Source organism: Nycticebus coucang, chromosome 6 (genome assembly GCF_027406575.1).
Source record: "Nycticebus coucang isolate mNycCou1 chromosome 6, mNycCou1.pri, whole genome shotgun sequence".
Lineage (NCBI taxonomy): Eukaryota > Metazoa > Chordata > Mammalia > Primates > Lorisidae > Nycticebus > Nycticebus coucang.
This window is the reverse complement of record NC_069785.1, coordinates 15,547,504-15,619,592: the sequence shown is the minus strand read 5'-3', so window position 1 is coordinate 15,619,592 and position 72,089 is coordinate 15,547,504. Positions and strand designations below refer to the sequence as shown.

The following is a 72,089-nucleotide window of genomic DNA, read 5'->3' as shown; positions in this document are numbered from 1 at the left end:
GTGTGTTGCTGAGTTGTGAATAATGAAGATGGGGAGAATAGCATCGCACAAAGAGGAAACAAATGCAAACACAGCTCTGTGCAGAAAGAAATGAGCTTTTATTTTGAGGAAAAGCAAGTCAGCCAGTGTGGTTGATGGAGTGAGCACAGGAGAGTGGTGTAAGGTCACATCAGCAAGTGGTGGGCCAGATCCTGTCAGCCCAAGGGGGTCAGGATTTCATTCTAAGAACAAGAGGCTAGGGAAAATTTGTATATGACCTGACTTTATATAAAATGAAAACCACTTTCATATGTGTGTGGAGAATGGACCGAAGGTGAGAGCAAGTGGAAACAAAGAAACTGAGAGACTATTGAAATAGTACAGCTGAGAACGAATGGTGGCCAGAGGAGATCTTGGAGAAGGGAGAGAAGGGGACGGTTCTGGGATGTATTTTAGACCCAGACTTACTGATAGATTTGACATGGAGGGTGAGAGAAAGAGGCATCAAGAGTGACTCTTGGGGCTTGGTGCCTGTAGCACAGTGGTTACAGCGCCAGCCACATACACCAAGGATGGAGGGTTTGAATCTGGCCCGGGCCAGCTAAACAACAATGACAAATGCAACAACAACAACAAAATAGCTGGGCATTGTGTTGGGCGCCTGTAGTCCTAGCTACATGGCAGGCTGAGGCAAGAGAATCACTTAAGCCCAAGAGTTTGAGGTCGCTGTGAGCTGTGATGCCACGGTACTCTACTGAGGGTGACATAGCGAGACTCTGTCTCAAAAAAAACCAAAACAAAACAGAGTGACTCTTGGTTTTTGATTTGAGCAATTGGGTGAATGATGTCACTTACGAAAATGTGAGAAACTAGGGAGGAAATAAGTTTTGGAGCGGGTGAAAATCAAGAAGTCTGTCCTGCCATGTGTTGGAGATGCAACCCCAAGAAGGAAGTACTCTCTGGCGAAGGAGGCTCTTTAGGGCTAAGGAGACAAATTTGGTATCAACATGAAGGTAACCACGGGAATGGATGAGATTTCCCAGGGTAGTGAACGTAAATTGACAAATTATAAAATCTTCACAGTTTATATCAAGTATGTATGGAAATTGTTTACAGTATTCCATTTAGAAACCTTTGTGATACATCAGGGTGGGCAAAAAAGTGTATCCATGAAGTGACTGAAACCCACACCATTCCTTTCTGATACATTTAAGCCTTTGATCCCTCTTCCACGCCAAACATCCTTCGGCATGGTTTTTCCTCCATGAATCAAAACGTTTTGTGCCAAAATAAAGAAATGCATTTTAATTAAGGGGATTAACTTCAGAGTGAGAACCTTCCTGCTTAGATTTTATTAATCTTTCTGGCATTGTTGCAGTAAAGAATTTTATCCAAGGGAATGAGCATCTGTCTCAGACCACGTTTTAACTTCCTGCCGTCTTCTCGTCAGTTTTCTTGACTGACTTGCTGCCGCCTAGTTTTAGGAGACCTTTGTGTTCATCTGCTTCTTAGCAGGTTATGTATCAGAAATGAATTACAAAGAGCCAGCATAACTGGGCTACATGCAAGATAATCCCTCTCAGCTTCCTTTGAAGGAGTGTGAGTTAGGAAAGCTTACATGGAATGGCATTTGTCATCTCTCAAAAGTGAGGATTTGCTGGGAAGGAGATTTTTCTTGCGCTTAGGAGGCTCATCCCAGATAATGTTCAGCTGGTGTGAACCACTTAAAATAGCATTTGAGGGCAGCGGCTGTGGCTCAGTGAGTAGGGCACCGGCCCCATATACTGAGGGTGGCGGGTTCGAACCTGGCCCTGGCCAAACTGCAACAAAAAATAGCCCAGCATGGTGGCGGGCACCTGTGGTCCCAGCTGCTTATATTGCCTAAGCCCAGGAGTTGGAGGTTGCTGTGAGCTGTGTGACGTCATGGCACTCTACCCAGGGCGATAAAGTGAGACTCTGTCTCTACAAAAAAAAAAAAAAAAAACAAACAGCATTTGAGGAGATTTGAAAATTTTTAGTATTTAAAAATAAATTTGAAAGTGTTTAAAAATTCTGTCTGGAATGCTCTAGTAAGCCAGAACAATTCTAGTGGCAATGTTAGTATTTCTCCTATGATGCTATATTCCAAATATCCCAGTGCAGCAGAGCTTGGAAATAAGAAACTTAAGAGGATACTTTACTATATGTTTCAACTCCAAAACTAGTTTTGACACTTTAATTTCATGTCTGTTCTAATAGATAACATGACATTTGATAGTCACAGGTTGAATTTGTATGAATGCATGAGTTCTTTTTAGAAGATAAAAATACAGTAATTTTTTTTTTTAGATTTATTTATTTTATTTTATTTTATTTATTTTTTTTTTTGTGGTTTTTGGCTGGGGCTGGTTTTGAACCCGCCACCTACAGCATATGGGACTGGCACCCTACTCCTTGAGCCACAGGTGCCACCCAAGATTTATTTATTTTTTTATTGTTGGGGATTCGTTGAGGGTACAGTAAACCAGGTTACACTGATTGCATTTGTTAGGTAAAGTCCCTCTTGGAATCATGTCTTGCCCCCCAAAAGTGTGGCACACACCAAGGCCCCACACCCCTCCCTCCTTCCCTCCCTCTGTAAAATACAGTAATTTTACAATTCATTTAATGACAACTTTGAATCCCCAAATTTCCCTACTTTGGTTATGCCTTTAGACAAAAGTCTGAAAATTAGAGCTGATTATTTGCAAAAGTTATTACATTAGCTGTGCTATCATTTTTCTTAAGGTCAACCAAAGATAACCCAGAACATAGCCATTATACACTCACAGAAAATGATCGTGTGATAAGTTAGACCTACTTTTTTTATCACCAGCATTTGTAAAATCAAACCTAGGGAGAGAACCTGGTCTGGGGACACATGCATGGTTTCTATATAGTATTCACTATATAGAATACTATACTATACTGTTACCTGTCGGAACAGTGAGAATATTTTCAGTATGTATTTTTTAAAATTGTTAAATCATAGCCGTGTACATTAGTGCAATCAAGGGGTACAATGTGCTGGTTTCATATACAATCTGAAATATTCTCATCAAACTGTTCAACGTAGCCTTCATGGCATTTTCTTAGTTACTGTATGTAGACATTTGTATTCTGCCTTTAGTAAGTTTCGTCTATACCCATTCTAAGATGCACCGTAGGTGTGGCCCCATCCTTTACCCTCCCTCCACTTTAACCTCCCCCCTCCCTTCCCCTTCCTTGGCCCTTTCCTTATAGTCTTGTGCTATAGTTGGGTTATAGCCTTCATGTGGAAGCTATAAATTCGCTTCATAGTAGGGCTGAGTACATTGGATACTTTTTCTTCCATTCCTGAGATACTTTGCTAAGAAGAATATGTTCCAGCTCCATCCATGTAAACATGAAAGAGGTAAAGTCTCCATCTTTCTTTAAGGCTACATAATATTCCATGGTATACATGTACCACAATTTGCTAGTCCATTCATGGGTCGATGGGCACTTGGGCTTCTTCCATGACTTAGCAATTATGAATTGGGCTGCAATAAACATTCTGGTACAAATGTCTTTGTTATATTGTGATTTTTGGCCTTCTGGGTATTAACCTAGTAAAGGAATTATAGGATCGAATGGCAGGTCTATTTTTAGGTCTCTAAGTATTGTCCAAACATCCTTCCAGAAGGAATGTATTAGTGTGCATTCCCACCAGCAGTGTAGAAGTGTGCCCTTTTCTCCATATCCATGCCAACATCTCTGGTTTGGGGATTTTGTTATGTAGCCTACTCTTACTGGGATTAGGTGATATCTCAAAGTAGTTTTGATTTGCATTTCTCTGATGATTAAGGATGATGAGCTTTTTTCATGTGTTTGTAGATCGTGCGTCTGTCTTCTTTAGAGAAGTTTCTCTTCAAGTCCCTTGCCCACCCTGAGATGGGATCACTTGTTCTTTTCTTGCTAATACGTTTGAGTTCTCTGTGGATTCTGGTTATTAGACCTTTTTTGGAGGTATAACCTGCAAAAATTTTCTCCCATTCTGAGGGCTGTCTGCTTGCTTGACTTACTATGTTCTTGGCTGTACAGAAGCTTTTTAGTTTGATCAGGTCCCAGTAGTGTATTTTTGATACTGCTTCAGTTGGCTGGGGAGTCCTCCTCATAAAATATTCACCCAGGCCGATTCCTTCAAGAGTTTTCCCTGCACTTTCTTCAAATATTTTTATAGTTTCATGTCTTAAGTTTAAATCTTTTATCCAGTCACAGTCTATCTTAGTTAATGGTGAAAGGTGTGGGTCCAGTTTCAGTCTTCTACAGGTTGCCAGCCAGTTTACCCAGCACCATTTGTTAAATAGGGAATCTTTTCCCCACTGAATGTTTTTAATTGGCTTGTCAAAGATCAAATAATGGTAAGTAGCTGGATTCATCTCTTGATTCTCTATTCTGTTCCAGACATCTACTTCTCTGTTTTTGTGCCAGTACCATGCTGTTTTGATCACTATGGATTTATAGTACAGTCTCAGGTCTGGTAGTGTGATTCCTCCTGCTGTGTTTTTATTGCTGAGTAATGTTTTGGCTATTTGAGGTTTTTTCTGATTCCATATAAAACGAAGTATTATTTTTTCAAGATCTTTAAAATATGGCAATGAAGCTTTAATAGGAAATTTAATTGCATTAAAATTATATATTGCTTTGGGTAGTATAGACATTTTCACAATGTTGATTCTTCCCAGCCATGAGCATGGTATGTTTTTCCATTTGTTAACATCTTCAGCTATTTCTTTTCTTAAAGTTTCATATTTCTCTTTGTAGAGATCTTTCATGTCCTTTGTTAGGTATACTCTCAAATATTTCATCTTCTTTGGCACTACTGTGAAAGGAATAGAGTCCTTCACTGTTTGTTCGGCTTGGTTATTGTTGGTATATATAAAGGCTACAGATTAATGGGTGTTGATTTTGTAGCCTGAGACATTGCTATATATTCCTTTATCACTTCTAAAAGTTTTGTTGTAGAATCCCTAGTGTTTTCCAGATATACGATCATATCATCTGTGAAGAGTGAAAGTTTGATCTCTTCTGACCCTATGTGGATACCCTTGATCGCCTTTTCTTCCCTAATTGCAATGGCTAAAACTTCCATTACAATGTTAAAGAGCAATGGAGACAATGGGCTGCATTGCCTGGTTCCTGATCTAAGTTGAAATGATTTCAATTTAACTCCATTCCATACGATATTGGCTGTAGGTTTGCTGTAGATGGCCTCTATTAGTTTAAGAAATGTCCCTTCTATACCAATTTTCTCAAGTGTTTTGGTCACGAAGGGATGCTGGATATTATTATTATTATTTTTTTTTATTTTTATTTTTTGGCCAGGGCTGGGTTTGAACCCGCCACCTCCAGCTTATGGGACCGGCGCCCTACTCCTTGAGCCACAGGCGCCACCCAAGGGATGCTGTATATTATCAAAAGCTTTTTCTGCATCAATTGAAAGAAGCATATGGTCTTATTTTTTAGTTTGGTTATTGGCTGAATTACATTTATAGATTTATGTATATTGAACCAGCCTTGAGACCCTGGGATAAATCCCACTTGGTCATGGTGTATAATTTTTTTGATGTGTTGTTGGATTCTGTTTGTTAGGATCTTATTGAGTATTTTAGCATCAATATTCATTAGTGATATTGGTCTATAATTTTCTTTTCTTGTTGGGTCTTTCCCTGGTTTGGGGATCAAGGTGATGTTTGCTTCGTAGAATGTGTTGGGTAATATTCCTTCTTTTTCTATATTTTGGAAGAGGTTTAGTAATATAGGTAATAGTTCTTCTTTAAAGGTTTGGTAGAATTCTGACTTAAAGCCATCTGGTCCTGGGCTTTTCTTTTTAGGGAGATTTTGTATAGTTGACGCTATTTCAAAGCTTGATATAGGCCTGTTCAACATTTCCACTTCCTTCTGGCTAAGTCTTGGTAGGTGGCGTACTTCCAGGTTTTGGTTGATTTCTTTCAGATTTTCATATTTCTGAGAGTAGAGTTTCTTGTGTTATTCGTTAAGGATTTTTTTGAATTTCTGAGGGGTCTGTTGTTATTTCATTGTTATCATTTCTGATTGCTGAAATTAGAGATTTTACTCTTTTTTTCTGGTTAGGTTGGCCAAAGGTTTATCTATTTTATTGATCTTTTCAAAAAACCAACTTTTGGATTTATTGAGCTGTTGTATAATTCTTTTGTTTTCAATTTCATTTACTTCTGCTCTGATTTTGGTTATTTATTTACTTCTGCTGGGTTTGGAGTTGGAGTGTCCTTCCTTCTCCAGTTGCTTGAGATTTCCCATTAAGTTATTAACTTCCTCTCTTTCTGTTTTCTTGAGGAAGGCTTGCAGTACTATAAATTTCCCTCTTAAGACTGCCTTTGCAGTATCCCAGAGGTTCTACTAATTCATGTCTTGATTGTTATTTTGTTCCAAAAATTTGGTGTTGTCTTTCTTAATCTCATCTATAACCCATCTATCCTTTAGCATAAGTTTGTTTAGCTTCCATGTTCTTGTATGGGTATGCAGGTTTCTGTTGTTATTCCATGATGGTCTGAGAAGATGCAAGGAATAATTTCTATTTTTTTAAATTTGCTGAGGTTAGATTTGTGACCTAGGATGTGGTCGATTTTGGAGTATGTTCCGTGGGCTGATGAGAAGAATGTGTATTCAGTTTTGTTGGGATGAAATGTTCTGTAGATGTCTGTTAAGTCCAGATGTTGAATGGTTGAGTTTAAATCTAAAATTTCTTTGCTTAGCTTCTTTTTGGAGGATCTGTCCAGCTCTGCTAAAAGGGGTGTTAAAATCTCCAACTACCATGGAACTGGAGGAAATCAAGTTGCTCATGTCTGTTAGAGTTTCTCTTATAAATTGAGGTGCGTTCTGGTTGGGTGCATAAATATTAATAATTGAAATCTCATCATATTGAGTATTACCTTTAACAAATATGAAGTGTCCATTCTTATCCTTCCTTATTTTGGTTGGTTTAAAGCCTATTGCATCTGCGAATAGGATTGCAACACCTGCTTTCTTTCTGCTTTCCATTTGCTGGAGTATAGATGACCATCCCTTCACCTTGAATCTATATTTGTCTTTTAATGTAAGATGCGATACTTGTATGCAGCAGATATCGGGCTTGAGTTTTTGTATCCAGTCAGCCAACTTGTGCCTCTTTACAGGACAATTTAAACCATTCATATTAATTGAGAATATTGATAAGCCTTTCAAGAGTCCTGTGGACATTTTTCATCCTTTTGTGACTGTGCAAGTTGGAATTTGATCAAAATTTTCTGGGTGGGTTTACTTTTGTGGTGGAGGATTACGCTGGTCTTTATGGAGGATAGGTCTGAGAATATCCTGGAGAGCTGGTTTAGTTATGGCAAATTTTTTCAACATGTGAATGTCATTGAAGTATTTCATTTCTCCGTCATAAATGAAACTCAGTTTACCTGGGTACAGGATCCTGGGTTGAAAGTTATTTTGTTTTAGGAGATTAAAAGTTGATGACCATCCTCTTCTAGCTTGAAAGGTTTCAGCAGAGAGATCTGCAGTTATTCTGATATTCTTCCCCTTGTAGGTGATGGTTTTCTTTTGTCTGGCTGCTTTCAGAATTTTCTCCTTCATATTAACTTTAGTGAAATTATGATGTGTCTGGAGGATGTCTTATTTGGGTTGAGTCACGCTGGAGTTCTGAAACTGTCTGCTATCTGAATTTCAGAATCTCTTGGCATGTCTGGAAAGTCCTCATTCATAATCTCATGGAGAAGAGACACTGTGCCTTGTGAAGCCACTTCATTGCTTTTGGGGATCCCTATAAGATGAATATTAGTTTTCTTTGAATTATCCCAGAGCTCTCCATTTCTCTTCCTCTTTTTGAGTATGGGAGCGTTTGAAAGCTTTGTCTTCAATGTCAGAAATCCTTTCTTCTGCTTGGTCCATTCTGTTACTGAGGGATTCTACTGTGTTTCTCAGATCTTTGAGTGCTACAGCTTCTTGTCTCAATGTGCCAAAATCTTTGGTCAGTTGGTCTTTATATTCATTGAATTCTTGAGATATGTTTTGGGTTACTGCTTGGAATTCTAATTCGATCTTATTTACTATCCAGATTCTGAATTCGATTTCTAACATCTGTGCTGTGTCTGCCCCATTGATCCTTGGGGGAGTTGATGTACTCTGATTATTCATATTGCTAGAGTTTTTCTGTTAATTTTGCCTCATGATTGTTTTTCACCATTGCCTCTGGCCGTCCTCAGAGTTGGGGAGGTGTCTCTCCAAGATTAGGCCCCAGTGGGATCACTCTATTGTTGCTGGATCTTTGTAGGGAGTGACCCTGTGTATGTCCTCTGGGGCTACCCCTTGCCAGGGAGTTCTGGTTGTGGAAGCAGCTCTGGAGTGTGACACACCCGGATCCAGCAACAGGGTGGGAGGTGGTGCACATGGTTCTCGGATTGCCTGGCACCCAGTGACTTTGGCACAGACAACCCAAGTCTCCAGCAGTCTCTGGCCAGGAAAAGGGCTCTGCGCAGAGGTAAGGAGGGCTCCAAAGAGCACATGGCTACCAGAGTCCCTGGCCAGACACGCGGGCCAGTGTGGAGGCAGGGAGGGTACAGGAGGGAGGACGCAGGTTTGCGTGGCTCCCGCAGTTCCTGGTCAGGGAATGTGGAGGCCCGGCAGGTACAGGTTGCGGGTCGAGGGTTGCGGCACAGCTCTCATGGAGGTCCGGGTGGCACCAAGCCCAGGAGTTTGAGGTTGCTATGAGCTGTGACACCACGGCACTCTACCTAGGGCAACAGCCCGAGGCTGCAGTGTGCCAAAACCTGTCTCACTCTGCCCCTGAGGGTTAAGGCTGTAAGGCAGCTCAGTCCCCGCCTTTAGACTGCTCAGTCACTAGGTTACTAGGTCCCACCTGATCCTTGCTCTGCAACCTTGAGGGTGGAGCTTGCCGGGGCAGTTCTCTCACAATAGCTCCCTGTGGCCCACAGCCGAACACTATTAGCTCTGTCCGGCTCAGCGGCTCAGTCTGGGGCCCTAGACAATGCCCAAAGTTCTCTGCACTCCTGCTCAAACTCTCCCCAAGGCAGTTTAACTGAGTGCCAAGTCCAAAAACACCGAAACAGTTCACAGGTAAGGCCTTTCTGGTTTGTAGTCTCAGTGGTGCTTGTACTACGGCTGCCGGAAGGATTAGGTTGATTGAACACACGCAACTACTTGCCAGTTTTCCACTGTTTTTGTCCTCCTCTTGGGGTCCAGAAATCCCTTGCTGACTCCCTGTATCCTCAAAGGGATGATTATAGGCAGATCCCACCAGTCAGAGATGCCTGGAGTCTTATCTCCCTAGACTCACCGCGCCCAGTTGCAGGGAAGCTGTTACTCAGCTGCCATCTTGCTCCACCTCCTGCATTTTTTTTTTTTTTTTTTGAGACAAAGTCTTTACTATGTTGCCCTTGGTAGAGTGCAGTGGTATCACAGTTCACAGCAACTTCAAACTCTGGGGCTTAAGTGATTCTCTTGCCTCAGCCTGCCAAGTAGCTGGGACTATAGGTGCCCGCCACAAAGCCTCACTGATTTTTGTTGTAGTTGTCATTGTTGTTTGCAGGCCTGGGCTGGGTATATGTGGCTGGTGTCCTAACCACTGAGCCACAGGCGCCACCCATATGCATTAGTTCTATTTTTTTTTGAGACAGAGCCTCAAGCTGTCGCCCTGGGTAGAGTGCTGTGTCATCACAGCTCACAGCAACCTCCAATTCCTGGGCTCAAGATATTCTCCTGCCTCTGCCTTCCAAGTAGCTGGGACCACAGGAGCCCGCCACAATGTTCGGCTATTTTTTTCATTGCAGCTGTCATTGTTGTTTGGCGGGCCTGGGCTGGATTTGAACTTGCCAGCTCAGGTGTATGTGGCTGGTGCCTTAGCCGCTTGAGCCACAGGCACCAAGCCTATGCATTAGTTCTTAAAAGACTTTTAAATTTTGTAGTGGCTTTACATCAACCAGTGATTAAGTAGGACAAATAGTAATTTTCCTCTGCTACGGGCAGAACTGGTAATCTACCTGGGCTGGAATCCAGATTGTATTTCTAAGAAGACAAGGCCCCTCATGCAAACAAGAAACCTAAACTACGAGTATCCACATTTTAAAATCCCAGTAACTTCTTATCATCATCAGACATCATCTAATAGCCAGATATTTAATATCACCAAGTATCCATTCAATTTTCCCAGTTCCTTAAAATGTTTTTGTTGGAATTAGTGTCTAAATAAAGTCCAAATATTGTGTTTGATTGATAGGCCTCCTTATCTCTTTATCCTCCATTTCTTCTGCCCTTCACTGACTTTAAAATAAAACCAGGTTATTTTTCCTGTAGTTTCTCGGCCATTTGATGATTACATCTCCATGTCATCATTTAACATTTCCTCTGCCTCTTCTTGTATTGTTGTAAATTGCTAATTAGATCTAGAGACCCTATTTGCATTTTGCTTAAATCTTGGGTTATTGATTTCAAATGTTTTGTTCATTGTTATTTTATTTTAGGAAAAGTTTCCCTTTAAGAGCCAATTTATTACACTGTTTGAATCTTTAGTAATTCTTCACAGGCCTTAACAGTCTGGACTATGGAAAAATGTAAGAACCTGGTATTTAAGAGAAAGAAGGGCAAATTAAGTCAACTGAAGTTGAACTTGTGTTTATTATTGATTGTTTTTAAAATCACTAAATATTTGCAATAATTTTACATTTTGAAATAGTTTGCCCTCAGAGTCTTTAGTTTTTAAGTCTGTGCAAAGAAACCTTAAAGTCTCATTTATCTAGTTGGTATTTGAATACCTTTGTAGTATACTTGTTAGTGTATTATCAAATAATCCACTATGTCAAGAGAGAATTTAGTTTCCTTACTGTGGAGAAAGGAGCCAAGTAACTTATCTAGACTATCAGAGAGATTTTGATCTGTTAATCTGAATGACCCCTTGGATTACAAGATACCAAGGGTATTGGTTTATTAATTTTAATGGAAAACACAATCAAGTCAGTCCCCTAATGTGTTAACAAAACTGTAAGTTGATCAATGAACATTTAAAAATGCCCTCCATTTGTTGGGTCCACAAATACAGAGAAGATAATATTTATAAAGGACCAAAATGACTTATATTTTTCAAAATCTTTAACAATGTATCTCCTTAGGAGAGTAGCATTCTTAACTTCCAGAAAAAATTACAAGGTAGTACCTATTCTAATTTTATAGTTATCTTACCTATCAGTAGGTAGGCTAACTACAAGCCAACTATGTAATATTTATTAAAAATTAAAACTGTAGGCCGGGCCTGGTGCCTCATGCCTGTAATCTTAGCACTCTAGGAGGCTGAGGCGAGTGGATTGCCTGAGCTCAAGATTTGGAGACCAGCCTGAGCAAGAGGGAATCTCAGTTTCTAAAAAATATCCGGGCGTTGTCATGGGCACCTATAGTCTCAGCTACTTGATAGGCTGAGGCAAGATAATGGCTTGATCCCAGGAGTTTGAGGTTGTTGTGAGCTGTGACACCATAGCACTCTACTGAGGGTAACAAAGTGAGACTCTGTCTCAAAAAAAAATTAAAATTATACATATCCAGATTATTATATTAGACATAAATTCATATACCTGCATGATTTGTTGCTTTGTGATTTGGTGAAATTGGTGAGATAGCCAGATACACCAAGAGCAGTCAGTGCACTTCAAGAAATACAGCAAGAGAAGGTAGCCAGCTTCTCTTGTTCTGATTCCATTGCCCAGTAAACCACTGAGGATGGTGTGTCTGTGAAGTGAGATGGCCTTCATCAGGTGGAAGAATGACTGGTCTCCTTGACAGCTATAAGCAGGGGTCCTCAAACTGCGGCCCATGGGCCACATGAGGCGGTGTGATTGTATTTGTTCCCGTTTTGGTTTTTTACTTCAAAATAAGATATGTGCAGTGTGCATAGGAATTTGTTCATAGTTGTTTTTTTTAAACTGTAGTCCGGCCTCCAACGGTCTGAGGGACAGTGAATTGGCCCCCTTTTTAAAAAGTTTGAGGACGCCTTGTTATAAGTAACAAATTGACTTTCTGCATTTGTTCAAATTGCTTAAACTCACAGTGCTTTTCTGCTTCCTCATCTATAAACTGGAAATAATAAAAGCACTTATCATGAGGATTATGAGACATTGTATGGAAAGTGCTTAGAACAGTGGCTGGCCCAGAGCAAGTGCTAGACATTTGCTGTTAGTATTGTACATCAGGCTCTGTGAGCTTGGTTAATGTGACTCTCCGTTTGAGAACTGATGCCTTGTCACTTGCCCCTAAAACAACTTAAGAATAAGACCTTGAAGAGTGACCAATTTACCAAGCTGTACATTACTTTGCTGGGACCTCACTGGACAGCCAGAGTCCTTAGGTGGTAGCATGGACATCTCATGTTGCCATAGGCCTTAATATTTGAAATTGCAAGCAAAGATTATACAAAAATCTATCACAAGTGCCTAATAAGTGACTAGTACACAGTCGTCCCTGAATCAATGGTAGCCTTTGAACTGCCGATTGGAAACCACAAATTGGGAAGGGATGCCTAGCAGCCCAAGAAGACAGTATTCCTGGGCTAACTTTGCCATGTAAGAACCTGCAGTCACCTGGTTTCCACTGCGTTTGCAGACTCAAAGAAGTTCAGCAGGAAACTATAGTCTTACTAACCGATATTGTGACTTGACACCCAAGTTATAGAGACCTGCATTGGAGGACAGCACTAGCCCTTTCCCACTTGTATAGATCCTTGTTTTTCTTCAAGATGCAGCGTAAATGTCACCTCTTCTCTGGAGCTTCCCCAGACTTCCCCAGGTTGAGTTACTCAGATTCTCTGCTGCACTCCTGTAGAACTTTCCCTCTCTCACGCAATTATGTTCCTATGTCTGTCACCTTCTACTGACTAATAGCATCTCAGTGACCTTTTTTGCATCCTACAAGTAGCACAGTGCTTGGCACATAGTAGGTACTCATAAAATATTTGTTGTTGAATTAAAAAAAAAAAAAGAAATACAGCAAGAATACTGGAGAATATGTATGGAACTTTATTATCTATATAACACACTATTTATAACAGTATTATCTGCCCCAAAGCAGTGTAGTTGTAATGTTTAGGAATGGAAGCATAGAGGATGTATAATGTAGGGGTCCTGTCTTCGGGGTTCAAAATCCTAAAACACTATTTTTATGACCTAGGACAAGATTCGTAACTTTTCTATGCCTTTTTCCTTATATATTTAATGGAATGATATTTACTCCAGGATTGCTGTGAGAATTAAACGAGAAAATACTCGCTTGTAAAGTACTTAATATAGTGTTTGGCACACAGTAAATATTTAATATCAGTTATGATATTTCTTAGCTAATTCATCCATTGTTTTCTTAGAGAATTTACCTTTTGATTAATTAAAGCCTATTCTTTTTAAACACAAACTTTTATTTCTTAGCTATCTTGGATAGAAAAATGTGTTTAATGTCCCACTAACTCAGGGTCATTACAAATATTTCTCATTGTTAAAAGTCTGTTTCAAACTGCTCCACACATAGCCTACGACTGGTTATGTTCTCCCTTTCAGGTGTGTAAGTTTCCATGCCTTTCAAAGCCACCCTGCCCCTCCCTTCTCACCTACTGTAGACTGAGAAGCCAGATGGATAGGCTGGTTAAAATCATGGTGATAAGAAGACAAAGTGAGCTAAAAAAAGGAAGTGGAAAGGCTCTTCTGAATGGGACACCTTTAAGTATGAGTCAGGGACTAATCCAGCTCTACATCTTTGATACTTATTTCTGGATCCTTAGATACACTTCCAAAAGCTGAAGTTGTTTTACGTAATATCCACAAAATTTAAGTATTTAATGACAATAGTGCTTTAAATTAGGATAGAACCAAAGTCAGCTAAAGTGACATTTTTGCAGCTTTACTGAGGTGCAGTTGACAAAAACTGTATATATTTAAGATGTGCAACGAATTTCGATCTACCCATTCATTGTGAAATGATTAAAAAGGTCCCTCATGGGTGGCGCCCGTCGCTCAGTGGGTAGGGCGCCGGTCACATACACCAAGGCAGGCAGTTTTGAACCCGGCACGGTCTGGACCTGCTAAACAACAACGGCAACAACTAAAAAACAAAGCCAGGTGTTGTGGCAGGCACCTGTAGTCCCAGCTATTCAGGAGGCTGAGGCAAGAGAATCTCAAAAGCCCAAGAGTGACTGGCTGTGACTACCGAAGGCAACATAGTGAGACTGTCTCAAAAAGAAAATGTCCCTCACCTCACATAATTCCCATTTTTGTGGTGTGATGAGAACACTTGAGATCTCTTTTAGCCAATTTCAAGTGTACATTATAACTACAGTCACCATGCTGTACGTTAGAGCTCCAGAATTCACTCCTAACTGTTTATACCTTTGACCAGTATTTCCTCTTCCCTCCCCACAGGTATGTTTGCATAATCTAAGAACTGCCCTACGAACAGCCAGACTGGTCTTTAAACTCTCACTAGATCTTTGAGTCCCTTTCAGGTTACTGTGATGCTCTCTTCCATGAGTGGTAATAAGGCACTTTCTCTCTTCCTGCCTTGGTCACATTTTAAATTTAGCCAAGATTCAATATTCTATCTTCCTGCCTTGGTCACTGCTATGATTTGTGTCCCCTCCAGGTTCAGAGGTTAAAATTTAATCCCCAATCAACAGTGTTGGGAGGTGGAGCCCAAAGGGAGGTATTGAGGTCATGAAGGCTCTGTCCTCATGAAGGAACAAATGCCCGTTAAGAAGGGTTTAGTGGGACTAGGTCAGTGCTCTCTCTGCTGTGTGAGGCAGCAGTGTTCCTTTGGATCCAGGATGCAGTGTTCAAGGTGCCATCTTGGAGGTAGAGACTGGGCCCTCACCAGATACCTGGTCTGTGGGTGTCTTGATATTACAGCCTCAAAAACAGTGCGAAAACAATTTTGTTCTCATAAATTACCCAGTCTTAGATGTTGTGATAACAGCGTAAAATGGACTAAGATAGTCAGTTTTTGACTCAGCCAGGATTATGAACCGTCAGTCCAGAAAGATGCATTTATTTGTAACTTGGAACATACTGACATTTAAAAATACAAAATTTTAAAAAGGAAACAAAATAATGAATACCCTTTTACCTAGATAGAACAAAGTTTAACATTTTTGCATATTTTTGTTCAAGAAAAAAAGCTGCAATTACCTTCCTGTCCATCCATCATGATCCTTGCCCTCAAACCCGTAAGCTCTCTTGTGAAGAGGGCGTGAATTTTTTTCCCATTCTCATAGAGCATACATTGAAGAATGCATTCAGAGATAAGAGGGACTAAATGGATGACTGAAACAACATGAGTTTAAGGAGAATGATGTAAAATTTCCAAAAGATCAAGAGCTAATTGTGTTTTTCAAATGGATGGATGATACTACCAAGTTACAATAGCATTTAGATTCCATTACGTACATTTTAAAAAGTGATGTACACAGAGTTTATCTTAAACTGTTAATATCTGCTTAGATTATGACCAATTTTGCATGTTTGACTTCAAAACATGCGAAGGGGCACATGGGTTTTCAAATTTCTTTACGATTTGTAGGGGTTATGAAAACAAATTAGAAGACATGGTATTAGCTAATATATCTAGAAGTGATAATGTTGGGTCACAGGGCACAGCCAACTTGGACAAGATACTACAGATTTGCTCTTCAAAATGGGCATACCAATTCAAGTTTTAATCACCTACTGATTTAATCACCTTCTTCCTTGCCCACACATGGTGTGTCTTACCTTCATTATTTTCTTTTAAGAAAGAAGATTCTAGTGTCCTGAAAACTTTTTCATGATGCATTGTCCACCACCAGAAACCAAAATTAGTTAGTAGATTACATGAGACTGATGTCCCTAAAGGATACCAAGTGAACCCTGGGTTGGCTGCCTCTCAATGCTTTCAGTTACTTCTGAAAAGTGAGAGTAGAACTAGGTCTGACAGTGTGTTCTGGGCAGACAGAAAAGTTAGTTACTCACTATTCCCTGGCCAGACGAGATACTCCACTGTCCATCAAGAACAAGGGGTGTCTAAGCTGTAAAGAGCAGGAAGGAAGCCCAAGTTGATGTCCTGATGTCCCCAGGTGTAGCTGGTTGGATGTGAGGGCAGATCAGAGCATCATTATTTTGAAATAGTTGTAATGAAAAAATCCACTTGAATTTTAAATTAATTTGTGTCACAAGAAAATTGAACATTTGATTTCCCAAAGAGAAAAGAGCTGTTTCTAATTTCAACTGCATGAATTTTAAATGGTTACTAAATGCTTAAAATATCAGCTATATGTGAGGTACTTCTGATTGATCGCAGTATTAAAATTTTGAACAGGTTGTCAAGTAAAACATTTGACAAGATTTTATTTGAAAGTTCTGTACAGATGTAGATTTCTTCCTTAAATCCTCTGCATTTTATTTTTTCATCAATTGTATTAGAAAGGGTGTGTTTTTCCTTCCACTTCCTTCTAGTTTTTATCAGCATGCTGTACAATATTTTTTGTGTGCCAGGACATGAACAAGGTTGTTAAGCATCAATATAGCTTATGGTATGATCCCCGGGAATTGCTCACAAGTGCTTGTGTGTTAATCCACTAGTGCTATGTTATGTTGCTGGCTTGATAAAGATACAATCTGACCCCTGCTATGAGCCCCATGAAGCAAGTCAGTTCCTGCATCTTTGTGTTGAACTGTAAGCACACTGTCTCTCCCAGGCCGCACTCCACCATCTCCCCAACTTCTTCATTCCTAAGGTGGTGGGGGAAATGGGAAAGTAATTTTAGATATGTAAATTTCATGTAGTTTAGTAAGCTGTTTTAAAAACATTTAATGTCTTTGCTCAAAGATGATCTTGTATGTCTATGCGCTGATAAAGGTTAATTTCAGTGCAGAATCAGTTTCAGATAATCAAGTCTATACTTCATTTTACAAATGAGGAAACTGAAGCTCTAAGAGAAGCATTAGAGCCAGAGGTCAGATTAACAGAGGTCAAGATGCCCAGCTTATTGCTTTACTATACCAACCATCACTTACCTGCCATTTGTAGTTATTAATAAACTTTCCCTCTCAAATTTGGGTACATTTTAAATACATAAATGTATGGATTCATTCAAAGAAGCTGAAGGCATCCAAGAAATAAGGAAGTGGTAGGTATAAATACAATTCCAAGACGAGGCAGTGCCTGGGAGTCCTGTCCGGAATGATGAAGGAAGGGCAGATGGATGGAAGAAGGCACAGAAGCCGTCTCTTCTTATAATTGAGAACTGTTTGTCTCAATAACTAAGAATGGAGATTACAACACCAAACTAAAGCAATGTGGGGTTTATGAAGTATTTAATAGGGGCATATCTAAGTATTTTTGCATCTTACATAGAAATTTTTACAAAATAAGAAGCTCCTATAGTATATAAATTAAGTTTTGCTATATCAATAATGTATTCTAAGTACATGATATGCTGGGATTTTGTGCTAACAAGTCTAGTGTTTGCTTTAAAGTTTGTATTTTGCCGAAGAATTTTTTTTAAACCTTTCAAACTATTCAGCCCAAGACTTTTTATGATCTATTCCCCAATTTAATCTTTGCTGCCCCAGAATACAATAGGAGCTAACACGATTATACACAATATAAGGATTATTGCCGTTTATTTAACACTAAAAGTTGTCATGCTTCATATACAATAAAATATATTACAATGATCACTTTTTAATGCTTTATTCATTGATTAAAAGAATATACATTTAACATAAACCATACAACATCAGTCATCAGGTCAAACATTCAGCTGGTTTCCTTACAGTTTCTGTCAGGAGTTATTTTATCTGATCACATTTGTAAGATAAAATCTCACCACATCTGGCATTTACACACACTGTGCCAGTGGATTCACACTACTGATGTACATATAAAATTCACATGGTATGTGCTCACTGGGACAAAACAGTACACACCTGTCAAAAGTCATTTTAATATAAGATGGTAAAACCATTTGTAAAACACATATAAACTTTTTCCATAAATAGAATCATATCTGGACATCAGTTGCATAAATTGTGTTTCCAAAGCTTACAATAGAGCAGCCAGGTCTCAGCACTGCTGGGCACCCACGTTGGCTACTAACTTTATTATTGCAGACTGTCCTTTAACATTAAATGCACAACATTCGTACCACTTAAAACTGGGGTCAGGTGGAAGTCTCACAGAGACCACGTCTGTACCGCGGTTGCCCTGAAACAGTTAAATCGGCTTTTAAAGCCTCTCAAGATATAACAAGGTTTTAAAACATACTTCATGGAATGTTCTTCGTGTATCGTAGCAGCTCATACCTGTGATAGAACAAGCTTTCAGTTTTTCCTTTCCTTTACATTCACTATTCACAGTGAAACAGGTGCATATTTTTTTTCTTTTTTTTTTTTTGTTTTGTTTTTTCAGAGTTCTGAGGTTGCTGACTGAGCCACAGCACAGCTGTGTACCACAGGTCGAAATTCGACCTTAAATATTACAATCCAGCAGTATCTGGCTGGCCAGAATGGGCCGGCCCCTGCCAGCATGTGGGCACTTCTTCATTAAGTCTATTCTTTGGCAGCTGACACGCGTGCTGACAGAGAAAAATCCAGTGACTTGTTGCTAGGGATTTCACGACTAATGTTTGTTTTTCAAGCTTGTATGTTTACAATGTTGTATTTTGATTTTCTTTAGGAGGTTTTACCCTGAAATAGTTTCTTTCTTCCTCTACTATTTGAAATCTGGGCTAAAAAGCTAACTTCAATGCATAATGCAATTGATGAATTATGTCATATATAGTTAAAAAAAAATAACAGTTTGAGTATTCATGTTTATGTAAATGCATTTTTTTTTCAAAAAAGGATTAAGCAATGTTCTAACCTAGTACTGCACAAAAAATGTCAGAATGGTAATCGATGATATCAACTATTATGTAATGAAAGTTAAAGTCTTAGCTTTTCTGTTAAGAATAATTCATTTGGGATATTATTCTCTCTTCTGTTTCAAACCAAAATTAGTCAAAATGCATGGATGAAGTGCACTGCATACAAATCCACCAGGCTATGGATATATATCTACATATGTATAAAAATATTTTGGCTCCTGAGTTTGGAACTCTGACATACAAGGAATAAAAACATCAAAAAGGGAGAGTAACTCAGTGAAAAAGTTAGCCAGCAACCTCAGACGACCTTCGGTTGTGTATCTTTTAAGGTTTGGTAACAAGTCCATTAACCGTGAAAGCCCCACACATTGTCACTTTGAACTTCTAAACCAATACCTGACTACGTTCTTTGATCAAGAAGTAGAATATACATATATAATAATTCTATAAAGCTAATACTGATTAAACACAGCACAAAGGGATTAATTCACACTACTGAAAAAAAAAAACAACATAATAGGACCCTACTTGCATATGTAACCACAGGAATTGTACCTTTAAAAAAAGCTAAATGTCTTCACTGAAGCTTTGCATCTCCCTATAAAAATGACAATTTGGTTCAGTGAAGACACTGAGAGATTCGAAGTCCATGACTGCGTGCCAAGGTTGACCCAGGCCCAAGGATACCTGCTCAATTAGGTTATGCACTGGATCCACATTCTGGTCGGCCAGTTCACCTTGGTCAAAATCAATGCTTTCTTCAGTGACTTTCAGCTCTTTCAGATCAGAGCCACGAAGTCGAGCAATGGCAATAAGGTTGTGTGCCCACACCGTGTAACCTGGAAAGTAAGCACAGGACAGCGATGTCATTTCTTGCATGTTATTTTTGTCTCTTAAGTTAGTCTTTTCCTCCTTCAATACTTCTTGAGATGCTTCAAATTTGTATCTCACTTATCACTTTAGTTCTTTTCCTTTAAAAAGATAATGAAATTGGAAAAGGAATCATGATTGTTTAGCCTAGAAAAAAAACAAACAACTAGAAGTTTGATACTGGGGGTGGTGTGCTGGAAGGTGATGTAATCCTATTCTGATAGATTTCGTTTAGTGACAGAAAAGACATTTAAAGTATATATAAATAAATTTTACAGCTTTGGAGAGTGATGTATCATAAAGATCAAATTTTTACTTCATATATTATGCATCCATTAATAATACATAGTAAACTGGTATTTTTCTTTTTTTCTTTCTTTTTTTTTTTTTTTTTGAGACAGAGCCTCAAGCTGTCGCCCTGGGTAGAGTACCATGGCATCACAGCTCACAGCAACCTCCAACTCCTGGGCTCAAGCGAGTCTCCTGTCTCTGCCTGCCAAGTAGCTGGGACCACAAGCACCCGCCACAACGCCCGGCCATTTTTTGGTTACAGCCATCACTGTTGTTTGGCGGGCCTGGGTTGGATTTGAACCCGCCAGCTCAGGTGTATGTGGCTGGTGCCTTAGCCGCTTGAGCCACAGGCGCGGAGCCGTAAACTGGTATTTTTCATTTGTGAAAAATCATCTCCTATGATGCTTTGCAGTCTAGTTATGAAGTGACATTTTATAGATAAGTTATTGTCAAAGCAATACGTAAAATACAGAACAGTCATGGGAATGATATGTACCTACTTCAGAATAATGGTATCTCTGAGAAGAAATAAAGAGGGGTGGATTGGGAAGAAGCTTCAGCTTTAGGATAGAACATTTTATTTCTCAAAAGGAAAAGGCTTTAAAAAGACTAGCTTAAGTTAACTTTTAAGTAACCTGACATTACTTTATCCCCATTTTACTTCCCACTTTTGATATTTATCTAGTCTTTGCTACTACCTCTGATGACTAATTATAAAGCAAAACTTGAAAAGCAAAACATGTATTCCCACATGCAAATGCAGACTGAAATAAAAATTCAAAATTAATGAAACATAGCTAATAAAGAGAGCTGAAGACATATACTATTTTGTAACTATAATCAGAAAAGGAAGAAAATGTTCTCTTAACACATTGACGGCCATCCTGAGTAGTATTTAACTCATGCTAGTTTTGAGTCTGGGGCCAACTGAAGACGTGAAACCTCTGCCATTGTTTTCACTGTCCATCGGTATGTCTCCCTCACCTCCTGTTCTCTGCCTGAGCGTACTCATCTGCTGGACGGTGTTCTCCTTTACCTAACTTCTGTGGGCATCTCACCCTGAATGTTCGCCTGGTGGCTTTTTGAACAAAACTGATAGGACAGTATGTAGCGATGTGACATTACTGCACATACTTGGGGGTATGACGCAGAGGTCATCCAAGATCACCCATGGTTCATTCCAGACACAACTAAATACTTGGGGGCTGACAAAAGACTCCATTCTCAGAAACAAACCCAGTTAAATATGTTGTGAGTCACATACAACTCTCGTGGTGTGCAGTTTGAAAACTGCTTCTAGTGTTGCATGAGTGGCATGTAACTCACTGACAGAAAACAAAAAATCACAAATTTTTCATTAAATTAAAAGGGACTGTTTTATTTTGAAGTTCTATTTTCATAATATAATAATAACACAGTGGCATTAAGAAAAATACATTTTGTTTCCTACTGTGAAGTCAATGTGTTAACAATAGTTCACCATTAAGGTGGAAAGGGCCCAGTGAGAACTAAACATACACCTAATCAATGGAACCATGATTTAAAAAATACCATACATGGGCGGCGCCTGTGGCTCAGTCGGTAAGGCGCCGGCCCCATATACCGAGGGTGGCGGGTTCAAACCCGGCCCCGGCCAAACTGCAACCAAAAAATAGCCGGGCGTTGTGGCGGGCGCCTGTAGTCCCAGCTGCTCGGGAGGCTGAGGCAAGAGAATCGCTTAAGCCCAGGAGTTGGAGGTTGCTGTGAGCTGTGTGAGGCCACGGCACTCTACTGAGGGCCATAAAGTGAGACTCTGTCTCTACAAAAAAAAAAAAAATACCATACAAATAAATACTTCGACACCGACGATCTAAAAGATGAGGCAGTGAGTATGAAAGAAATCATTTTTCTCTTCTGTGCCCTATTTTTACAGGGTTTTGTAATTAGAGGAATTATATCTACTTGCAGGTAGATACGTATATTTTCTTATATATACATAACTTCAAATGCCATTTTTGTGTAATACAACAGGATGTCCCAAAAGTTGCCATACATAGGGAAAATAGGAAACTGCAGCTAAACAAACCTTTATTTACAAAATATTCACAGAATATTCTGTACGTGTTGGCCAACTCTTGGTAAATTCTGTGATGAACGTTTTGTAAATAAAGGTATATTTAGCCACAACTTGCCATTTTCCCTATGTGTGACGACTTCAGGGACACACTGTACTTTACCTCGCATAGTGGACAAAAAACTAACAGGGAAGCCGGAGCAGAACACTTCCCGTTAGGCATGACTTTCTGTTTGTAGGTGATACAACTTACAAACTTTACAAAGCGTAAGAATCTGCGTATCAGTTTGTTTCTACAGTATCAAGATTTCTTCACACTATAAAGGTCAATGCTATTTTTTATTGGCATAAAATGTTTTAAGTCTAATGCCAATAGCAAATTATAATGAAGAAAATCACCTACCATGAATTGCCAGAAGAGAGAGCTTTGTGCACCTCCATGCTAATAAAACCAACGGATCTTCACTTAGGTTGTCACTGAGATCTGGAAAACCAGACGGGTCGATCACATCATTCATTAATATAAAATGAGTGAGGAACTTGTCATACTGCCTGGATATAAGATCCACAATAGCCCCCGAAACACAAGTGATATAGCTGTCAAAATGAATTCTCTCTAGTGGTATACTGGGTTTCAGAATCTTTAACATATTTTCACTCTTGACATCAAAAGCCATCATATAGACCCGAAGGCTGGTGCTCTTTCGTGACAGGGCTTTCCAATGCTCATCATTTGGCATGTTGTCCAGAGACTTGTGCATCACGGAAACATTGTGGACCAGAAAAGACAGTCGCTGCAAAGGCACATGGTTGCTGTCGGTTAAGATTCTTGCCATCTCAGCTGTAAAGTCACAGAAATCCAAGGCAAGTGAGCGCAGATTCACAAATCTCTCTAGTTCAACTGCAGTAATGAGAGTGCTGCTACCAGGAATATTATTGTCCAGTAAACTCAGGTGCTCCATGGTGTTGGCAACAGCGTTAGAGAGAGATGACAGTGATGTTGGGGTTACTACTTCTAGCATAAACCCACAGGACAGCCATTTCAGTTGCCTACTATTACTCAGTATTTCTTCAAACATTTGCTGAATTCTACAAGGAAAACACATGTCACAATGAGCCCATGAATATTTAGCTGTAATTTTTTAACACTGACTTTTGAAAACAGGCAGTGAATGGCATGTAGTGTGGAGATCCATTTCCTCTCATTAATTTCTATTCAACCCAATATAAATACCATTAAAATATAATAAGGTATATTAAACATATAGATGTATTAAATATATAGAAATATGTTCCTCATCCAAGGAAAGCAAGACTGATAACATACAATTTATGTTATAACAAAGGCAAATAGAGAAGTTTTAAATAGCTAGGATCATTCACCAAGTCCTCTGATTTGTCTTAAGGATTTGATATGCAGTGGTGTAAGCTGATCACTGTATTTCATCATTAAGACATTTCTAGGACATAAAATCTTTCCTCTTCTGTTTGTGTCTTATAATTTCTCAGAAGCAAGTTATTATTAATATAAGCCCCTTTCTATTAACTATATAACTTACCGTTTAATTTTTTTGCCATCAGGGTCCACCTTGCTGAGGTATGTATTTGACAAACTTCCTTGCTGTTGTAGAACACTTATGTCTCCAAAAAGACTAAACTTCTGGAGATTTCTACAAGAAAAATGATTTTAAATGATTTTCTAAATAATACATAAAAATATAAATCTTAATAATATAAAACAGGGATATTCTAGCAAAGTTTCCACCTTATATAACTCACTTTGAATCCAATTAAGTACTTTCAGATTGCTTTATACATACAATACAAAGCAACATGATACAGGAAAAATAGCATAAGCTTTAAAGAATAAGGACTAGCGTATAAAGATTGATTCAAGAACTCAATATTTAATCATCAGGAAAAAGTCTCTTAATGGGCCTGAAACTAAATTCTCCATCAGTAATGACAACACAAACCTTACATGGTTTGGGGGTAACAAAATGACATATGAAGAACTATATAAGCTCTAAATTTTATATACATGTTAATTGTAATATAAAGATTTCTCAAACCAGTTAACTTAGTTAATATGTGGAGTGTTTAAGGGTGGAGTACCTCCTTGAAGGTATTTTCTCAGTAAGAAATATTCCTTGACAAAAATCTAAAGAGAACTTTCCCAGTTTTATGGTCAAACATATAGCTTAGGATTATGTAAAAAAAAAAAAAAAAATTCAGTTTTAGATAATTTCAGCTATGAAACTGTTCTTTTCTAATAAAATTCTAAATAAATTTAAGTAAATTTTTCTAAATACACAATATAAGTATTTTCTAGTAAAATTCTAAATAAAATAGGAGAAAGCTAATAAATCAATAAAGATCAAACTGCAAAATACTAATAATAACCAACCACAGATTCCCACGAAACTTAGGGATACTTTTAATAAAGACATGTTCCATTAAAAAAAATGAAACACAAGAGTGCTCACTTCGGCAGCACATATACTAAAATTAGAATGATACAGAGAAGATTAGCATGGGCCCTGCGCAGGGATGACATGCAAATTCATGAAGCGTTCCATATTTTTGAATTACTAAAAAAAAAAAAAATTGAAATGTATGATCCACCAAAATGATAGAAAATTTAAGTAAATGAAATAAATGAAAAATACCATTTGACAATTTCCCAAATTAATGACCTTAATGTCATGGAAAAGCTTAAATGATTCTAAAATTTAGCTTGAGGAATAATCATTAATTCATTTACTTCTTTAACCAAATATTCCCCAAGGGCCTAGTGTGTGCCAGGGACTATGTATTTAGAGTCACGATGGGGATGCGGTGCTGAGACGGGCGAGTCTAGGGTGCCACACATCATGGGGGTACTTGACACTGTAAGTCAGAGAGGGCTTCCCTAAATAAACTGATTAAAATGGTACTTATTCAAGCAGCAGACACACACAGAACATATTAAGTGGGAGTTAACCAGGAGAGAGAAGGTTGGGAGGGAATTTTTCGGGGGGAAAGGAGAAGCATCTGTACAGCTTGAAATGAGCCACAGTGTATAGCAAAGTGAGCCGGAAGGAAGCCAGAGCGACTGGGGTACTGAGCAAGTGAGGGAACATAATATGAAATGAGGTTGTACAGGTAGGTAGGGTTCTATGTCAAAGAAAAAACATAGTTTTTGGCTTTCAAAAAAAGTCCTTTTTAAAGACAGGGTCTTGCTCTGTTGCTTAGGCTGCAGTGCAGGGGCATCAAAGGCTCACTGCATTCCTGGGCTCAGGCGATCCTGAGACTGCCTGGGACTCCACGTTGTGCGTGCATGCCTGGCTAATTTTCCTATTTTTTCTTTTTGTAGAGATGAGGGAGGTTATGCTATGATGCTCAGGCTGCCTAAAAATGGTTTCAATAAGAGAATAACACAATCAAATTTGTGTCTGAAAAATATTATAGCATTAGCATAGCCTAGGAGGAGATTAAAGTGGGGAGATGAGTTAAAAGTATATTTTATTAGTAGTAACGAGATCAGAGATAATGGAAGCTTGAACTGGGTTTTTGTTGGCAGAAGTACAACAGCTTCAAGCTATATTTAAGAGGTAAAAAGGACAGGAGTGGGTGCTAGATTAGTTGTAGTCGGTAAGGGAGAGAGAGTAATCAAGAGTAACTTTTTTTTTTTGAGATACAGTCTCATTACATCGTCCTCGGTAGAGTGCTATGGCATCACAGCTCACAGCAACCTCCAACTCTTGGGGTTAAGCGATTCTCTTGCCTCAGTCTCCCAAGTAGCTGGGACTACAGGAGCCTGCCACAACATCTGGCTATATTTTTGTTGTTGTTGTCATTATTGTTTAGCAGGCCCAGGCTAGGTTCAAACTCACCATCCCCAGTGCATGTGGCTGGTGCCCTAACCACTGAGCTATGGGTGCCAGGCCAAGAATAACTTTTAAGTTTCTGGATCGTGGAACTGCCTAGATGGTAGAAGTTCTTATTAGGACAGGGATTACTAGAAGTGATTAAAAAGTTATTTAACAAGGGCATTTTTTTGAGGGGTTGAGGTGAGGTAGTTACACTCTGAGCACTATTTTGCACATGTTAGGATTGTGCTGCCTTTAAGACAGTCAGTACCTTCTAAGCTTAGAAATAACAATCAGAAGAGAAAATTTTTTTTCTTTTTTGTTTGCAGTTTTGGCTGGGGCGGGTTTGAACCCGCCACCTCCAGTATATGGGCCCGGCGCCCTACTCCTTTGAGCCACAGGCACTGCTCAATAGATAAATCTATAACTACACAAAAATAAAAAAACTTGATATCCAACAGTATACCTCACTAAAAATGGCAAGCCAACACAGTAAGAAAAATGTGTAAAAAAATCTACATTTGGGCGGTGCCTGTAGCTCAAGGAGTAGGGTGCCGGTCCCATATGCCGGAGGTGGCGGGTTCAAACCCAGCCCTGGCCAAAAACCACACACACACACACACACACACACACACACACACACACAAATCTACAGTTTATTTTCATATAGAAATGAACCTTACATAAATTAAGAAAAAGAAAATTAAGAATCCAAGTAGGTGGTAAAGGTTATAAACAGCCAATGTAGAACATGTCAAAGAAAACATAAGAGGGACTATAATGCAAATAATCAATTTTTTTCTTGACTTAAAACATTTTAAATTAGTCACCTTAGTAAATACAATCAACCTTCCATGCAATGCCCAGAAAAACTATTTGAAAAAAAAAATTCATAGACACCAAACTTTAAAGAAAACACCATTTTTTTTCTATTTAAAAAAGGATATGGGTGGTGCCTGTGACTCAAGGAGTAGGGTGCCGGCCCATATACAGGAGGTAGGGGGTTCAAACCTGGCCTGGGACCAAAACTACAAAAAAAAAAAAAAAAGACATGAAACTGTTTTTGAGAGAATGGCTACTATATCAGATTCCAAAGTCTACAATATATGTTTATTTACTTTTAAAGTATTGTTTCTTTTCTTTATTAAAAGTTGCTACCATATCCATGAATTATAAAAATGTTGATTTTTATAAATCAAGACACATGTGCACACAAATACACACATAACAATTTTCTTAAAAAGAAAAAATTAAAGACTTCCAAAAGAATGAATATATATATTTTTGAGAATATAAGTTTTTATATTAAGAAGATATCACATTTAATTTCTAATAATATTCAGTGTCAAATAATCTCAGCATTTTTCTCTCTTCCACCATCTTCCATTAATTACTTCTGTAATATCCTTAACATTGTTCTATGGTATTGAAACCCATGTCAGAGACTTCTACTTCCTCCAGAAAGGATTAAACAGCCATAAGAACTTCCTTCTCATGTAAACAACTAAAAACTTGGGTGAACCATATGAAACAACTGTCTTCAGGCATCGGACAATAAGCAATATGGGACTGTGATCCCTGAAGGATGGGGAAGTTTTTTTTGATCCCATAGGACAGAGTACCAGAGACAAAGAGACTGTACAGAGAGCCCTCCACAGATGGGCAAAGACTTGGTGTTATTCAGGTCTTTGGCTGAGCAGTAATCTGCACGTCTATGGAGTAAAACTCCACAAGGCTACAGAAAGTACCCCTGGGAAGCAGGAAAGCACACACCATGGTGAGAAGAGTTTATGTTAATACTAGCCAGAGTTAAGTAAACTTAGTAATATAGGGTCACTGGGTAGAGTTCTCAGAAGAGTCCTGCCTTACTAGTGGAAGTTAATGAACTCTGGGTGCTTAATTCATTAGCTAAAGGGTGCTCTGAATTTGTCCTAACACAGCATTTAAAGGCAAGGCTCAAAGGGTCACACTGATTTCGTGTAAGTTTACTATGTGCCAAAACAAAGTCCAACAGTCTTTAAAGGAATACTAAACACAGCGCGCACACACATACACACACAACTCGACAATGTAAAATTAGGCCAGGCGTGGTGGCATACACCTGTAATCCTAGCACCACTCTGGGAGGCCAAGGCTGGTAGACTCCCGGAGTTCGGAAGTTCGAGATCAGCCTCAGAAAGAATGAGACCCTGTCTCTACTAAAAATAGAAAAGCTAGCCCAGCATTGTGGCAGGCGCCTGTAGTCCCAAGCTACTCAGGAGGCTAAGGCAAGAGGGGTCACTTGAGCCCCAAGAGTTTCAGGTTGCTGTGAGCTATGATGCTATGGCACTTTACCCAGGGGGACAGAGTGAGACTCGTCTCAAAAAAACTCCCCCAAACCAACCAACCAACAACAAAACAATGTAAAAATAATGCCTGGCATACAATAAAAAATGACTAGATATGAAGAAAAAGGAAAAATTACTTACAACTAGGAGAAAAATATATCTATAGAAATGTACCTGAAAATGGCAGCTGGATTAGTAGATAAGAAATTTAAACCAGCTGTTAAAAATATACTCCATAAAACCATCAATAAACAGGCCAGGGGCGGTGGTTCACGCATGTAATCCTACCACTCTGGGAAGCCAAGGCAGGTAGACTGCTTGAGCTCACAGGTTCGAGACCAGCCTAAGCCAGAGAGAGACTTTATCTCTAAAAGTAGCCAGGCATTGTGGTGGGAACCTATAGTCCCAGCTACTCAGGAGGCTGAGGCAAGAGAATTGCTTGAGCCCAAGTGTTTGAGGTTGCTGTGATGCCATGGCACTCTTATCAAGGGTGACAGAGTTGAGACTCTGAGTCTCAAAAAACCAAAACAAACAAAAAAACCATCGATAAAAAGCATATGGTTTAGAACAGAAGAAGTAAAACTGCCTCATTTGCAAATTACATGGCTAATAGAACTAATAAGTGAGTTTAGTAAGTTAACAGGCTATAAGGACAATATATAAAAATCAATTGTACTTCCATACCCTAGCAATGAACATCTGGATATTGAAATTTTAAAAAGTACTATTTATAATAACAAAAAGAAACTCAAATTCTGTACTGCTTAGATTAAAAGTCCCTAAAGGGTTGTGCTATTGGCCATAAGAAAAAGTCCCAGCTGGCTGGCTTGATACAGCAAGATCTTTCAAAATTTGGTTCTAAAAAGCTATGTCAGGCTACTCATTACTCTTAGAATGGAATACAGGTTGCGTGTCACTTACCTGAAATATTTGGAACCAGAAGAGCTGTGAATTTCAGATTTTGGAGTATTTGTAGATGAGATCTGAATTCCTTTCCTGTGACGGCCACCAGACATGTGGCAATGTCTTACTGAGTGGTGATCACTACTGCTTTGTTTTTGTGTGCTGTATGACAGCCCCGATGGTCATTCCAGAAAGAGTTTCAAAACTGCTTTGAAAGGTGGACTAGGCACTGGTGTCAGTGTACAATTTCCCAAGGGGAGGACTTTGAAGGTGACCATAGTGATATGCAGCAATGAGGTTATGTAGGACTTTTTCTAGGACAAGTTCACAAACTTAATTGTCAGACCTTGTATTTATTTTTATTTTATCAGTTTATTATTTTTTTTGGAGACAGAGTCTCAGTCACCCTGGGGTTGAGTGCTATGGCATCTTACCTCCTAGCAACCTCCAACTCTTGGGCTCAAGCAATTCTCTTGCCTTATCCGGAGTAGTTGGGACTACAGGTGCCTGCCCACAATGCCCGGCTATTTTTTTTTTTTTTAAAGAGATGGGTTATGCTCTTGCTTAGGCTGGTCTTGAACTCCTGAGCTCAAGCAATCCACCCGTCTCAGCCTCCCAGAGTGCTAGGGTTACAGGTGTGAGCCACTGCATCCAGCCTAGGACCCAAGTTTAAACATGAAATTCATTTATGTTTCATATATACCTTCCATAAGTAGATTGAATATACTTTTATATAATATTTTAAATGATGTTATGCATGAAACAAAGTTTTGATTGAATTTTGAATGCCACCCCATCACATGAAGTTAGGTGTGGAATTTTCCATTGTGGCGTCACAGAGATGTTCAACAAGTTTCAGAGTTTGGAGCTCTCTGAATTTCAGGTTTCTGGATTAGGAATGTTCAACCTGTATTATTTCTTCTCCTGGTCTGCCTGGTAAACTTCTACTGATAATTAGTTTTCAAAACCTGAATGTCACCTCCTCTTTTAATAAAAGTTGAGAGGCTAGCATTAGTTATTCTATGGGACTTTGTGAAATGCCTTTATTAAGTCATTATGCTGTACTTGTGATTAACTGCCCAACTCTCCCATGAGAATAAACTCTTGTCTTTCATAGGTATGTAGCAATAATTTCAGGCACAAAATGAGGATTTGGTGAATATTTGATAAATAAATGAACACTTTGGAAAGGTGGTCCAAAAGTCATTTAAATAGAAACAGTAATCAAGATCATAATACAAATGAGAAGAATGGGACATAGATACATAAAGAGAGGTAGGCTTGAGACAGCCTTGGGAAGATGACCACATGTGAATGATTTAATATGGAGAATTATTTTGAGGGTAACGTTTTCAGTTTAAAAAATAAACTTTTTCTGTTAGAAAGACCTTCAGGCTGGGCGTGGTGGCTCATGCTTGTAATCCTAGCATTCTGGGAGGCCGAGGTGGGTGGATTGCATGAGCTCACAGGTTTGGGACCAGCCTGAGCCAGACTGAGATCTCGTCCCTAAAAGTAGCTGGGCATTGTGGCGGGCGCCTGTAGTCCCAGCTACTGAGGAGGCTGAGGCAAGAGAATCGCTTGAGCCCAAGAGTTGGAGGTTGCTGTGAGCTCAGATGCCATGGCACTGAACCCCAGGGTGACTGAGTGAGACTCTGTCTCCAAAGAAAAAAATAAAAATCCTACAACCCAAAACACATCTTAATTACCAAAATATGTTCAGATATTATAAAGTATATATAGAAAACATACCCCTTTCCCCCATCCCTCCCATTAACCCCAATACAACTCAAATCCAAGAACTTTAAACAAAAATGAAACTCAAGAAGGCAACCATCCTTCGTAAATGGTGCAAATGAGCTCTTCTTTCTTCACCTGTGATGTCATTTCTGACTTTCCATTGACTGTAACTCATTTATCTGGAATATATATTTAATTTCCACTGCTGTTTCTACTTAGATCTGAAAAAAATGCAGCCTGCCAGCTATGAGTGATTTAAAAGCAAGTCCTATCATAGGAGGTAGAAATCCTCATTTTTGCGGCGCCTGTGGCTCAGTCGGTAAGGCGCAGGCCCCATATAGTGAGGGTGGCGGGTTCAAACCCGGCCCCAGCCAAACTGCAACCAAAAAATAGCCAGGCGTTGTGGTGGGTGCCTGTAGTCCCAGCTGCTCAGGAGGCTGAGGCAGGAGAATCACCTTAAGCCCAGGAGTTGGAGGTTGCTGTGAGCTGTGGGAGGTCACGGCACTCTACCGAGGGCCATAAAGTGAGACTCTGTCTCAACAACAAAAAAAGAAATCCTCATTTTTCTCATTCTCTTCAGAGAAACCAGGAATGAAAAGACAGTAGACAAGGAAAAATGAAATTAGCCATGGATTATGGTATCTCCTCCAAACAGCAAGTCTTCTCCACTTATTTCCTGTTAACAGGCCTACAGAATTTAAGGTGACTATGCTGGTGTTTTATTCCATCCCTTCAGTTTCCCCAACAATTTCAATCTGTATCACGCCCACACAGTCTTGCTATTTCTCCTGTCTCCTCCTCTTTTGAGCTTGTCATCCTGCAACGTACAGGGGTTCTCCACACTTCTCAGGTTGTCTGTCCTCTCTCCTACCCTTCTGTCTTATGTCCCCTTTTTCTACTACTTCAAACTATTTGGTTCCCAAATTCCCTTAATTATAATATTGGAAATTCATACTCATTAAAGTCCCAGAAGTAGAGCCAGACATTCAATGAATGTACTTTGTTTTATTTATATATGAATATGTATTATTTTATGTGGTAAATAAAGGACACTTGTCTCTTAAATCATGGAATACAAAGACCTTATGATTAAACAACAAAAGTAGAAAAATAACCTTTCACTCCCATGGCTAATGATCACTTTTAACAAAAAGTTTGACACTTGGCAATTATTGGCTTAATGATGACTCTATCTCCATTATGGTTATCAGCAAAATTAAAAGTAGGTTTAATAAAACATTTCCCCTATTTATTTAACAGCTACTATCAGAACTTACTGAATTTAAAACAGAAAAGGTTTTTTTTTTTTAGAAAAGTTTTTTTATCTCTACTTCCTTTTTCAATTGTGACTAAAATCTCCTAATAATGTCATTGTTCCAGGCACTTAAATTTTACTCACGATCAACACTGAATTTCCTCAACTACTCAGCAACATGAAACTTATTATTCATTCAGACCACGCTTGGTGCTTCTGCCCAAGTAATCTAGGCAGTATTACCCAAAAGAACTTCACAATTCCTAGCATTACAAAATTGTATATGAAAAATTTTGTCCATTTTATTTCCTAAATCAACCTTATTTATATCCCTCCCCAATCCAAGAGCTTTTAACTAGCTTGGACTATATTCACTGAGTTATGCTCACCACTAAAGACAAAGTATAATAGGTTATTTTTTCTTGAGATAATAAGTTGAAAAATATTAAATATTACATCTATTTGGCATAAATCATTTAAGTATTTATAATTATTTTCTGTTTTGTAACTAACCACAATAGTCTCAATGAAACCCTTATCAACAGAAACAACTAACATAAACCACATTACAATCTACAAGAATATTATTCATACTTTTAAAAGTTACCCAGAAGAAATAAAAGTAGTGTTGAAAGACCATTAACTAGGAAATCAGTTTCCAAAATGTAGTAATTCTCTGAAATGCAGTTTTCTTATTTGTAAAATAAACAAATTCTAACTGCAAGTTATTTTAACAGGGAAAAAAACCTATCGCACAAGCAACATCTAATTTTTTTTATAGTCATCACAATCCTTAGTCATATTATTTGTAATCTGGCTCTAAGTTCTCATGTCACTAAACCTCTTTTTTAAGTTATCTTCAACTTACACGTTCTCTAATTCTATGAATTCATGCTCCTTGAATTTTGACCTAAAAACACTGAGTGAAAAAATGATCAGTTGTAAATAAAAACAGAAAGTAATATAAAAAGCCATAATTTTATACTACTGTGAAGTAACCATCTTTCCCATAAATTAAAAACAATTCTTTGTCATTTTGGCTCAAATTGTAATACCATCCATCTTTTGGGGGCTGGTCTTGATTCTTTCTTGTCACAATTCCCCACACTTAAAAAAAACTTTGAGATGCAGAAAATTGAACACATTGAACTCTAGTATCACCACAGACAAGATACTAAACATACCACTCACCTCCAAAAATTTCCCTGTGCTGTGTGTGTGTTAGTGGTAGGAACAATTCAATTAACATGAGATCTATAATCTTAACATATAGTACACCACAATACCATACTGTTAACCACAGGTACTAATGCTATACAACAAATCTCTTGAACTTTTCATCTTGCAACAATGAGATGAACTGAACAATAATTCCCCATTTCCCCCTCCCCATAGTCACTGACAACTACCATTCTATTCTGCTGCCAAGAGTTTGACTATTTTAGATACCTCATCTAATTAGAATCGTGTGATATTTGTCCTGAGATTGACTTATCTGTAACTGACATGTCCTCTGGAGTTCATCCCTGCTGTTGCATATGGTAGCATTTCTTTAAGGCTGAATATACTACTGTTTTTTATGTAATACACACCATATTTTCTTTACTCATGTATTTATTTTTTATTATTTTTGGAGGCAGCCTCTTGCTTTATTTTCTGGGCTAGAGTGCAGCAGCATCATCACAACCCACTATATCTTCAAACTGGGACTCAAGTGACCCTTCCACCTCAGCCTCCCGTGTTAATTTTTTGATAAGACATTCAGGTTGTTTCCCTATCTTGGCTATTGTACATAAGCCTTCAAAGAACAGGGGAGTGCAGGTAACTCTTTGAGACCCTGATACAATTCTACACATATCTAGAAGTGGGATTACTGGATCATGTGGTAATCTACTTTTAATTTTTTGAAGACTCTCCATACTGCCTTCCATAGTGGCTACATTCCTCATTGTCAGAAACAGGCGCATAAGGGTGCCAATTCTTCTACATCCTCATAATTAGTTTTCATTTTTGTTAACAGATATACTAAAAGTTATGAGGAGCTATCTCACTTTAGTTTTACATTCTATTATTAATGATTTTGAGCACCTTTCCATACACCTGGTGGCCATTTGTATGTCTTCTTTGGAGAAATGTTTATCTAAGTCTTTTGCCTTTTTTTTTAATAGGGCTATTTATTTTTTGCTATTGAGTTGTAGGAGTTATATTTTGGATATTTACGTCTTACTTGATAGATGGTTTGCAAATATTTTCATTCACTCTGCAACTGGCCTTTTCATCCTGCTGATTCTTTTGCTATGCAAAAGCTTTTTGTGTGATGTAGTCCCATTTGTCTATTTTTGGCTTATTTGTGTTTCTGGTGTCAAACCAAGAAATCATTGCTAAGACCAATGCCAAGAAGTTTTCACCCTATGTTTTCTTTGAAGAGCTTTACAGTTTCAGATTGTACATGGAAGTCTTGAAGTGATTTTTGTTCACAGCATACGACAGAATCTAATTTCTTTATTTTGCATGTGGATATGCAAGTTTCCTGACACCATTCATTGAAGAGACTATCCCTTTCTTCCCCATTTTGTGTACTTGATACCCCTTGTCAAAGATCAGTTGGTTGTAAATGAGTGAGTTTATTTCTGGACTCTCTATTCTGTTCCACTGGTCTGTAACTCTGTGTTTATACTATGTCATATTGTTTTAATTGCTGTAGTTTTCTAACATTTTTAAATTAGGACATGTGGTACTTTCAGCTTTGTTTTTCTCTCTCAAGATCACTTTGGTTATGTATGATCTTTTGTGGTTCCCTATTAATTTTAGGATTGTTTTTCTATTTCTATTTCTAATGTTTTTCTATTGCAAATGCAATTTTGGTAGAGGTGATACTGAATTTATAGATTACTTTGGGTAGCAAGGACACTTTAATATTAAGTCTTCCAATGATAAACACAAGCTGTCTTTCCATTTGATTGTGTCTGCTTTAAATTCATCAGTGCTTTTATACTTTCAGTATAAAATACTAGACTTTTACCTTTTTGGCTAAATTTATTCCTAAGTATTTTATTCTTTTTGATTTTATTATTAATAGGATATTTACCCTTAATTTCCTTTTTAGTAACTTTGATAGGGTATAGAAATGTAACTAATTTTTTTTTTTTTTTTGTGGTTTTTGGCCGGGGGTGGGTTTGAACCCGCCACCTCCGGCATATGGGACTGGCGCCCTACTCCTCGAGCCACAGGCGCCACCCAGAAATGTAACTAATTTTTATAAGTTGATTCTGTATGCATCTTTTCTGAATTCATTATTAGTTCTAATAGTTTGTGTGTATGGAATCTTTAGTGTTTTCTATCATATTATCTGCAGACAGACAATATTACTTCTTTCTTTTGGATCTGGATGTTTTTATTTTTCTTATCGATGTCTTCTGGCTAGGACAGTTAAATAAAAGTGGCAAGAGTATTTCTCCACATCTTATTCCTTATCTTAGGAAAAGAGCTTCCAGGTTTTCACCATTGACTATGACTGTTTGCTGTGAGCTTGTCATATATGGCCATGTGTGGCCTTTATTATTTTGAGGTATTTCTTCCATACTTCATTTTTTGAGTGTTTTTATCATGAAAGGATGTTTTGAATTTTCTGAAGTCCTTTTTTTGCATCTATTGTGATGATCATATGAGCTTTATACTTCATTCTGTTAGTCTGATGTGTCATGTTTATCAGTTTATACATGAGAAGCCATCCTTATATCCCAGGGATAAATTTCATTCGATTATGATGTATGATCCTTTTAATGTGATGTTGAATTTGGTTTGCTAGAATTTTGTTGAGGATTTTTCCATCTATGTCCATGTGATTTTTGCGTCCATGTCTAATTTTCTTTGCTCATTAGTGTCCTTGTGTGGCTTTGGTATCAGGGTAGTGCTGGCCTTGTAAAATCAGTTTGGAAGTGTTCCCTCTTCTACAATCTTTTTTTCCTTTTAAATTACTTCTCACCTGAGAACTTAACTTTTTTTTTGGAAGACTTTGAGGAACTGGTGTTAGTTCTTCTTTAAATGTTTGGTAGAAATCTATAAAGTCACCTGGTCTTGGGCTTTTCCTCTTTGGAGGTGTTTGATTACTGATTTAACCTCCTTACTCATTGTAGATGTGATCATACTCTCTCATTTCTTCATGATGCAGATGGAATATTGTGGAGTTTATTCATTCTCCTAGGTTATGCAATGTTTGTTTAAGTATGAAGGTTACAGAAATCTCTTATGTCTTCTGTATTGTGCCATCAATTGTAACGTCTCCTCTCTCATCTCTTCTCAGTAGTCGTCTTTTTTTTTTTTTTAATCCAAAGGTCAATTTTATCTTTTCAAAAAGCAACTCCTAGCTTTGTCGATGTTTTTTATTTTTTTCTAGTCTCCTTTACCATTTCCTCCCTTCTATAACTTTGGGCTTAGTTTGTTTTTCTACCCTAATTCCCTCGGGTATAAAGTGGTTCAAAAATCTTTGTTAATGGAAGCATTTATTGCTATAAATTTTCCCCTTAGTTTTGCTTTTGCTACCTCCTATAAGCTTTAGTATGTTTTTTTAATTTTTGTCACAAGATATTATTTTCTTTCTCTTTTGATTTCTTATTTGATCTACTGGTTTTCCAGAAGTGTGTATTCATGTCCATGTATTTATACAATTTCCAATTTTCTTCTCTTTATGGATTTAGTTTCCTATTGTGGTCAGTAAAAATAAAATGACATGATTTCACTTTTCTTAAATTTAAGACTTGTTTTGTGACCTACATGTGATCCATCCTGTAGAATATTCTATGTGTATTTGAGGAAAATGTGTATATAATGTTGGAGGGAATGTTCAAGTTTGTTAAATATATTTGGTCCATATGGTGGCTAAAATACAGTATTTCCTGACTGAATTTTCTTTCTTTTTCTTTTTTTAAAGCAGGACAGTTTTATTTTTATTTATTTATTTTTTGAGACAGTCTCAAACTGTTGCTTTGGGTAGAGTACCATGGTGTCAAAGCTCACAGCAACCTCCAACTTAGGCTCAAGTGATCCTCTTGCCTCAGTTTTTCTATTTTTAGTAGAGATGGGGTCTCGCTTTTGCTCAGGCTGGTAGGGCAGTTTTATTTTTAATAAACATGGACAAGGAAGAGATGCAGAACACATTTAGATGGAAAGACTAAGAGATTTTTTAAGCAGCAGTTGCCAAAGGGCAGGAGTAATGGTGAAATGGTTAAGAGAGTTCTCATCCTTTCCCATTGTTACAGCTTCTCTAAGTTGCTGTCTTTTTTTGTTTGTTTGTTTTGAGACAGAGTCACACTCTGTTGCTCTGGGTAGAGTGCCCTGGTGTTATAACAACTCACAGCAACCTCAGACTCTTGAGTTTAAGCAATCCTCTTGCCTCAGCCTCCTCAGTAGCTGGGACTGCAGGCACCCAGCATAGTGCCTGGCTAATTTTTCTGTTTTTAGTAGAGACAGGGTCTCACTCTTGCTCAGGCTGGTTTCAAACCTCTGGATCAAGCAATCCTCCTGCCTTGACCTCCCAGAATGCTAGGATTATAGGCTCCTCATTGAATTTCTGACTGAATGATTTAGTCATTGTTGAGAAAGGAGTACTGACATCTATTAGTACTATACTGTTGTCCCTTCCCCTTTGTTATGTTAATATTTGCTTTATCTTTTTAGGTGTTTTGATAGTGGATGCATATATATTTCTAATTGTTATATCTTCATGATGAATTGACTTTTTTTTTCTTTCAGTTTTTGGCTGGGGTTGGGTTTGAACCCGCCACTTCTGGTATATGCAGCTGGTGTGCTACTCCTGTGAGCCACAGGCACCACAGAATTGACTTTTTAACATTCTGTAATAATCTTTATCTCCTGTCAGTTTTTGACTTAATTTCTATTTTCTCAGATATAAGTATAGCCATCCCTTCTCTTTTGATTACCATTTTCATGAAATATCTTTTCTTATTGCCTCTCTTTCAGTCTGTGTCCTTAAAGCTAAAGTGAGTCTCTTGTAGGCAACATATAATTGGGTCTTCTTTTTTTTTTTGAGGGAGAGTCTTACTAAGTCACCCTTGGTAGAATGCCTTGGCATCACACCTCACAAAAACCTCAAACTCTTAGGCTTAAACAATTCTCTTGCCTCAGCTTCCTAAGTAGCTGGGACTACAGGCGCCCACCACAATCTTGGCTATTTTTTGGTTGTAGTTGTCATTGTTGTTTGGCAGGCCTGGGCTGGATGTGAACCCGCCAACTCCGGTGTATGTGGCTGGCGCCCTAGTTGCTGAGCTACAGGCGCTGAGTCAAAATTCAGTCTTCTTTCTTAACCTGTTCAGCTACTCTGTGCCTTCTAACAAGGGAATTTAATCCATTTGCACTTGAAATAATTATTGATAGATTAAAAACTCAATCTTTGATTTTTTTCTTCTCTTGCTGTCTCTTTCTGATTTGATGCTTTTTTTTTAAATAGTACTATGATACTTGATTTAACTTCTTTATCTTTCAGTTATCTATTATGGGCATATCTCCTGAGTAGTGAACTCAAAATATCAGAAGTTGGGCTCCAGATCACCACAATAAAGCAAATATTGAAATAAAGTAAGTCACATGATTTTTTTATTTGTGCATATAAAAGTTATGCTTACACTAATAATGTAGTTTATTAAGTGTGCAATGGTATATGCCAGTAGTGCATAAGTGTGCAACAAAAGCAATATACATACCTCACACCTAATTAAAAAAATACTTTATTGCTAAAAAATACTAATGATCACTTGAGCCTTCAGTGAGCTGCAATCATTTGGCTGGTGGAGGGTCTTGCTTTGGTGTTAATGGCTGCGGAGTGATTAGGGTGGTACTTATTGAAGGTTGGGATGGCTGTGGTCATCTCTTAAGATAAGAATGAAGTTTGGTCATACTGAATCTTTTGTAAAGTATGTATTTCTCTGTAGAATGCCATACTGTCTGACAGCATTTTATGCACAGCAGAACTTCTTGTAATATTAGAATCAATCTTCTCATACCATGCTGCTGCTTTATCAAGTACGTTTACGGAATATTCTAATCCTTTGTTATATTTTCAACAACATTTTTATGACATCTTCACCAGTAGATTTCATCTTAAGAAAACAATTTCTTTGCTCATCTGTAAAAAGCAACTCCTCATTCATTCAAATTTTATCATGAGATTGTAGCGGTTCAGTCACATCTTTAGGTTTCACTTCTAATTCTAGTTCTCTTGTTATTTCCACCGTATCAATACTCCGTATCAATACTGACTTCTTCCAATGAAGCCTGTTACTGTTGATATTTCAACCTCCTCCCATGAGTTACAAATGTTCCTAATGGTTATTCCATTTACAATGAAAATCTATTAGTGTAGATACCTTCATCAGTTATCTTAGGTAGACTTTCTGGATAATTTGATGCTGCTTCTGTATCAGCACCTGATGCTTTACCTTACCCTTTTTGGGTATGGAGATAGCTTCTTTCCTTAAAACTCATGAACTAACTCCAGCTAGTTCAAACTTTTCTTTTTTTTTTTTTTATTGTTGGGGATTCATTGAGGGTACAATAAGCTAGGTTACACTGATTGCAATTGTTAGGTAAAGTCCCTCTTGCAATCATGTCTTGACCCCATAAAGTGTGACACACACCAAGGCCCCATCCCCCTCCCTCTGTCCCTCTTTCTGCCCCCTCCATAATCTTAATTGTCATTAATTGTCCTCATATCAAAATTGAGTACATAGGATTCATGCTTCTCCATTGTTGTGATGCTTTACTAAGAATAATGTCTTCCACTTCCATCCAGGTATTAATACGAAGGATGTAAAGTCTCCATTTTTTTTAATGGCTGAATAGTATTCCATGGTATACATATACCACAGCTTGTTAATCCATTCCTGGGTTGGTGGGCATTTAGGCTGTTTCCACATTTTGGCGATTATAAATTGAGCTGCAATAAACAGTCTAGTACAGTGTCCTTATGGTAAAAGGATTTTTTTCCTTCTGGGTAGATGCCCAGTAATGGGATTGCAGGATCAAATGGGAGGTCTAGCTTGAGTGCTTTGAGGTTTCTCCATACTTCCTTCCAGAAAGGTTGTACTAGTTTGCAGTCCCACCAGCAGTGTAAAAGTGTTCCCTTCTCTCCACATCCACGCCAGCATCTGCAGTTTTGAGATTTTGTGATGTGGGCCATTCTCACTGGGGTTAGATGATATCTCAGGGTGGTTTTGATTTGCATTTCTCTAATATATAGAGATGAACATTTTTTTCATGTGTTTGTTAGCCATTCATCTGTCATCTTTAGAGAAAGTTCTATTCATGTCTCTTGCCCATTGATATATGGGATTGTTGGCTTTTTTCATGTGGATTAATTTGAGTTCTCTATAGATCCTAGTTATGAAGCTTTTGTCTGACTGAAAATATGCAAATATCCTTTCCCATTGTGTAGGTTGTCTCTTTGCTTTGGTTATTGTCTCCTTAGCTGTACAGAAGCTTTTCAGTTTAATGAAGTCCCATTTGTTTATTTTTGTTGTTGTTGCAATTGCCATGGCAGTCTTCTTCATGAAGTCTTTCCCCAGGCCAATATCTTCCAGTGTTTTTCCTATGCTTTCTTGGAGGATTTTTATTCTTTCATGCCTTAAATTTAAGTCCTTTATCCATCTTGAATTAATTTTTGTGAGTGGGGAGAGGTGTGGGTCCAGTTTCAGTCTTTTACATGTAGACATCCAGTTCTCCCAACACCATTTATTGAATAGGGAGTCTTTCCCCCAAGGTATGTTCTTGTTTGGTTTATCGAAGATTAGGTGGTTGTAAGATGTTAGTTTCATTTCTTGGTTTTCAATTCGATTCCAAGTGTCTGTGTCTGTTTTTGTGCCAGTACCATGCTGTCTTGAGCACTATGGCTTTGTAGTTCAGACTAAAATCTCGTATGCTGATGCCCCCAGCTTTATTTTTATTACTAAGAACTGCCTTAGCTATACAGGGTTGTTTCCGGTTCCATACAAAACGCAGAATCATTTTCTCCAAATCTTAAAAGTACGAGCAAAAAAAGGGATGAAAGAAAGGAGGACTGAGTGATAAGAAAAAAAAAAGAAAAATAGAGAAAGGAGAGGGGGTGGGTAAAAGGAATATTGACAAAAAGAAGAGAGGCACAGAAAGAGGGAGACACAGCAATATAGGTGTTCAGTAGGGTACTTTGACACAACCTTAAAAAAACCCCACCTTTTGGGGGTGCCCAGTTGGGTGGTTCCCTTGAGGTCAGCAGCTCTTTGCTAACCTGATCAGACACAGTACCCCACCTCCACCAAGTAGAGAGGAAAGACAAAAATGCTTTAAATCAAACCAAAACAAGCAAACAGAAAACTTTTCGGGATAAAATTGGGTGAAAACCCAAATAATAGCTGTAGAAACACCAGCAAAAATGAAGTTCTAGTTATTGAAAAAGGCAGCAATGGGAAATTATAATTAAACTAGAAAAATTGAGAAAGAAAAAGGATCTGTATGGAAAAGGTTGAAATCAAAAAACAAAACATCAACAACATCAAAATAAACAAACAAAAAAAACCAAACCAAAGAAAAAAAAAACAACCAAAAACAAAGCAGTATGTATATGTTATTGAATATTGTCTGGGCAACACGTGGTCTTCTGGGGTATGAGATGTTAATCACAGTTCTGATATGACTGGAGGCTGCTGATTTCTCAAACCCCAGTAGGTAGACACCCTAAATCTCTCTTCAGCCCACTTAAAAGGTACTTTGAACTTGTACCTTGTGACTTGCTGAGCAGAAGCTTTCCCAGGAAAGTGCTTGTCGCTGGAATCACTGCTGAAGTGGCTATCCACTTACCCAGTGTGCCAAAACTGGTCTCTCTCTGCTCCTGAGGGTTAGGGCTGCAAGGCGGCTCAGACCTCACCCTTAGCCTAAGTTTGGTTGCTGGGTTACCAGCACCCACCCAATTCTAGCTCTGGGACCCTGAGGGCGGAGCTTGCCGGGGCAGATCGCTCACAATGGCTCCCTGTGACCCACAGCCAAACACTATTAGCTCCGTCTGGCTCAGCGGCTTAGACTGTGGGGCCCTAGACAACGGCCAAAGTTCTCTGCACTCCTGCTCAGGCTCTCCCCAAGGCAGTTCAACTGAGTGCCAAGTCCAAAGACACCAAAACAGATCACAGGTAAGGCCTTTCCGGTTTGCAATCTCGCTGCTACTGAACTTACAGTTGCGGGCGGGTTTAGACGGATTGAACACACGCGACCACTTGCCGTTTTTCCACTGTTTTAGTCCTCCTCTTGGGGTCCAGAAGTCTCTTGCTGACTCCCTGTATCCTCACAGGGGTGATGATAGGCAGATCCCACCAGCCAGAGATGCCTGGAGTCCTATCTCCCCAGACTCATGGTGCCCAGATGCAAGGAAGCTGTTGCTCGGTCGCCATCTTGCTCTGCCTCCTAGTTCAAACTTTTCTTCTGTATCTTCCTCATCTCTTTCAGTTTCATAAAATAGAAAAGGTGCCTCCCATACTCTCTACTCCTTTCTCTTCTTCCCCACTGTGAGGGAGTCACAGGCATTTCTCTTGGCTCTGAGCCAGCTCATTTGGGGGAAGGGCAGATGTAGGCAAAGTGAATTTAATCTTACCTATAACAGTGGGATGGTATGTGTACACCAATGTGCCCAGCTTAGATATACTTTCGAGAATAGAAAGATTGTGAGATTAACCATTTCATCCTTTCTTCTTGTAGAAGAAGAAACTGAAGTGACTTATGTAAGTCTGCCGCACTAGTTAAGGCACAGCCCAGAAGAGAACCCAGGTTCTTATTTCACTTAATTCATGCTGTTTCCTATAATTAAAGCATGTGCTTGATTATAATGCTTTTATTGAAAGTCACAGGAAAAACTACAGGTGGCATTATTTTAGAGCAGTGTACTATGGACAATTGTGAATAAAGTTTTAGGTACTTATTTTTCAATTAAAAATGAAGATTTACTAAGTGATATGGAAACTCATTAAAACATAGAAAAATAGCAAAAAAAATGGTAACTCAAGGACAACTTTGAAACATACCATGTTGAAATTAGATTACAGACCATATGGTAAAGCCAAGAGAATTGCATATATCTTCCAGGTGGCTCATTATTGTTTCAGATGGTAAAGAGGAGACTGAAAAGAAAATCTAGGCAACAACACTGGAATGGAACCTACTGAATCTTAGTAATAAAAGGATGCTCCATTTTGAGACCAGGAGACTATATACCAGTAATAAGGGAATTGTGCCACAAAATTCCTTTCATTAAAGGTAAAATCTGTAATCTGAGTTTTATTTATGTAGTTCATTCATTTATTTATTGCTGAACAGCAAGTGAACTAAATGAGGGTTCTTTCCAACAGAATGTTCACAATGAACACTCACTCAAAAATCACATAACAAAAATATAGGGAAAATATTACAATTGGTTAGAAAGTATTTCCTTCACTTTAGTTCTTCAAATTAAAATGTAGGTTGATTCCGATGGTAATATTATAGGATACAATCTATTTACTAGTCCCTCTGTAAATCCTAAGATGTGTTGTGAAACAGCACATTTAACAGTGCTTGATGGGGGGGCAGCGCCTGTGGCTCAGTGAGTAGGGCGCTGGCCCCATATGCAGAGGGTGGCGGTTCAAACCCAGCCCTGGCCAAACTGCAACAAAAAAATAGCCGGGCGCTGTGGCGGGTGCCTGTAGTCCCAGCTGCTCGGGAGGCTGAGGCAAGAGAATCGTGTAAGCCCAAGAGTTAGAGGTTGCTGTGAGCCGTGTGACGCCATGGCACTCTACCTGAGGGTGGTACAGTGAGACTCTGTCTCTACAAAAAAAACCCAAAAAACAAAAAAACAGTGCTTGATGATTTTTTTTTTTTTTTTTTCTGAGGTAAGAGTCTCACTCTGTTGCCCTAGGCTAGAGTGCCATGGCATCAGCCTTGCTCACAGCAACCTCAAACTCCTGGGTTCAAGCAATCCTCCTAATTTAGCCTGTGAAGTAGCTGGGACTACAGGCACCCATCATGATGACTCCAGACTAATTTTTCTTTTTTTAGTAGAGACAAGGTCTTGCTCTTGTTCAGGCTGGTCTCAAACTCCTAAGCTCAAGTGATCCACCTGCTGTGGCCTTCCAGAGTATTAGGATTACAGACGTGAGCCAGTGTGCCCCTAACAGTGCTTGATAATCTTTGTAAATGAAGCATACAAGAGGCCATACTATCAACAAAAGAGAATGAATTTCTTCAAACTTCTTCAATTTTGTCCTTCCTCAACTATATGAAAAGTCAGGATGACTTTAAAGAGGGAATTTGAAAAAGAATGTCATCAGTCACATATCTGGACTAAATAAATCACATCATTAAGCACTTACAAGTTAGAAACTCAGGCAATAGATTGTTCTCCTGCTCTTTGCTTATTTAATTACTAAAATATGCTGGGTGAGGTGGCTTAAGCCTGCAATCCTAGTACTCTGAGGTGGAAAGATAGCTTGATCGAGCCCAGGAGTTGAAGACCATCTTGAGCACCATCGTGAGACTCTGTCTCTACAAACAAAACAAAACAAAACAAAAAATTACTAAAATACGTATGTTGTATTCACTAATGTGAAAAGTTTCGGTGTAAATTCCAAATATCCATGTCCTTATTAGATTCCTTTGTTGGAAATCAAGGTTATAATAACAGTTTTTAATAATCAGGTAATATCAAGGCATTATTGACAACTTTTTTTTTGAAAGAGACTTTCCTCTTACACGGAGACTTTATCTCTTACATGTTTACATGGATGGAGCTGGAACATATTCTTCTTAGCAAAGTATCTTAAGAATGGAAGAAAATATATCGAATGTATTCAGCCCTACTATGAAACTAATTTATAGTTTTCTTATGAAAGCTATAACCCAATTATAGCCCAAGAAGAAGAGGAAAGGGGAGAAGGAGGGGAGGGGAGGGGGAGGATGGGTGGAGAGAGGATAATTGGTGGGACCACACCTACGGTGTATCTTACAAGGGTACATGTGAAGTTTACTAGGTGTAGAGTATGAATGTCTTAACACAATAAGTAGGAAAATGCCGTGAAGGCTATGTTAACCAGTGTGATGAAAATATTACAAATTGTGGGTGGAATCAGCACATTGTACCCCATGATTGCTTTAATGTACACAGCTATGATTTAATTAAAAAAAAAAAAAAGAAAAAAAGACAACTTTGTTTTTGGAGACAAGAGTTTCACTATGTCACCCTCAGTAGAGTAGAGGGCCGTAGTGTCACAGCTCACAGCAACCTCCAACTCTTGGGCTTAAGTGATTCTCTTGCCTCAGCCTCTCAAGTAGCAGGACTACAGGTACCTGCCACAACGCCCCGCCAATTTTTTTTGTTGTTGTTATCATTGTTGTTAAGTATGCCTGGGTCGCTTCCTGGTGCATGTGGCCGGCGCCCTAACCACTGAGCCCACTGACAAGTTAATGGCAAGTGGCATTGTGTTTAAGTATGTCTGTAATTTTCAGGGATTCATACAGAGGGTGCCCAAAAATGTATGCACATTTTAAAAAGGAAAACTATATTAAAATTGTTAATATTCAAGTCTTGATTAAGCACTTTTTGTAACTGTAGAAATCAAAGGTGACTTGAGTATTACATTTTTTTCCTTTCTTAAAATGTGTGTACCTTTTTTGAACACCCTCTGTACTTTAGTGTATAGGGTAAAATGACACTGTTATCTGGGATTTGCTTTGGTGACAGGTACACTGAAAGCCCTGACTTAAGCATGATACAATTCATCCAGGCAACAAAAAACACTTGTACCTCACAAATTTTTAGAAATATAAAAAAAAAAAAAAAAAAAGAAAAAATGTGGAAAAATCTTTGAATTACTGAATCTGGGTAATGGATATAAGGAGGGTTCATGTGTCTATTTTTTGTGTTTCAAAAATTTCAAAAAGGAAAATCAGAAAGCAAGGTATTTTTTCTCTAATTGTGTAACCCTGAAAAGTTCACTTACCTACTGTTTCAGTCTCATTATCTATAAAACAGGAATAATAAAGGCGCCTATTGCAGTGAAAAGTGGAATAATGCTGTTTCTCTGAAAAAGCTAGTTTAGGAATTTATCTACTCAGCCCTTTGCAGCAGTGACAGTATGAATGGGCCTTTTTCAGTTCCACGACCCTGGCACTGACTACTGTGGTGAGTGTGAGAACTCTTAATAGTATAGTGGTATGAAGAGTGTATGGCTTGAGAAAGATTAAGTAACATTAAAGACTCTTGCCTCAGGTGACTATCCTTTGTTCTTTGCCTTGAACCAAAATTGTGCTTTCGCAACATGGCAAGACCCATATCTATAAAAAATAAAAAAATTAGCCAGAAGTGGTGGCATGCACCTGTAGTCACTGCTACTTGGGAGGCTGAGGATGGAGGATAACCTAAGCCCAGGAGTTTGAGGCTGCACTGAGGTATAATCCAGCCATTGTTCTCCAGCCTGGGTGACAGAACAAGACTCTGTCTCAAAAAGAAAAAAAAAAGAAAATGCTTCAGACATTTCTAGAAGTGTGATTCTTTTTTGAAGTTACTAGTAACATCTGAATAACAAACCAGTTACAAGATAGCCCAACTCTGTGTCCTATTTCCTCCCTTTTCTTTGCTCACTTGAGAAAAAAAGAGTATACATGATAAATATTTGGATAGGAAGACATATTTACCTGGGCCTAATGTTTCAGGTGATCAGACCAGTGATTTGGGTACAAAGGGAGGGAAAAATCTTCAGGCAGAGTACCATTTGCTTCTTTCTTTACCAAGTCCTACCACTTTGAATCCATAGCTCATATAATGGTTAAAGCTAGGCCAATTCCAAGGAGTAATGAGTTTAGAAAAATGAGGGAGGAAAAAGAAAATTTCAATTGACTACCGTAAGGAAGACCAAGAAGTTTCTGGGGCAATGCAGTAGACTGACCCAAATTTATGTACAGTCTGTATCAATAGGGCGCTGCTGTACCAGAGCTTGGTGATAAAGAGAGTTTAACACCAAAGGTAAGTCATATTTTCAGGAAATAAACTGTATCCAAACCATAGGTATTTTTTTAAAGACAGTATAAGTTAACATACACACGTTCAAAAAGAGAAAGAACCAAGAAGGAAAAATATTTTTAGATATATTGAGGGAACAGTAATTAAAAGGGCATTGTAATGTGAGCAGAACAATTATATCTGTTTTTTTTTTTTTTTTTTTGTGGAGACAGAGTCTCACTTTATGGCCCTCGGTAGAGTGCCGTGGCCTCACACAGCTCACAGCAACCTCCAACTCCTGGGCTCAAGCGATTCTCTTGCCTCAGCCTCCCGAGTAGCTGGGACTATAGGCGCCTGCCATATATCTGATTTTTTTAATACTTATATTCCGCTTCAGGCAAACCTCCAGATAAAAATAAATTCTGAATCAGATGGATCAGACTAACTCCTGACTTCCGCTGTTCCTGCCCTGGTCCAAGCTGTGGCCACTATCATCTCTAGCCTGGATTACTATCTCCCAACCCTGCTCATTGCTTTTACACTTGCTCTACTACAAGCTATTCTCTACTCAGCAGCCAGGCTAATCCTTTTAAACAGGGGTCCTCAAACTGCAGCCCATGGGCCACATGAGGTGGTGTGATTGTATTTGTTCCCGTTTTGTTTTTTTTACTTCAAAATAAGGTATGTGCAGTGTGCATAGGAATTTGTTCATAGTTTTTTTTTTTAAACTATAGTCCGGCCCTCCAACCATCTGAGGGACAGTGAATTGGCCTCCTGTTTAAAAAGTTTGAGGACGCTGAAAGATCATGTTATTTCCCAGCTCAAAACCCTTTGGTGGCACCTCATATCAGAGTAAAAGTCAAAGTCCCTGTAAGAAACTAATGAGGGTGTACAGATTTCCACATCACCTCCAACATATCAGTCATATTCCTAGTGCAAAGCCACTCTGTTTACTTCTACTTCTGTCTGGAATCACTTCTCCCAGAGAGATACATAGCTTGCTCTCTTTCCTTCAAATACTACTTCAGGTAAGACAGGTTAACTTTATTTTAGATAGCAACACTCCTTCTTACTTTCACCACTCCCATCTCCCTTCACTGCTTTATTTTTTTCTTCATAGAATTTATTACCAACTGATATGTAATATAATGATATATTTATTTTATTGGTTTGTTTTTGACTTTTTCCATGAGAATAAGATTTGTGATGGCAGGAATTTTTGATTACTGCTATAGCCCCAGTTGCTATAACAGGGTCTAGCATTCAATAAATATTTGTTGAATAGTATATTTTCCTTAGTTCATGACAAAAACTAGCTATACCTTACATACCAAAAACTTAGGCTGCAGACCAGTTTTCAGTTACATTATACACTAGGAATCTCTCTAAAATAAAGTATTTGCTCATAAAAGTTAAATTCCTTTTGCAAAACTTGTTATTTGCACTTATCTTTTTGATCATAGTTATTGAAAAACATATTAACTTAAAGCATATTAAAATTCCACTGAAGACAGATCTTTTATTTTTAGCATAAAAATTTCCCCATGAATTCTTCAAACAGCACAATTTTTGATAATCTTATAAAAACCTACAAATATAGACTCAACAGGTTGGTCAATCCTTTGAAAATCATATTAACCACCGAATGAGCCTAAGAAAATATTCCTCAAAGTCTAACTGTAGAATGCTGAAAACTCTTAATCTTTTTCTTGGATTCTTACTGGACTGTTTAGCACAAGGAAGATCCAAATCTTCTGAGATCTTGAGCATGATTGCTTTGTTCTCTCTTCTATGCTTCAGAATTGGGGAAGTTCAAAGTAGTAACTTTGGTATGTCTCTTTTTATTCCAGAGTATCCAAAATTATTTCATTGATAAGTAGGACCAGTGGAAAAATGCAAAGTGAAGCCACTTTAAAGCTAAAGCTAATACAGCTAATCTAATTAGCTATGGAAACAGGAAATACAAAAAAGCTTGGTGCTTTAGAAAGATACTCTTAATTAAACCAGTGCGGTGGCTCATGCCTGTAATCTTAGCACACAGGGAGGCCAAGGTGCATGGACTGGTTGAGCTCAGGAGTTCAAGACCAGTGTGAGCAAAAGTGAGACCCTGTTGCTACAAAAAACTAAAAAACTAGCCAGGCATTGTGGTGGCCATCTGTAGTTCTAGCTACTTGGGAGGCTAAGGCAAGAGGATCACTTGAGCCTGAGTTTGAGGTTGCTGTGAGCTGTGACTCCACAGCATTCTAACCTAGGGCAACAGAGTAAGACTCCACCTCAAAAATAAATAAATAAATAAATAAATAAATGCTTTTTCCCAATGCCATAAAGGGCATCATAAAATACAACTTTTTCCTTTTCTAAATTGATAAAAGCTAAAGTAATCCATATGATTGTATGGCATTCTCTCGGGCCAGTTCTATTCTTAGCTCATGTTCAATATCAAATATTTGTATCTACATAACACCCTTTAATGACATTATTTCCCCTTCTTACAAATGCTAATAGACAGCCACAGTCACATCAAAGGAACAAAAACAAATACTTTGGAAATGTGTTGTCAAGTAGAACTTTCCTTTTTGTTTTTCTTTTTTTTGAGACGAGTCTTACAATGTTGGCCTCGGTAGAGTGCTGTGGTTGTCACAGCTCACAGCAACCTCAAACTCTTGGGCTTAAGTGATTCTCTTGCTTCAGCTTCCCAAGTAGCTGGGACTACAAGCACCTGCCACAACACCCGGCTATTTTTCTGTTGCAGATGTTATTGTTGCTTAGCTGGCCTGGGCTGGGTTCGAACAGCCAACCTTGGTGCATGCGGCTGGTGCTGAAACCACTGCGCAATGGGCACTGAGCCAAGTAGAACTTCTCTTTTATTTATTTATTTATTTATTTATTTATTTATTTTTTTAAATCATAGCTGTGTACATTAGTATGATCATGGGGCACCATACACTTGGTTCATAGATCATTTGACACATTTTCATCACACTAGTTAACATAGCTTTCATAGCATTTTAACAAATATGAAGTGACCATTTTTGTCCTTCCTTACTTTTGTTGGTTTAAAGCCTATTGTATCTGCAAATAAAATTGCAACTCCTGCTTTTTTCTGGTTACCATTTGCCTGAAATATGGATGACCATCCTTTCACTCTGAGTCTGTATTTGTCTTTTGGTTAAGATGTGACTCTTGTGACTCTTGTATGCAACAAATGTCTGGCCTGAGTTTTTGTATCCAGTCAGCTAACCTATGTCTCTTTAGAGGGCAGTTTAAGCCATTCACATTAATGGAGAGTATTGATAAGTTTGGTGAAATTTGGGGTATTGAGTTTTTCGAAAGTCCAGTGGGCATTTTTAATCCTTTTGCCATTGTGGAAGTTGGAGTTTGATCAGAAGTTTCTGAGTGAGTTTACTTTTGTAGTAGAGGATTGGGTTGGTTATTATGGAGGATAGGTCTGAGAAAATCCTGAAGAGCTGGTTTGGTTATGGCAAATTTCTTTAGCATATGTATGTCATTAAAGTATTTAATTTCTCTGTCATAAATGAAACTCAGTTTAGCTGGGTACAAGATCCGGGGTTGAAATTTATTTAGCTTGAGGAGATTAAACGCTGATGACCACCCTCTTCTGGCTTGAAAAGTTTCAGCAGAGAGATCTGCAGTCATTCTAATGTTCTTCCCTTTGAAGGTAATAGATTTCTTTCGCCTGGCCGCTTTGAGAATTTTCTCCTTCATATTAACTTTAGTGAAGTTAATTATGATATGCCTGGGGGATGTCTTATTGGGGTTGAGTCGTGCTGGGGTTCTGAAGCTATCTGCTATCTGAATTTCAGAATCTCTAGGCATGTCTGGAAAATTCTCTTTCATAATTTCATGCAGAAGGGCCTCTGCGCCCAGTGAGGCCACTTCATCTGTTTCAGGAATTCCTATGAGTCGGATATTTGTCTCCTTTGAGTTATCCCAGAGCTCTCTGAGTGAGTGATCCATTTTTGTTCTCTCCATTTCTCTTCCTGTTTGAGAGTTTGGGAGCGTTCAAAGGCTTTATCTTCGATGTCGGAGATCCTTTCTTCTGCTTGGTCCATTCTGTTGCTAAGGGATTCTACTGTATTTTTCATATCTTTGAAGGCTACAAATTCTTGTTTCAGTGTGTCTAAGTCTTTCGTGGTTTTGTCTTTAAATTCGTTAAATTCTTGAGACAGCTTTTGAATTTCTCCACGAATTCCTAATTCCATTTTGTTAATCTTGTTTGCCATCCAAATTCTGAATTCAATTTCTGACATCTCAGCCAGTTGTTTGTGAATGGGATCTTCAATTACATCTGCCGTATCTTTCCTTGGGGGGTTGATCTATTCTGGTTATTCATGTTACCAGAGTTTTTCCGCTGATTCCGCCCCATGATTGTTTTACTCCCTTTGATTTTCCTCTGGTGTTTTGTTGAGGACCCATACAGTGCTGTGGCCTGAGAAACTGGGGCCCTGTTTGGTGTAGAGGGGCTAAGTGGTTCTGTCTTGTTTTCAGCTGGTTTCTATGTGACCCTAGTGAAACAGTTACTCTGGGTTGAAGTCTCAGCTGTGGAGACATACCAGCAATTAAGTCACCCCACCCACCACAGGGAACAAATGGAAAAGGAAAATCAAACCTTCCTACAACCACACACCCAGGGCACCACCTGGATAGTCCCCAGGTGAGTGACTCAGTTCAAAAGGTCCAAGTCAATTGTCTCAGTCAGCAGCTGCCTCAGGTGGGAGAGTTCAAGAGGTCCCTGGGAACTAGATCACAGGGGTCTAGTGACTGCTCTAAAATGGCTTGCTCCAGTGCTGCGTGGAGTCAGGAAGAGCAACCAGTAAATAGATCAGTCTGGGAAGATTGATGCCTCCTTCCCCACCTTGCAGCTCTGTTACACCCAGTCACTGCTAGCCCCACAGGGCTGTGACCCAGTCAGTTGTCTGCAGTAAGCAGATACTCCAGGGGTTTGCACCTGACTAAGTCACAGGGTAGTCTGTGTCTGCTCGACTAGGCCGCTATTCTCTGTCTTTATCCAGCAGGGGGTGGTGTGGCCTGTCAACCTCGGGCACTTGATGGAGGCTGGAGGTATTCACTCAGTTCCAGCCCCACCCTTAGTTTATGTTACTGGGTGAAGGGAACAACCCTGTGGGAGTTTGTTTCTGACTCTGCCAGATTCCTCTGCAGAGGAGAGGCTGATTTGAGTTCCCAGAACCTGTGCCTCAGGACCTGTCTTTAGTCCTGCAGGTTTGTATTCACAGCACAATCAGTTGTTGGCTGCAGCCTCTTGGCCTCCTTTGTTTATAGGCTGGTGATCCCCTAAGGGCCAGGTGCGTCTTAGGCTCAGTAGAGCGGTCCTCTGGATCAGCCCCACCCTGGGAGTTTCCCGGCTCTGCGGGTGTGTTTTCTAGTCCCCGTGTTCCGCCCAGGTAGGTACCGTCTCAGGAAAACCCTTTACTCACTGGGCCTGTGTTTCAGTCCCAGGTCTGTTCCATGGTGGTTGTCATCTGAGAAGATACTCGGCCTCATCTGGTTGCCCAGGAAGACAGGAGGAGAGGCTATGGGATATCTGGGGGTGGGCCTTGTTATTGCTAAAGATGGCGGTTGCTCTGCACCTTGGGGCACCACCGCTCCGGTGTAATTCCCTCTCAGCCGACCATCGTCTTCTTGCTCCTTTGCTACAGAGTCAGCACTGGCCAGCTGCAGTCCAGGTCCTGTCTACACCTCTCGAGAGTTCACCCAAGAATCTGGACTCCTGGGGGGGCAGGTCTCCAGATCATGGAGTGAGAGTGGAGGGGAATGTTAGGAGCTCAGAGTTGCAGGTCATAACACCAAGCTCATTGAGACCAAATGAACAAATAAACAGATACAAAGGTTACCAGGCACATGGGCTCGTAGATACAGAGACAGACGGAAACACATAGACATACAGGCAACAGCCATGACAACAGCAATATAAGAACAACTGCAATAAAAATAGTGATAATCGTAAAATAATTGAAAAAAAGGAAAAAAAAAGAGAGAAAAACGTGGTGTTAGAAGGAACGTTAAATGAGAAGAACTAAAATGATAAGACATAGAAATAAAAAATATATCTATATAAAAAGTAATAATAAAAAATTATCGAAATCTCCTCTAAGAAAATGGTGAGGAAAAAGAGACAAAAATAAAAACAAAAAAAACTCACGAAAACCACAAAAAAACAAAACAAAAGGCACCAACTACAAAAATATTCTTGTGGTAGAAATATACCTATAAATATCTGTCTGCTGTAGGGATCAACTTTCGTAGGAATATATTCATACTGCAATATACTTTCTGGACACCAGGTGGTGCTGTGAGTGGTTCTGAGACTTACACCTGATTTATAGTTTATACCGTTACTATGGTAACCACCTTCCATGGCCGATCGCCATTTTGGAGTTTCCGTAAAAGTTTGTCGCCTAAGAATTGTGCAACCTCGGCTGTTCTTTTCCAGACAGCACTTGCGACCGACCTTCGCACTCAGTGCAGGTGTCCACGCTTCCTAAATCCCTCCACTCTGTTCCCAGGTTCCCCCGCAAACTGGCGACTGCAATCGGCCATAAGGGGAGTGGTGCTGAGTTTGTGCAGTCATTGGTGGGCTCGCGGCTCTATCTCCTGTAGCTGGTTCCCACGGGTCTGAGGCTTTAGTAGCTTCGAGGCTCCAGAAGCCAAAGCCGGGTCCTAGGCTTCAAGCCGGTTCCCGTGGCTGGAGCGCTCGGGGGACTTATTTTGAGTTTTATGGTTCAGAGTTTCCCTTTTGGATGGAAGCCCACCAGTTCGCCGCGCAGCCTGAATTGCCAGCCCCCTCCAAAAACTGGGGGAAAGGTGCCCGCCCTTTTGGGTAGTTCAAAATGTCTGTTTCCCGGGCAGGATCCCTTCCCTTCAATTGTCCAACAGTTTACCCAGCTCCCGGTGGTTTTGAGTGGCTCTCCTTTCGGATGTCTCCCTCAGTTCAGGATTAATTATTTGTCAATTGGATTTTGTCAGCATTTACAAGCTGCTGACCTCCGTAGGGGAGGGGCCCGCTGGCCGGCATGGCTGAGCAGGGAAGAATCTCTACAACAGAGTCTGTGATTTTAAATTACCCCTCATATATAGCAAACCGCCAATTCGCTGGGCATCTCCAGCTGTCTGTCCACTCCAATAATCCACACACAGGGAAGGTCCAGACCGCCTTTCCTCTCACCTGGTGGCTTGGGAGAGGTGGGCTACACGTCCGTCCTGTCCGCCATCATGCTCTGCCTCTAGAACTTTTCTGCTATGGATGGAAATGTTCTACGACATACAGCATAGTAGCCATTAGCCATATACACATATCGGGCATCAAGAAGTGACTACTGGGACTAATGGTATCTTTAATTTAAAATTTAAATTAATTTAAATTTAAATAGCTATATGTGACTAGTGGCTGCCGTATTGGGCAGCACAACATTAAGGTCACGAAATAAGTCACCGGCCTACAATAGTATTCATTATAAGCTTTATTAGGCTCTATTTATTAACTAGAAGGTATTTCCCAGAATTCACAAGTTTCATTTAAGAATTATCATCCCTGGGCAGTGCCTGTGGCTCAAAGGAGTTGGGCGCTGGCCCCATATGCCAGAGGTGGTGGGTTCAAACTCAGCCCTGGCCAAAAACTGCAAAAAAAAAAAAAAAATTATCACCCCCAAATCTTAAAGTTACACACAAAAGGTATATTAGAATAAAATGAACACTTAACATTATTATTTAACTTTTTAAATGCAGTGTATCACTCTGTTCTTCAGGCTAGTGCACAGTAGCTTGATTATAGCTCATTGTTACCTTGAAGTCTTGGGCTCAAGCAATCGCCTGCCATGGCCTTCTTAGTAGTTAGGACTGTAGATACATGCCAACATGGCTGGCTCATACTTTATTTTTTTAGAAACAGGGTCTTTCTCTGTTGCCCAGGTTTGTCTTGACCTCCCAGCCTCAAGTGATCCTCCTGCCTTAGCCTCTCAAAGTGCTAGGATTACAAGTGTAGGTCACTATACCTGGCCTTTAATACGCTATTAAAAGATAATTTCTTGTAAGGACAAAAAAATTGAGTGATACAGAGAAATGATGAAAAATATTTAGTTTTTCCTTTTCTCTCACTACTCACTTTCAATTGGCAAGTACTCACGGATCGACTTCCAAAATATACTCCAAATCCATCCACTTTCTTTAGTTGACACTATAATCTACGCTACTCTCACTTCTTGCCTAAATTAAATTTTTAGGCAAGAAGCTTTCTAACTGATCTTTCTGCTTCCACTTTTCCTCCTTTTAATTAATTCACTTGTTAAATATTCAGAGTGACTGTCTTGAAAAATGCAAATTAGAGCCCATTACTCTTATCCTGAACCATGTCAATGACTTCTACTCTTAGAATATTGTCTAAATTTTATTTCACTAAGCCCACATCACCCCATTCCTTCCTCTCTCTGAGAGCTCATCATGACGCCACTCTCACCCTCACACTTGCCATGGCCCTGTCATACTCTTTCCTATTGCTCCAAAAACATCAAAATTTTGTCTGGTTTAAGTCCTTGGTGTTTACTGTTTCTTGTGCTTGAAATGATACTTGCTCAGATCTTCACAAGGGCAACTCTTGTCATTCACACTGTGGCTCAAATGTCCGTCTTGAAGTTTTCCCTGACATTCTATGTGATGTTGCTACCTAGTCTCTATTTACAAAGCCCTCTTTAATTATCAAATTTTGTTTTATTTTCACAATCCGAAATAATCTTTCTTTCTTTAGTTTACTCGTGTCTGTCTTTCACCTCTAGAATGCTGACTCCATGAGAACAGGGAGCATGTCTTCACTGCTTGACATATAATAAGCTCTCAATATTTGGAAAGAAAAATAAAAATACTAGGTTTTCTGTAACTATCATCTTAGATCCTAAATAAAGTGGTCAAGTTTGGTGAACTAAGCCTGCATCAAAACGGAAATAATTTAATCACTTTGCTCAAAAGCCACTCAACACTTTCGCTTAACATAGTCACAAAAAACATTTTACTTATTTTTTTTTTTTAGTTTTATAGTACATCTTCTATCAGTTCTCTATAATCATAAGAATGTACTAAAGAGCCCTAATGGACTAAAGATCCCTAAAACCACACATAGCAGTCCTTCTCAGAGATTTAGTTTCTTTGGCTTCCCAGCTCAATGACCTTGAAGGTAAAGGGCCTGGTGAGAATGCATAATGTCAACTCTTTTCTCTATAGGCAACTACTATCTCTTGGGCAGTGGAGAATAGTCAAAGTTCTAACGTATTTTAAGATTTTACTATGTAAATGGGCTTAAGTAAATACAGCAGAACCTCTGTAGTTACCAACCTCCCTACACTGACCTCCCTTCTTAAGTTGACCTAATTTTCATAGACTAGACAAGCACCACATGTACATATTGGTACAGGAGGCCTAGTTCCTTATCCTGACTGCCTCCAAACGTTGACCAGTCTGTTATAGTCCCTTAGGTTCTATGCTACATGTAACAGCATTTCACATTTGAGAGCTTACTTTAACTACTGGCCTTTTAAAGTACTTGTTTTTTATTTTTTTGTAGAGACAAGAGTCTCACTTTACTGCCCTGGGTAGAGTGCCATGATGTCACAGGACTCACAGCAACCTCCAGCTCTTGGGCTTCCGCGATTCTCCTGCCTCAGCCTCCTGAGTAGCTGGGACTACAGGCACCCGCCATCCTGGCTATTTTTCGGCTGCAGTTCAGCTGGGGCCGGGTTTGAACCCGCCACCCTCAGTATATAGAGCCGGCACCCTACTCACTGAGCCACAGGCGCCGCCCTAAAGTACTTGTTTTTAAAAAAGTACTGACCCCCATTTGGTATTTCATCCAAAGAAAAGCTTATGTAAAATAAAAATCCAGAAAAACATGAACCAGATGATGACAATGTGCTTATGGCTACTGTTTAAGAGTAAGTATTTTTAGTAAACTGAATCTATTGCTTTATATTATAAATCTTACTGACCATGAACTCTAATTTTTCTGGAGTCAGAAACAGCATTTTAATAGGCAGTACTCAGTTGGACAACCAGATTGAGTGTGAAAAATGAATTTCTAGATTTGTTGCTCTGCACTTACAGGTACAATAAATTTTAGAACTACTGCAGTGAAAATCCACCCTATTCAACTTATAATACAGTTGGATGAGTCAAGAAGGCAGGTAACCTAGCACTATGTAGAGAAAGGATTTCTGAAACCTGAAGGATTGTGTTTTACCCTCTAAGAGGTACTTCTGCACCTTCTTGACCTTCATTAGTTGTTCCTAACACCTAAGATATCAGTATGGCAGCTACAATCACTCTGAGAATACACGTGCCGTACTTGAGGATTAAGCCAAATGAAATGCCAATTATCCTCTCTGAAGATCAGTACCTTTGAAAAGTTCCCATAATTCAAGGTTATACTTTTAGTTCTTATCCTCAGGGACATGAAAATAACTAGAACAAAACATAACAACAGTCTGAACTGTATGAATTGTATCAAGGAATTCAGCACAAAGCTTAGAAGCAGAAACTTTTATGATCTGGTATTATTTATATCTTCCTTTTATACTTATAGAAAGGCAGAAATCAATTATAAAGCAAACCACTATAAATTTAACTTGAAAATGTAATTAACAATTTCAAATGTTCATTTTTCTCACTAGCTATTAATTTTATGATTTGAAAAACAAAACAAAAAGAACACTAAATGAAGTTCTTATATACTATGTTTTGGGTCATCACTGAACCTGAAATCTATCATTTAAGTGATTACAGGAAGATGTAATTGGCTTTACCAGAATTACTGAACAACTTGGTTTAAAACACTTTCAAATTGGTTAAAATTTAAAGGAAACGTGTCCTATTTATATTAACATTCAATTAATACTTTTAATATTATCAGAGTATCTCAAGACATTTTCAGAAATAAAGGTGAGATTAACTTATTTCCAAACATATTTAAAAAAAACCCTTTGAAATATCATCAGTACACATAACACATGAATTAGACTAATTTCAGACATACACAATGAATATAATACCAAAACAGCACAACATGCAGCAACATGCCTATAGCAGATGACAAGCAAACCCTAAAATGAAGGACAGTCTGCTGTATTTGTATAGAAATGACAGCTGATCCGGGAGAGCAAGCATAGGTGGCCTCAATAGACAGGCAGATTGGGATGCTAATAAAAGTAGTAGGGGTGAGGAAGACAAGGAGAGAATTAAAACTGTAATGGGAAGATGTGATGTATAGTATAGTTCTGGTCTGCCTACATAATGTTATCCTTCCCATCCTCCCTCCCTCTTCATCCCCACCCTGCTCATTATCTCCCTCCAACCAACCAGTTATTAAAATACCTGAAAAGAACTAGAACTGCTCAAGCTTACTGTTACTTGAACCAAATGCACACATTTTTGGATGGTTGCGCAGAAGGGTCATCTGATCTCAGAACAGAAAAACCTAATTGGTACTCATCCACTAAATTCACCCTCAATCTTAGTCTTATTAGTGTTTCTTGACTTTGAATCTTTTCATCTACTAGGTCAGTTTGTCCTCCAGCATTCATTCAACTCTGAGAGTATCCAACCTGATTAAGACTGATTTTTAGCAACAGCCTTTCTTGCCAGATAAAATCTGTCTTGGTGTGTAAAGCTGGGGAAATACACAGGTCACTGGAATAATGGAGCCATGCTCCAGATACAACTTGGAGCTAAACACCTACCTCTTGATCTTTTGCCTCAGCCACAGATTAAGGATATACATACATCCTAGCATTAAACCAGGAACTTCTCTCAACCTTGTTCAACGTAATGCTGGCAGCTTACTTATTGCATAAGGAAGGATACTACTCTTGGATAAAAGCAATGCTGTATGACAATGTGCAAATCACTTGACCCTATTAAGCATCAGCTTCCCTTCTATATAAACAAAGATAATAATCACTGTCCCATCTGACTCACAGGGTCACTGAGAGCCTCAAAGATAGTGAATGTGAAAAGTACTTGAAGAACTGCTAAACTATCATTACTAATCAAGGTGCTTCTTTTGTGAACTTTTGAACTTTCTTCTAACTGAAGAATTTTGTTGTAAGGCTTGTTAGACTATCCAAACACAGAACGAAATTAATAGGTTATTGGGAGAGGGCAATGAAGAAATAAAGGAAAACGATGGCCAGAATACTGGATCAGAACACAGGAAGTTAGTTCCACAATGGCAGTAAAGTCCTGATGCAAAACCACAATAGTTACATGCTTACCTTTTGCTGACACTGGTCAACTCCCTCACTAACCTTCCCCTCCACACCTGTACTGTTACTTTCAGGTGAAGCAGTGGAGGCGAACAGAGTCTATACTATGGGCCAGGCACTTTCAAACCGGAACATCAACTTCTTCCCCAATCCCTTCAACAAAGACTCTGCCACTCTTTGGGCCTGCCCTAGTTAATCAAAACTATTCCCAGCAAGAAAATGACTGTTTTTTTTTTTTTTTTTTTTTTAAGAGTCTTCTGAGAGCGTTAACTATGCTTTCCCCCCAACGAATTACCTATTTCTAGTCGACAGGTTCGGAGTCAGAAAACCTGGGTTACATTTGTTCTGTTTCTCCCAAAACTCACCCATAGGCCTCACCCTCCAAGCCTCAACATTCATCCACAAAATGAGGAATGACGGCACCTGTCAGCAACATTGCACCGGAGAGGATGAATGAGACTGTGCCCGGGAGGCGCCCGGCGCAGTGTCTGATAAGCATGGAGTTCACGGCTGTTCATACTTTATTATAATGTTGAGCCCTGCTATGCCCTCCCACCCGAGGAAATCGCCCACTTAGAACTGACACCTCCAGTCAGAGGAAAGGCTGAAGCGGGTCGGGTGCCCCCGCACAGAATCTACCAGGTTCGGGGTTCGGGTAGGTGGCGACCCCGCATCACGGGGCGAGGGCGGAGCCCAAGGCGAGCCTACCTGTTGTTCCGGATGCTGACCAGCACGCACAGAACCAGCTCCAAGTAGGTGCGCAGCACTTCCAGCCAACGGGTTGAGGGTTGCAAGGCCTCGACTTCTTCCCCGCCAGTCCCGGTGTCCGCGCCACCTCCGTCACCGGGGCCGCTGCCGCTGAGATAGTTCTCGGCGGAGAACTCAACGCGCAGCTCCCGCACGAACCAGCCGCACTTACGCATGAGGAATTCGAGCCGAGGCTGCTCCGCGGGAGAGACGCTGAGGCAGATGCGAAGTTGGGGCCAGAGGACCGGGTAGAAGAGACACTCGCGCCAGTGTGAGCAGGAGGCCGAGGCCCGCAGCCGGTCGGGCGCAGGCAGGAAGGAGAAGATGTGCACGATCAGCTCGCTGGGCAGCGACGCGGCGCCCGCCGCCTGCCCGCACAGAGCCATCCGGCCCCGCCGCCGGCTGCCGGCTCCCCGCCGCCCCCGCAGTCCCCGGAGCAGCCCCCGCAGCCGTCGCAGCTGCTGCAGCCGCAGCCGCTGCCGCCGCCACCGCGCCACTCGGGCGGCCCCGGCTCGGGTTCGGGCTCCCAGCGGTCGGGGCTGCGGCACTGACAAGAACAACAACATCAATGACAAGGAAGGAGGGGGCGGAACCGTCGTGGGTCTCGGCGGAACCAAGTGGAGCACAACTTGTGAAGAGGGGGAAAGGCCTCTGCGGGGGCGGCCTGCGGATTGCCGCCCTCTGTCCTCTTGAACTCTACTCACGTGCGGCGGAGGGTCACACACTCAGTCACTTCAAAACCCTCGCTTGTGTTGTTGAGGTGCCCGGAAGCGGCAGGGCATCTTGTAAAGAAACAGTAGCCTCCCCACGCGTGTTGGAGGAGGCAGAGAAGTGGTAGGAGCGGAGTTTGACGTCGCAGGTGGTGGGAGGAGCCTGGCGCGGACCGGCGCGACTTCCGGAAGAGGGGAGCGCCTGGTAGCCGGTAGGAAAGGGAGACGCGGCACGTGATCCCTGACGCACGCGGGCCGTCGAGGGGGCGGGGCGCGGATGGAACTGGCACGCGGCGCCCCGTGACGCCATTGGGCTTCAGAGGCCGCGTTGCGGGGTAGGTCTGTGAGTCCGGTAAATTAGAAGCCCGGGCGGTGACGGTGGCGGAAGTATGGCTTAGCGCGAGAGGTCGTGACGCTTCTTTGTAAAACGTTTCTGGGCTGAGGACTTTGAGGCAGAGTGCAGTTTTTTTCAACTGCCCCGCCTCCCCAGAGTATTATTAAGAATTCCTGGGATTGCCCCGCTCGGGAAAGGGAGCGGGCGGACCCGCGGGCTGACCCTGGCGGGCCCTGTGGGGAGAAGCGGGTCAGGGGCCAGCGGGGACCCCTCCCGGTAGTCGGACCGAGCCAGTGGACTTCGGCGCCCGTCCCGAGTGTGCGGAAAGAGTGAGGACAGCGCCACCCTTTGGCTTTAGAGGGAGACAACAAAATTGATAAATGAGCCTTAGATTTGCTGCTTGCTATCAGCCTTTTTCCCAGGGTTTGAGGAAAGACCTGAGCTCCTGATACTAAGATTTACAGACCCTCGTTGAAAAGAGGCTGGTGGTGATGATAGAGGGGTTTTTGTTTGTTTTTGTTGCTGTTGTGTTTAGCTCGACCCCTAACTTGGGAAGAATTTTTTAAACAGTGTCTCTTCACAATCTGTGGAGTTACTTTGGTTGTAAGAGGTAATCAGGTCAGCACGTCAGGTTTTATGTAATAATTGAAAGCCGATTTGGGGAGGGTGCCACTTCAAAGCCTTAGTTGTGATCTGGGGACTGACTTGTAAACCCCAAGAAGCTGTACTAGGTGTTTTTAACCCTTTGAGGGCAAAGGTCTGTGTTCATGTTTCATTGGTGCCTTTTGCATCCCAGGTTGCCAACAGTCCAGTATTACGTTACCTCTGAGTTCTCATCAGCTTAATACCTGTAAACAAACAAAATACGTATCAGTGTACGAGCTGTGGTAGGTCACTTCTCTGAACCCTGTCTGCAAGAGTTCTATGTAATTATTTTTTCTTATTAATATTTATGAAAATTTAGTGGCAATAGCAGTGAATTATGAAGTTGAGACTTAGATTTTAATTTTTTATTGATTTCGTTTTTCTTTTTTGAGACAGAGTCACTGTGTCGCCCTCAGTAGAGTGCCGTGGCATCACACCTCGCAACCACCTCAAACTCTTGGACTCAGCCTCCCAAGTAGCAGGGACTACAGGTGCCTCCCGCAACGCCTGGCTATTTTTGTTGTTGTTGTTGCATTTGTTTGGCAGGCTCCGCCCGGGTTCGAATGTGCCAGCTCTAGTGTATGTGGCTGGCGTCCTAGCCACTGAGCCTTTTTTTTTTCTTTTTTTGTAGAGACAGCGTCTTACTTTTTATGGCCCTCGGTAGAGTGCTGTGGCCTCACACGGCTCACAGCAACCTCCAACTCCTGGGCTTAGGCGATTCTCTTGCCTCAGCCTCCCGAGTAGCTGGGACTACAGGCACCCTCCAAAATGCCCGGCTATTTTTTGGTTGCAGTTTGGCCGGGGCCGGGTTTGAACCCGCCACCCTCGGTATATGGGGCTGGCGCCTACCGACTGAGCCACAGGCGCCGCCGCTGAGCCTTTTTATTGATTTCTTAAACTCACTGAAGTATTTTGAAGTGAGCGATAGATATCTAGGTCTTCCACTGCTAGATAGGTACTTAAGTGTCCATCTCCATTAAAGCAAATTTCTGTATAACAAAATAATAGCACACCTAACGGTTTCTTGAATGTTATTGTGAGCTAACATAGCCAACATTAGAAGCCATGTTTTCTCATTTCTGTTTGCCAGTGTAATTTCACAAAGCCCCTGACTCTGTAAGGACTGGTAGCTCTCCTGAAAGATACTTCCAAGACAAAACAAAATAGAGCACATCCTCCCTCCTACCCTCATGTCTCTTGTCTGAATTGCTGTATTCCTTAAAAGATAATGACTTTAGTTTTTGTCTTTTCCTACACATATGATAACCTCATCAGTCATTAACCTGATGAGGTTAATGATTATGCTTCTATATAACGAGATGTGTTCTTACACTCTGAACTTGATGTGATTCTGCTTTAATGTAACTTCTGAGCAATGCACCTGCTGAACCCCCACCACCTGTATATAAGCAGTGGGATGAAATACTGTGCTGAAAGAGCCTGATAGACTCTTGTTGGAAGACTTATTCTGGGCTTTAAGCCTGGGGCTGTAGTCCTCAGTAAGACTTATGGAGAAAAACTAATTACTTAAAATCTTGAGTTTTTTTCCCCCCCATTAGTTGACATTATCTCATATTCCATCTTCAGATTTATCCAAGTATCTCCCAAATGTTCTTTACTGATGCTTTGTCCAAACCAGAATATAGTTAAAAGACCACACTTGCATTTGGTTATATATCACAAGTCTCTTTTAATCTAAAAATTGAAAGTTTAATCTTTTAATCTTCAATATGTCATCCCCACAGTGTTCTTTTTATACTCTTGAGTGAGACTAGGCTCATTGTCCTGTAGAATATCTTGGTCTGTATTTGCTTTCTCTTGGTTAGTTTACTCCTGTAGTCCATATATTTCTTACAAATGTGGACATAATTGCTAATGGATTGATCAGGTTAGCAATAAAGATTTTAAAATTTTATCATCAGTGATATTAAATATTTCACATTGAATTACACACAATATCTATTTGAACTACCATTTATAATTAAAAAAAAATAATGGGGCGGCGCCTGTGGCTCAAGGAGTAGGGTATCGGCTCCATATATGGGGGTAGGGGATGGTGTTGGTGGGGGTGGTGGGTTCAAGCCCTGCACCGGCCAAAACTGCAAAAAGAAAAAAAAAAAATGACGTCTAGATAGGTTGGTGAAGGCTTGCTCTCCCTTCATGTAAGGTTCTGTGTTGCATTGTTTTTCTTTTTTTTCCTCCTTAATCTGTGGGGTGTTATTTTGTTTTTTGCAAATGCCTAGCTACCCCATCAACCAACTCAGTGGCTTTAACATTAATTTGTAATTCTTGCCTGAATCGTAATTTTATTAGAGATTGTAAAATAATTTGTAATTCTTTCATTCCATTTACATTTACTGGTTTGCAGTGGAAGCTTTCTTTCATAAACTAGGGATATTAATTACCCTAAAACATAGCTCCAATTGGAAAGACAAAAAAAATGCTTAGTTCTTTTTCTTTTATTATCGATCTTTAAATTAAGTTATAGAGCTTCAATGGGTGATGAACTACTCCAGCTTTTACATTTTCTGAATATTATTATGTATTTATGAATTTTTTTGGTAAGTTTTATCGGTCATTGTTTTTGACTTCCAAATCATGAAACTTCTAGAATATCTCTCAAATAATTTTTTTCTATTTGATTATTATAGTTTTCTAAAATTCCTTAGGCAGTTTTAGTAGAAATAAAACTGGACTGGGTGAGAGGATGAAAGGCTGGATTTTGATCCTTTTGTCTCTTTTGTTTTGTCCTGATTTGCTTGGGTGATCTTTAGACAATTCTGTTAATCTCTTTGGTCTTTATTTTCTTCATCTGTACAAGTAGGGTGTTGAAAGGATGCCTGCAGCTCTTACGTTCTCTGGCTCTTTAAAAAATACTGTTGTATTGAGATAAATTTTGTCATGAAACTAACCTATTTCATATAGACAATAGCAGCAATTTTATCAAATTGTACTACCATCACTGTAAATCACCTTTAGAATATTTTCATCCCTCTAATGAAATTTCTCATCCCCACTCCCGCTTCTTACTCTCACTCTGACTTCCGAGTGACTACTAGTGTACTTTACGTCTCAATAAATTTACTTTTTCTGGACATTTCATGTAAGTGGAATCATGCAATGTATGATTCTCTTGTGTCTGTCTTCTTTCATTTAACCTTGCTTAGTGTTTTTGATGTTGGTTCATAACTTAGTCGATATCACTCATTCCTTTTGTTGCTGAATAGTATTCCCTTACAATGGATATGTTTCGTTACTGTTTTGGTCTATTTGTAGGGTTCCCTCATCCTTCTACTTTGTGTGTCCTGACAAAAAAAATCATAGAGTACTTTGCTCTGTGACCTAGCCAGCTGCAGGTTTTTCCCAGCAGGCTTGAACTGAAACTGGGGCCCTAAACATTCTTAGGTACCGATGAAGGTGTCTAGGTTATTTTCCCAAAACACTGAAAGTCCTGAGCCAAATTTCTTAAGCTCTCGCGTAAACCTTGACCCCCCTCTCCGTGAACATACCTTGGTAGAGCACCTCTTTTTTCTTGCTGTCTGTTGCAAGGATCACTGCAGCCCTCTGTAAGTTAGTTCCACCAATAAAAGCTTTGGCCTAGAGTTTAGTGCTTCCTTCTTTGGAATCCTTACTGGTGTCATCTCAAGATAACTTGGGACACTCCCTTGTGGAAATTCCCCAGCCACCACTTTTGGGGGGACTTCATCTGTGGGCTTTGTGGGACAAAATACTATCCATTCACTAGTTGCAGATATTTAGGTTGTTTTCAGTTTGGGGCTATTATGAATAATGCTGCTATGAATATTCATGTGCACATATTTGTGTGGGCATATGTTTTAATTTTTCTTGGGTAGATACCTAGAAGTGAAAGTGATAGGTAGTGTGGTAGTCCTATAACATTTTGAGAAACTGAAACTATTTTCCAGAGTGGCAGCATTCAGCAAATCAACACTGTGAATAGACAACTTGCAAAATAGGAGAAAATACTTGCAAACTATACATCTGCCAGAAGACTAATATCTAGAATTTATAAGCAACTGGACAGCAACAACAACAAAAACCCATTAAAAAGTGGGCTAAGGACATGAATAGGCACTTTTCAAAGGGAGACACATGGCCAAAAAACACGTGAAAAAGGTTTTAAATCACTAAAACAGCAGAGAAATGCTAATTGAAACCACAATGAAATATTATCTTATGGGTGGTGCCCGTGGCTCAGTTAGTAGGGCGCCCAGCCCATATACTGAGGGTGGAGGGTTTGAACCTGGCCCTGGCCAAACTGCAACAAAAAAATAGCCAGGTGTTGTGGCGGGCGCCTGTAGTCCCAGCTACTTGGGAGGCTAAGGCAAGAGGATCACCTAGGCCCAAGAGCTGGAGCTTGCTGCGAGTGTGATGCCACAGCACTCAAAAACAAAACAAAACAAAAAAAACAAGAAATATTATACACCTGCGGTGCATCTTACGAGGGTATATGTGAAAGTTAGTAAACGTAGAATGTAAATGTCTTAACACAATAACTAAGAAAATGCCAGGAAGGCTATGTTAACCAGTGTGATGAAAATGTGTCAAACAATCTATAAAACCAGTGTATGGTGCCCCATGATTGCATTAATGTACACGGCTATGATTTAATAAAAGAAATAAAATATATGTTAAGGAAAAAAAATATACCAATCAAAAAGTCTACTATTAAGACAAAAAAATAACAGATGGTGAGGATGCAGGATAAAGGGAACCCATACACTGTTGGAGTGTAAATTAGTGCAACATCTATGAGAAACAGTACAGTGATTTCTCAGAGCTAAAAATAGAGCTGCCCAGCAATCCCACTTTTGGGTATCTACCCCAGGGAAAAGAAATCAATATATCAAGATACCTGGCTTGGTGCCTGTAGCACAGTGGTTATGGTGCTGGCCACATACACCCGGGCTGGTGGGTTTGAACCTGGCCTGGGCCTGCTAAACGACAATGACAGCTGCAACAAAAAGAATAGCTGGGTGTTATGGCAGGCACCTGTAGTTCCAGCTACCTGGGAGGCTGGGGCAGGAGAATCATTTAAGCCCAAGAGTTTGAGGTTGCTGTGAGCTGTGACACCATAGCACTGTACTGAGGGCAATATAGCCAGATTCTGTCTCAAAAAAAGATACCTGCGCTTGTATGTTTAGCAAAGCACTATTTACAATAGCAAAAATAAGGAATCAACCTAAGTGCCAATCAACAGAGTATTGGATAAAGAAAATATGGTGTATATATACAACAGAATACTCTTCAGCCATAAAAAAGAAAGAAAGAAATGTCCTTTTAAGCAACGTGGATGGCACTGGAGGCCATTAATCCAGTAAAACAACTCAGGTGCTGCAAAACAAATACCTGCATGTTTTTGCTTTAAGTGGGAGCTAAATAACATGTACACAAGGAAACCTAGCGAGGTATAATGAACAATGTAGACTTGGTAGTGGGTGGATGATGGGAGGTTGCTGGGTGGGTATGATGTGTGTTGCTTAAATGATTTTATGCACCGAAGGTCCTAACTTCACCACAATGCAATGTATCAGTGTGGCAGAATTGTATATGAATATATACAAATGAAAAATAGCTGCATCATTTTCCATTCCCACCAGCAATTAGGATTTCCAGTTCTTTTGACTTTTTGATCATCTGGAAATACACTCTGATTGATTTGAGACTGATATTTATTCCTTAGGATTTTACTAGCAACAAACTATCTTTTCCTTGGATACTATTAATAATTAGTCTTTAATTGTTAGGAATTTAATTTCCTGAAGAAAATAAAAACATCTCAGTCTGCCATAAAATAAAATTCTGCTTCTTGGTGTTATTTTTTATTTTTTTTTTTACTTCCTTACTCAATGAAGGATAGGAATATTGTTACTAATAACCATAGCCAAGACATAAATTAGTAAGACGGTCTTGCTCAGTGACATTAATAAAACAGTGAATTGTAAGTGTGGCAAAACAACATCTTTAATCGAATGTCTTTTGAGAATATACATCATATTAGATGAGTTATATACGTCTTTTGACGTATATACTATACTGCTAAAGTAAGAAAATTGTCTTAAAAAGGACAGAATGAAAACACATTTTGTGAAGTTATAAAATCTAAGGTATGATTCAGAGTGTGGGAGGAAGTACTGATGTTTTGGAGCTCGTAAGTACCTAGTAGTACTAAGCTACAGGTTCCAGAAGTGGCATATTGTCACTATAGCAACCACCATGCTTATTTGGATTTGAAACCCAGGCAACAAGTAGTGGATAGGAATGTAACGTCAAAGTGGATGTGTGTCCTGGTAATTTGATATACCTGCCTGCTGACAGACAATCATTGGTTCTGTTTTTCTTGTTATATTTAGTATAATTTGTTTTTATAGAAATAATATTCTTGTTAATATATTTTTTCCTGGGAGAGAAATTAAGTATATAGTAGACTTATATTCTAACATGCTGTACTAATATACTAAGTTTAGTGTTTTTTTCCACCTAGGTAATTAGGATATTATTATAGCTTTCTCTCCCTTACTGCTTGAGTTTGGTAACTTGCTTTGGGTTAAATATAACTTTTAATATACTGAATCATTTTCAATTTTATAATAAAAATAACAATGACACAGATTTTATTTTAGCTACATCATGAATTTCAGGCTGTCAGTAAACATGAAAACTGCCTAAATTCAGACATTTCTTGGAAAAACTTTTTTTTCCCCTGAGTGAGATCTGGATTTCAGACATTGTTGACAAGTAGAGGTGACATAACTCCCTTCCAATTATCTGTTACTATGGATCCATAAATTTACCTAGAGGCGTGGGAGCCTCCCAAAATAATAGTTCTGAGGACCTGATTCCCTTTTCTTCATCTTTGCCTGATAGATTGGAGTGGTCCCTGGTGGGAGATCATATTATAGGAAAAAGAAATGAGGGATGGTAGGGAACTTGTCTTTGGGGAGGGGAAGTATGCACTGGTGAACTGATGCAGGATCAGGAACAGGTAATTGGGTTTGGGTCTAGGTGCAGTATGTTGCTGATATCAGAACTTACTCTAGCCAAGCAACTCACAAGTTGGACATGCAAATATGTAAACTAAAAGAGGTCTACTGATAAAACAGGGATTGATAACTTATATCCCAAAAGAATTAGACAGGGGCAATGAGAGAAGAGTTAGGTCTGGTGCAATATTGATAGGGACGGAGCAAGGCTGTGGCTTACTGGAGGATGCTTTTCCCAGGTGGGAACATGGCCTCTGTATTTCCAGATTGCCTAGTTGTTGAAGAGAAACTAAAATCCTGTTTTTTTAAACACGTGAAATATCCTGATTGCAACTTTATTCACACTGAAAATATTCTGTGGGCATAACTAGAGTTAGTCTTCAGGACACCAGATTACAGGTTCTTTTCTAGAGCTTGCCAACCTGTGGGCTGAGGCCACTTTTTGTTCCCACAGCTAAGCCTGCCAGCTAATCCCTGCAATTTAGGTCTACTTCCAGAGCTGTTTTCTTTTCATCTATCCCTTGCAGGTCTAAAGAAAAAATATATAAGGAAAAAAAACCTGCTTAACTTGAAAGCTCATTTTTATTGCATTGCTGATTTCTTTTGTTCAAGAGGATGGGTATTTTTGGAAGTACATTTTGTTGCTAAAAAATATATTAAAAAGTGATTATTGCTATCTTTAATACAATTAATTCAACCAATAAAGTTCCCTAACTTCTAGTCAGTAATTGGCTGTTTGTAATTATCTTGGTTGGAGTTGTACAGTGTACATTATAGCTAGTATTCCATAGTGGGGCTCTTGGGATTATTACTCAAGAGGCACAGTCTCCAAGTAATTGTTTTAATTGGGTTCCTTTGGCGTTTAACTTCACTAGCTTAAGCAATGAGGAAAATTTCCACTCTTCTTCCCTTTCTTTTTTCCTTTCCTTTCCTCCTTCTTCTTTTTTTTTTTGAGACAGAGTCTCACTTTGTCACCCTTGGTAGAGTGCTGTGGTGCCTTAGTTCACAGCAACCTTAAACTCCTGGGCTTAAGTGAGTCTCTTGCCTCAGCCTCCCAAGTAGCTGAGACTACAGATGCCCATCTATTTTTAGAGGTGGGGTCTTGCTCTAGCTCAGGCTGGTCTTGAACCTGTGAGCTCAGGCAATCCACCCACGTCGGCCTCCCAATTGCTAGGATTACAGGCACAAGCTGCTGCAACCAGCCCTCCTTTTCTCCTTTTCCCTCTCCTCCTCCTCTTGGTTCTTTTCTCTTTTTTTTCCTCTTCTCTTATTTTCTCTTCTTCTCTCTTCCCTTCCTTTTTCTTTTCTTCTTCAATTTTTTTTTTTTGTAGTTACTATAGGGAGTTTTGAGGATATCCACAGATATTTATCAAAGTATACTTGAGTTTCACAGGGACTAGACTTGAAAACTAAAAGCAGGAGCTAAGGTTGCTCTCTTCATCTCTCAGAATACCATAATCTCTTTCCTCTTTCTCATCAGGCTTCTTTTGTTTATTCATTTGGCTTGGGGCCCTAAACTGCTGGGCCTAACTACTAGTGTACGTGACCTTCTAGGTCCAATAGCCATTTTCTTACTTGTTATTGAGTATTTTAAATGTAGAATCATTTGCTGCTATAGATTTTACTTGTTACCAGCCATATAAACAAATTCTGGAATCTCTCAACATAAAATATTCTTATTTTAGGATAGGCCTGCAGTGGTTCTATCACCTTAATACATTTGGCATTTCAATTTAAAAGGAAGCTATAACAAATTAAGTAGACGTTCACTCCAGGTGAAAAAGTGAAATCTTTTATGCAATATTTTAATGAGAAATGTAGTATAATTTCTACTGATTTTAAATCCAAGATAGCTGCTGCTGCTGCTTTTTTTTTTTTGTAGAGACAGAGTCTCACTTTATGGCCCTGGGAGAGTGCCGTGGTATTACACAGCTCACAGCAACTTCCAACTCCTGGGCTTAGGTGATTCTCTAGCCTCAGCCTCCCGAGTAGCTGGGACTACAGGCGCCTGCCACAACACCTGGCTACCAGTAGCCATTTTCATTTGCAGTTTTTTTCTCTGTCTCCAATTGAAATTCTTTAGAGAATGTGATTGGGTTATCTTTGAAAGATAGTCCGCAAATCATTAGTTGATGACATTCCTATTGACTGGCTTCTTTAAGGCCAAGTGTTCCTATTCTGGTCCAATTAGCTGAATTTAGAGGGATGGAATAATATATAAGATTCTTTGGATAGAAGGATGTGGGGATTGGTGTGAAGAGAAGAAGGAACAGAGTGTGGGCTAGTAACCACAGATACCAAGGTTCAGTGACTTTTCATCCAGACATGCCTAGAACTTCATAGTGAACAAGAATGTCCTAAACTGACAACTAGCCTTTTAGGTAGTTGTTGAAAAGTCTTCAGATAGGGGGAGGATGGGCAGAGGGATGGTGATTGGTGGGATGACAACTACAGTGCATCTTACAAGGGTACATGTGAAAATTACTAAATATAGAATATAAATGTCTTAACACGATAACTAAGAAAACGCCAGGAAGGCTGTGTTAACCAGTGTGATGAAAATATGTCAAATGGTATATAAAACCAGTGTATGGTGCCCCATGATTGCATTAATGTACACAGCTATGATTTAATAATTAAAAAAAAAAAAGAAAAGTCTTCAGATAGTCTTTTGGCTTTTCTCACTCTTGGAATATCCATCAAATTTTTCTGGTCATACTGGCTGAATAAATAGCTTTAAGGTTTTGTCTTGAAGAGATGTATCTTCATGGTTTATTACTGCATATAGGTTTTGTCTTGGAGAGGTGTATCTTCATGGTTTATTTCTGCATTTAGAACTACAATGTTCTCATTGCAGAATATAATCAGTTTTGGAGGCTGAGGAGTACTAGGTTGAGAAGGATTTGAGGTTGTCTCCTTGTTTACTGGAAAGAGTGTCATATTTAATATTTGTGATCCCTGCCATGCTTGGAGAGAATTGGTGACCTGAATAACTGGAATTTTCTACCCCTAGTCTGGGTTATTGTCTTACGTGACTATATATTAGTGTTTGTCTTGTACTTTCCTTTGCTGTATAGTATAGCGACATTCACTTATTCATGTTAATTCCTTATATTATTAATGACAGCAGAACTTAAGTATCAAATTTTACA

General features: G+C 39.5%; 1 protein-coding gene and 2 non-coding genes across 3 annotated transcripts; 1 reads left to right on the top strand and 2 right to left on the bottom strand.

The window, feature by feature from the left end:
- Nucleotides 1-2,821: 2,821 nt before the first annotated feature.
- On the bottom strand, nucleotides 2,822-2,959 carry LOC128589468 (small nucleolar RNA SNORA72). The gene has a single exon (XR_008381037.1). It is a non-coding gene; the product is annotated as a small nucleolar RNA SNORA72 (small nucleolar RNA).
- Nucleotides 2,960-17,664: 14,705 nt separating this feature from the next.
- Nucleotides 17,665-61,147, bottom strand: FBXO33 (F-box protein 33). Its single transcript, XM_053594312.1, has 4 exons — nucleotides 60,206-61,147; nucleotides 23,699-23,809; nucleotides 22,543-23,228; nucleotides 17,665-19,764 (listed from the first exon to the last, which is right to left on the bottom strand). The coding sequence occupies exons 1-4, from the start codon at nucleotides 60,808-60,810 to the stop codon at nucleotides 19,493-19,495; spliced, it is 1,674 nt and encodes a 557-aa protein (XP_053450287.1). The 5' UTR covers nucleotides 60,811-61,147; the 3' UTR covers nucleotides 17,665-19,492.
- LOC128589356 (U6 spliceosomal RNA) lies at nucleotides 24,618-24,724 on the top strand. The gene has a single exon (XR_008380949.1). It is a non-coding gene; the product is annotated as a U6 spliceosomal RNA (small nuclear RNA).
- Nucleotides 61,148-72,089: the final 10,942 nt, after the last annotated feature.

Bases quoted from the DNA above. Each gene is read 5' to 3' on its own strand.
- FBXO33 (XM_053594312.1), bottom strand. From the start codon at position 60,810: ATGTTGTTGTTCTTGTCAGTGCCGCAGCCCCGACCGCTGGGAGCCCGA. The intron at 23,810-60,205 runs GTAGGCTCGCCT...TTTTTCTTGTAG, and splicing joins GTCAGCATCCGGAACAACAG to AAATCTCCAGAAGTTTAGTC. The intron at 23,229-23,698 runs GTAAGTTATATA...TTTTCCTTGTAG, and splicing joins GATGGCAAAAAAATTAAACG to AATTCAGCAAATGTTTGAAG.